At 51.8% G+C, this 66764-nt stretch overlaps 1 protein-coding gene across 3 annotated transcripts; it reads left to right on the forward strand.

The window, feature by feature from the left end:
* Window positions 1-2059: 2059 nt before the first annotated feature.
* On the forward strand, window positions 2060-53828 carry CHST3 (carbohydrate sulfotransferase 3). Of its 3 annotated transcripts, none has more exons than XM_009458656.5 (3): window positions 2060-2736; window positions 46015-46261; window positions 47448-53828. In XM_009458656.5, the coding sequence occupies exons 2-3, from the start codon at window positions 46122-46124 to the stop codon at window positions 48745-48747; spliced, it is 1440 nt and encodes a 479-aa protein (XP_009456931.1). In that variant the 5' UTR covers window positions 2060-2736; window positions 46015-46121; the 3' UTR covers window positions 48748-53828. The 3 variants fall into 3 exon arrangements, with proteins under 3 accessions (XP_009456931.1, XP_009456932.1, XP_521690.1); XM_009458657.5 differs by lacking the exon at window positions 2060-2736 and adding an exon at window positions 3360-3520; XM_521690.9 differs by lacking the exon at window positions 2060-2736 and adding an exon at window positions 8591-8763.
* Window positions 53829-66764: the final 12936 nt, after the last annotated feature.

Below are 66764 nucleotides of genomic sequence, written 5' to 3' on the forward strand. Positions count from 1 at the left end.
AGAGAGGAAGCAAGGGAACTGGCTGCTGAGTATGTTGGGCCCAAGAGCGGGTGAGGGGTGGAGATGGAGAGGACTCAGAGTCAGAAGCGGGGTGGTTGGAGAGAGGGGGACAGATGGGTAGAGCCAGAGCAGGGACATACCGTGAAGAATCATGATGCTCTGGTGGAGGATCAAGATGCTGTCAGGGAGGGGCAAAATTGGCGGGGTCAAAGAAAGAGGAGTTGTCGGCTGGGGCTGTTGCGGGGGTGGTGGGAGACAAGTCTGGTGAGTAGGATTTGGAAAGTGGAGCAGTACTGGCAGAGGGAAGGGCGGTCACGGAGAGTGAAGAAAGCCTGAACATAAGGAATCTCAGACCATTTCCCATTGCGATGGCAAAAGTCGTCTAAGTCTCTAAGTATATTGAAATCAAAAGTGCCATTTTCAGGCCATTGGGAGCCATTGTCCAATTGGTATTGAGGCCAAGTGGTATTGCAGTAAAAGATAAGCCTCTTAGAACGGACCTCTGAATGGAGGCTGAGAGCCTTGAGATTGCAGAGGAGACAGCCAAGGCGGGTGGTCTTGGGATGGGTAGACTGAGAGGCTCCCATAGTGAATGGAGGGTGGGGGGTAGAGGAAGAAGAGACTGCAGATGACAAGGATGGCGAGAGAGGGTGTCCCCTGTCCTGCAGGCCTTGTCTGGAATAGAGGCAGCCACCGAGTCAGGTGTCCTTCAGGTCTCCTCCATTCTGGACAAGGCCCTTGGGTGAGGGGTGATAGGAGAGAGAGAAGGGAGGGGGGAGAGGGAGAGAGAAAGAGACACCTCTAAGGACACCCAGCCAGAGCCTGTCCCCTTCCTGGGTTTCGGCACCAAAATGTAATGTTAGCTGAGAGAAAGGACAAGAGAGAGACCCAAAGTTAGGCGAGTAAGTTTATCCTGCCGGGCTGCTCCACCACAGTCAGAGGAGGCAGCCCTGGAGCTTACAAAATGAGGGGTTCATATGGGGGAGAGAGATCCTGGGGTTGTCGGTTAACTTTACCACATATCATCTCGTGACCGCTTACAATATAGGAATTTGCAAGAGGGTGTAACTTAGGTTTATCCACATTTCTCGTGACCTTCCCCATGCTGCCTGTTGGGCTGTAAGCAAGTCTGGTGACCTTGCTGTAGCACCTAGATAAGGGTCCAGGAATGCAGCTTCAGAGTATTCAGGGTAAGGGTCAGCTGCATTGTGTGTGGGGCGGGGGGTTCCTGGGGCAGCTTGTCCCTAACAGGGTCAGGATTAGTTCTATCTGGTTCTCTATTTGCTGTCCATCTGTAAATGCTGAGAATGGCAGAGGGAGGCCAAGTGTAGATAATCAGGTTTTAGCTTTTTTGGATTTTCCTACTTCTCCTGTACAGGAAATAACTTATTGTCTAAACCCCATACTATCCCATTAAATGTCAGGAGTGCTGTCTTAGGCCTGAATTAGCTCATGACGTTAAGTACTGGAAGTCCCAGGAGGAATGCCCAGCAAGTGGAATCCAAGACGTTCTCGCCTTCTCAGGGACAGGGCCATCACCAGGATTCGGAAAGGAACAGGGAGGTTCGGTTTGTGTTCCAGTTCTGAGCCCTTTACCTCATCCCTCGAGAAGCTGGCCTTTGCACCCCGCAGCCGGTGCTGCCCAGCCGACCACGCCATGCACGGGAGGCGACTGGGACCCCACTTGCCTAGCAGCCCGGCCGGAGACCCAGCTGCCTGGGAGGGTCCGAAGATAATGCCAGGCAGCCCTGGCGGGCCGGAAAGACCCTCTGTCCCTCCCGTTTCCCAGTTCTTGAATTAGGGGAGCCTTGGACTGGCTGGCGGCGCAGGAAAGTGCAGGAGGGCGGATGTGGGACCTGCTGCCGCCCAGGGAGACGGTGCTCTGTTCTTTGGAACCAGGAAAACCGTCCTCCAGCCCACCTGCCCCAGGGGGGAGCAGGAAGATCCTCTCCGGGCAGAGATGATGGGGAACCCGTGCAGCCAGAGGGTCTCCCTGGCAAAGGTCGGGGGAGGGGGCGGCCGTAACGGCCCCGGGCGCTCCGGCACGGAGAAGCCAAGGGGGTTCTCCAAGCAGCCTCCACCCACCAGCCTCGCCAGGAGAGCGTGGATACCCGAGCGGCCCCAAGCGAGTCCCCGGGGACTGGAGGGCCGAGGGGCAGCGCCCGGAACAAAGGCCCGCAGAGGGGTCCTGGAGACAGCGGCTCCCCGGGGGCGGCTCCCCTCTCTCCCCTCCTCTCCTCTCCCGCCAGCTCCTCCTTCTCCTCCCCTTCCTCCCCCAGAGGCCCGGCCGGCTCGCGGCCCGAGCAGCGCCAACTTCGCCAACGGTTCCCAAGTTGCCGGGCGCGCAGGGGTGGGAGCTGGGTGGGGTGAGGAAGAGGAGGAGGAGGAGGAGAAGGGCTCCCGGACGCCTTGGACGCGGTTCAGGAATCCGCCGCCGCTAGCCGGCTCGGGCCTGAGCGGGGAGGGCGCCAGGCAGGACCTCTCGCAGGCTCGCTGCGCAGGACGGCGCCCGCCTGGCGCCGCTTCCCTTCCAGCGTGCCGACCGGCCCGGCAGCGCCTCCATCCCTCCGGCCCGCCCCGGAGAAGACGCACAGCTCGGGCCGCGCGGGCGCCGGGGCCGCGGAACCGCTTCTGCCGGGATCTTCCAGGAGGAAAGCGAAGTTGCGAGCGGATGCTGCCCGCGCCGGACCCCAGCCGCGGAGGGTCGGGGCCGCCGGTGGAGTCTCGGCGGCCGGGGTAAGTGGGGCGCCTGCGTCCTGGAACCGCCGCCCAGCCCGGGGGAGGCCGCCCAGCCGGGAGCCCCCCGCCTTCCGCGTCCAGGCGCGCGCGCCAAACTTTGGAGGGAGAAGGGGGCGAAGCGGAGGGTGGGAGGTGGAGTTCCCAGCTCGGGGAAAAGCCCAGGCAGGCACCCACAACCCGCTGCAACCGGATCACACCTGCCAGGTACACACAGCTCATCGCCACTCATACCCCGCACACGGCGCAGGCTGATCTGCGCACACCCACACCGGCCAGGCACATGCCACACACCGAAATGCACATTCCTGGGAGCGCGGGGGATTTGGCCTCTACAGCAGGCACGTCCTCACACCCCTCCGTCACATCCACGGCCTTTGTCTGCTGCCCCCGCAGCCCCCAAGGAGAGGGAGCCCCCAAAGCGCAGCGGGCAGGAGAGAGGCTGCCTGGGTTTTGAAAACTTGTGGCCAGAACCCCGAGACCAAGGGGAGCAGACGTTGCAGTCGGTTCTCGGAGTTCTGCAGGAGCGAATTTGGTGTGGAAACTCGGTGTCTGGGTGATGTGTCTGAGTGTGCGAAGCCCTTCCGGAGGCGAGGCCCGGAGAGAGGAGGGAGTGATTCATAAACTCAGAGCCGGCGTGCCAGGGTCTGTGAGCAGAGTGGAAGAGGCTGGCAGGCCGTTGCTGCGCTAGACAGAAGGGTAGTGGCCGTGACAGTCTTCCAGGGAAGCAGGGACCCTTCCCCCCAGCGGATGTGCTTCCTCCAGGGACTTCCAAGGGAACCGGGTGAGCAGATTCCAGTCCTGGGTGTGGACGGGGTAAGGGGAGGTGGGGGGATTTAAGCCTAAAAGGTTAGGGAGAAACCAAGGCAGGCCTGACGCCTTAATTATTTTCCTTGCACCTGAAGTTGTGTTTGGTTTCTGATGCGTGGTGTTGCTGGGCCCCAGGATGTACGGGGGATTGTCCTGGGCCTAGCATAGTGCCTGACACAGTGGGCACTCAGTCAGTACTTGCTTGATGAATAATGACACCGGTAATTATCATTCATTATGGACTCACTGTGAGGCAAGGCCAGTGGGCCTCTGCTGGGTTGAAATTGATTTTCCAGCAGAGAAGGGGGCCTAAGTAGCTCCTAGGAGCCCTGCCTGATCTGCTTGGGCCAGTGGCCCAGGCACTGTGTGTTCCACTGTGTCCCGTGGGCTGGCCTTGGGAGACTGGAGCTCATCATTGGCCTCTGCCCCTCTAAGAGGGCAGCAGGAAAAGCTTCATTTCTGTATCTGGCTAAGATGGGGTTGATGTGGGTTTTGGTAGATGGCAGGCTGTTTGGCAGATTCTGTGGGGTCTCAACTGAAGAATAACTTTAGATCTGCAGCAGAGAGAGGGGTTGGTTCCATCAACCCTCCCATCTCCTGGCTGCAGGGGAAGAGGGGTGGGTAAGTGGAGAAAGAGATGGGCCGTGCTGCTGGGCATGTGCTGGGGGTAGGAGGAACATGGGAACATGTAGAATTTGGGGGCAGCCGTTTTTCTTTCTGGCTCCTGATGGCCTGGCTGGAGATGGGTCTCATGAAGGGTCTAGGAGCTGTGTTCTGCAGCAGTGGCTTGGCTCTGTGGTGGCAGCAGGTAGAGCAGTGGTCACAGTCCCTGTACTGAGTATTGCTGTGGGTTCTCCTGTGCCAGCTTGCGTGAGTTTCCCAGAGGAGCAGAAACATTCGTGTTCCTGGAACTGGATTGCCAGCAGTCTTGGGATTGAGAGTGCACAAAGATGTGGGGGTGGCCTGGGCATGTCATCCAAAAGAAATGTGTCATTCCCCACCCCTGCCCCCTTGTGAAGAGCTCTGACTAGGTTCAGTGTGCATTTCAAACTTCTAAATGCTGAAATTAGCAAGGCATGTGGGCCAGACCAAGGACTGGCCTCAGATGAAAGAGGAGGTGATCTGGGCTTGGGCACCCCCAATTTCAGGTGGAACCCTGCAGCCAGTTCCTTCCCTATATCACCTTTCCGCCTTCATTATGCCCTCTGTGAATCGAGAGTTCTGTATACATTTTCTAATTAAATCATTATATCCCTATGAGGTTAGCATTTCATCTCCATTTTGCAGATTAGGAAACTGAGGACCAGAAAAGTTAAGTAACTTTTTCAATGTCACACAGGTAGTGAGAGACAAAGCCAGTGTTTGTGTATTTGGTTTTTTTTAACTTTATGTTAGGTTCAGAGGTACATATACAGGTTTGTTACATAGATAAATTGTATGCCATGGGGGTTTGGTGTACAGATTATTTCATCATCCAGGTAGTAAGCATAGTACCCAATAGGTAGTTGTTGGGTTTGTTTTGAGACAGGGTCTCTATTGCTCAGGCAGGAGTGCAGTGGCACGATCACTGCCACTCACCATAGCCTCGACCTCCTGGACTCAGGTGATCCTCCTGCCCCAGCCTCCCAAGTAGCTGGCACCACCATGCCTGACTAATTTTTTTGTATTTTTTGTAGAGACAGGGTTTTACCATGTTGCCCAGGCTGGTCTCAAACTCTGGAGCTCTAGCGATCTGCCTGCCTCCACCTCCCAAAGTGCTGGGATTACAGGTCTGACACACTGCACAGGCCCGAGATGGGTGGTTTTTGATCCTCACCCTCCCCACTGTCTCCACCCTCAAGTAGGCCCTGGTGTCTGTTGTTCCCTTCTTTGTGTTCAGATGTACTCAATGTTTAGCTCCCACTTCTAAGTGAGAACATAGGGCATTTGATTTTCTGTTCCTGTGTTAGTTTGCTTAGGATAATAGCCTCTAACTCCATCCATGTTGCTGCAAAGGACATGATCTCATTCTCTTTTATGGCTACATAGTATTTCATGGTATATATGTACCACATTTCTTTATCTGGTCTACCGTTGATGGGCATTTAGGTTGATTTCATGTTTTTGCTATTGTGACTAGTGCTATGATAAACATACGTGTGCATGTATCTTTATGGTAGAACAATTTATATTATTTTGGGTATGTACCCAATAATGGGATTGCTTGGTAGAATGGTAATCCTACTTTGAGTTCTTTGAGAAATCTCCAAACTGCTTTCCACAATGGCTGAACTAATTTACATACCCATCAGCAGTGTATAAGCACTCTGTTTTTGTTTTTTGTTTTTGGTGGGGGTGGTGGGATGGAGTCTTGCTCTGTCACCAGGCTGGAGTACAGTGGTACGATCTTGGCTCACTGCAACTTCCACCTCCCAGGTTCAAGCGATTCCCCTGCCTCAGCCCCCTGATAGGCGTGCACCACCATGCGCGGCTAATTTTTTTTTTTTTTTTTTGTATTTTAGTAGAGACGAGGTTTCACCATGTTGGCCAGAATGGTCTCGATCTCCTGACCTCGTGATCTGCTCACCTCAGCCCCGCAAAATGCTGGGATTACAGGCATGAGCCGCCTCGCTCGGCCAGCACTCCCTTTTCTCCACAACCTGGCCAGCATCTGTTAATGTTTGACTTTTTAATAATAGCTATTCTGACTGGTATGAGATGGTATCTCATTGTGGTTTTGATTTGCATTTTTCTAATGATTAGTGATGTTGACCGTTTTTTCATATGTTTGTTGGACACATGTATGTCTTCTTTTGAACAGTATCTGTTTGTGTCCTTTGCCCACTTTTTAATGGGGTTGTTTTTTGCTTGTTAACCTGTTCAAGTTCCTTATAGATTCTGGATATTAGACTTTTGTCGGATGCATAGTTTGCAAATATTTTCTCCTGTTCTGTAGGTTGTCTGTTTACTCTGTTGATAGTTTCTTTTGCTGTGCAGAAGCTCTTTAGTTTAATTAGGTCCCATTTGTCAATTTTTGTTTTTGCTGCAATTGCAAAGCCAGTATTTGAACCTAGATTGTCTAACTCCAGAACCCACCCTGTCTCCACCATGCCAGGCTGTCTGCAAGGTCCTTATTGGTTCTCCATGGCAACAGGGAAACAGCCCTGATGCTTCTTACTAACATGGTCCCAGGGCCTCTGCTTGCATTCTTCTTTTTCCACACACTCTGCCGAGCCTGGATATACCTTAGGCTGTGGGAATCAAAGGCTGGGTGGTACCAGGCTGCTGGAGCCTTCTGTGTGGCTCTGGAGTCAGAAAACTGTGGAGATTTTGGGGGGGCACACAGGGAGATGTTGCAGTAATTCCAGTGAGACATGACTCACTGCTTATCTGAGAAGTTGGGACAAAGCTGCCTCTTGTGACCATACCGTGAATAGGGAAGAAATTGCCAGGTAGACCAAACATCCTCAAATGGGTTACTGTATTTTTTTCCCCTTTTTGGTCCTCTCCAGGGTAATCTATTACCTGGGGAAATCAGCCTTCACCTGACACCTCCTATTGTCATTTACCTGGCGAACATAAGGGGCCATGTCACAGCTGTCCTTCCCACCCCCACCACGTGCTCTGGAGAGCTGGACTCCTCAGCAGCACCTGGTCCACAGGAGAGAAGAATGGGGCAGAGCCGGAGCAGCCAGGGGAGGTGATAACCACACGCTCATCTGGTCCCCAGCTCTTGCTTTTGCACCCACGCCCCACAGGGAGACAGCAATTATCTGTTGGCCCCACTTTACAGATGAGGACATGAGGCTCAGAGAGGTGCAGTGGATGCCCAAGGTCATGAAGCCAGGGATCTGCAAAGGCCTGGGACAGCCACGTTTTCAGTCAGGGTGGTATTTTCTATCCCCGGCCCCAAGGGCTGAGAGTGGTTATCCCTGCTGGGGCAGGGTCCTCACTGCTCCACCCACCCTCATCTCTGCCCTGAGAGCCCCCAGTACAGATGTCCGTAGAACGGGAAAGGCTGGCGCCCTTCAAAGGACGCAAAGAGCATTGGATGAGCACTGCCCAGCTGGTCCCTGGCCACCTTCCACAGGAAGCCCACCTGGGTGAGTTCTTAGAGCCTTCCTAGTGCTGAGCTGCAAAGAAACTGGAGCCCTCTCCCCCTCCACTGCAGAGGGGACACACTGACCAGGACGGAAGTTGGGGGACTGGGTGTGGGGAGAAGCCACCCCACTGCAGGGGCCGGGGCTGTCCATCTTTGTACCCCTGGTTCCATCCCAGTGCCTGAGGCATGGGAAGTTCTTGGAAATGTAGTCAGATGCTGGGTGAAGCCCCAGGAGGGGCCGTGAATGCTTCTGCTGGGAACTCCTAGAGTGGCGGCACAGAGAGGGTCTTTGCTGCGAAGGAACACTCAGAGAGTCTCTGGCTTTCGTGAGGTTATGCCTCAGGAGAGGAGACACTTCTCCTTTTCATTCGTTAACCAGAAATGATATTTGCCACCTTTTCTTCTCTAAGGCCTAAAGAGATGACAGAATGCTGCTGGTCCTACCCTGAGCGCGTGGACTCCACAGCGGGGTGTGGGGTGGCCCCTGGCAGGCCTGGACAGTTTGTTCTGTGCTTGCCGGTGGACACGCTTCAGCCCTCTGTCTCTATTGCCCCAAATCTGGCCTGTGGCTACTGGGCTGCCACCAGCTTGGAGGGCAGGGTGGGCCTCGGGAGCCCCTGACCACCAGTGACTTCTTGTCTCCAGCTGCCCTCCTTCCTCTTGATCCCCCCTTACCCCCCGCCACCTCCTCACAAAGATGGCTGTGTGCTGAGGGACTGTGGCTTCCCTGGGCCCTGGGAAATTTATCACTGAGGTTTCAGAGGACTCTATGAAAAGGATTTGGAGAAAAAGTGTGGAAAATAAACAAGCCAGTTCCCAGTTCAGCCTCTCCTGAATGCCGCAAGTAAACAACCACCTCGGAGGCCAGCCCGGGATGTTCTTATTTGGCCTCTGTGGTTACACCTGCCCCCTCCCCACCCAGTCCCTCCTCCTTAACTTTAAGAGCCTCAAAAGTCAGGGAACACACCCTCCGCTGGCCAGTCCTTGTGCTGCAGGGACGCTGGTGGCTGGGCACAGGAGGAACATGTATATGGGAGAGAAGACGGCCGGGGGTCCCAGCTCAGCCCTGCTCCCTCTGAGTCAGTCCCAAGCCTGGACCCTCCCCAGCAGGCAGACGGTGACGTCTTGGTTGGTTGGTGAGTTTAACTTTGATGGTGCAGAATGATGAGACTTTTCTCCATTTTGTGGCATCTGAGAAGCTTTGCTTCTTAAACATTGCTTTAGGGTGGATAGACCAAAGCTAATTTTCCCGTTATGTCTCTCCAAGGCGGGGCCTACCTGTGAGCAAACCCTCATAGATTCATTTACTTTGTAGGCTACCTGGACAAAAATGTCAGGTTTCTTTGCTTTGGGCTGGAGTCCTATCAGCTCAGGGGTGGTGGTGTAAGGTCACACCAATGATTTCCAGAAACTCAAGCACTATTCTGAGTGACTAAGTCTGTGGGATAGGAAGCACATTTTCCATCTCTTAATAACTTCAATTTACTTAGTGACCAACTTTAAAACCAGGCACCCGGTTAGAAGGGGGAGAGCCAGGGCTTGGCAGCGGAGGGTCCTCACCTTGCATCCAGGGAGTGGCTGAGGGCCCTTCTCGTTCTCTGTGGCTGTGCTGAGCTGAGTCAGCAAGCCCTGAAGCCTCTGGGATTTGGGGAGTGGGGCACTGCTGGAAGGTTCTGGTTCCTGCTTTGTTCTGCTGCTGCCAGGCTTCTGGAGAGGGTGGTTGTGGGGTGAGTCCTGCACTCCGCATGTCCACATGTTCGTATTCTACATATTGGGCTTCTGAAGAAAGTTCTGGTTCATAAGACGGCTTCACAGCTTAGCCGTCTGCAGACCAGTCTGCAGGTTGATCAGCTTTCTGTCATGTGTGTGCTGTTCCTGTTCACACATGTCGCGCCGATGCCCGCCTGTGCCTGTGCCAGCCCCAGCCCACACAGCTACCTGAGATTTAGCCCTGGGCATCTCCCCTACCCTTTCCCGCTTCCCCCTCCTCTCCTGCCTTCCTCTCCAGCTGTCTCGCCATCTGCAAGATTCTGGAAAGTGCTAACGTGTCTGAGCCAAACAGTGCTATCTGAGGAAATATTTTGAAAACACACTGGGCCACCCCCATCCCCGCACTGTGACTACACTGATTTTCAGCAAGGAATTTCACTCCAGCCACAGGGCAGGGCTGCAGGTACCTGGCTTTCCTCTGGAGACTTCCAGGGGCTTGTCAGAGACACGGAGAGAAGCTGAGGGCCTGTCCTGCAGGGTTGAGGACAGATGTGTCTGAAGAGGCCCTGAGAATAGAAATCTAGAACCTGCCAGTCACGAAGCAGTGTCACCCACCAGAGGATGAAGAACTGACTGTGACCTCGCAGGTCACCCACTTGCTTTCTTTTTACCGAGACATGCTATTTCTCTTTCACTTTTCTTCCTTCTCTTGCATCTGGTGTAGGTGCCTGGGGGTAGCGTGCCCAGGAAACAATAATAGTAAGAGCAGCTGGTGTGCCTAGTACTGCCCTGAGCACCTACAAGGTGTCCTCACCGAGTTCTCACCAGAAGCTCTAGAGGTGGCTCCGGTTATTCCCACCATTTTACAGATGGGAAGACAGAGGCAGACAGCTGGATAAGTTGCTGACGTGCCACAGCTGGTGAGGGGCAAAGCCGGGCCCGAGCCCCACAGCTGACTCCAGAGTCTGTGCTCTCAGTACCACCTGTGTGTGCGTCTGTCCCGTTGTGGCTGCACCGAGAGGAGAAACGGCACACAGGCATTCATTTTCAAACCGTGGCCAGTGCATGTCATTGCGTTCTGACTGGGAAGCTCTGGCAATGTTGGCGTTGCATGGCCTATTGCGGGCACTACCAGTGAGCCTCGGCCTTCTCCAGGTCTGACTCCAGTACCTGCCGGCTGCCCTGGGCAGGGCATTTTGGGTCCTGCCTCAGGGTCTTTTGCCCGCTCTGCTGATGCCACTCCTCTGTGCCCTGACCTGGTCACAGGAAGGGTGCAGATGGCAGCGAGTGTGGTCTCAGTTAGCAAGGGGGAGCTGGCAGATCAGGGACTTCTGCCTCCCTAGTGGCCATTCCAGCAAGACAGGAACCCCACCCCCAGTGATGTCTGGCCCTGTGACCTTCTAGCAAATATTTCTTCCCCAGCCTCACCTGGACTCGGTATCCCACGTTCCAAATTGTCCTAATTTCCCAGACACACACACCTTGCTCTCTGTAGCCTTCCCAGCTGCCAAGAACATTCCCTCCTTCCCCCTTTTCCCCTTGGCTTGGATGCCACCTTCTCCTGGAAGCCTGGGTGGTGGCCCTCCCCATGGCTGCCCACAGGTCCCCCTCACTGCCCTTTGCCCGTGGTATTATGATTGCTGGTTCAGTGATCTGTGGTCTGCACCAGGCAATGGGATGTGCAAGGGCAGGACAGCTGTCTGCCTTGTCCATCCTTGTAGCCCCCGACTTAGCAGTGAATGCTGCTACCTGATTATGGAAGGAATGAGTGACTGATGTGGCACAGAGCCCTCAGTGGGGCAGGCCCAGTCCAGGATGCTTCTGTGAGGGAGCGCTTCGAGTCTGGGGAGGGTGGCAGGAGTTGTGGTGAGCGGGAGGGGTGGCTAACGTGGGCCAAGGAAGGGACAGACAGGAAGAGTGGGACCCCGGCACATGGCCTCTTGAGGTCATTACCCCATGGGTATTGGGCTGGGATACTGAGGATGAGCCTGAAACCCTTCCAGAAGCCCCTCCAGTCCTGCCACTTGTCTGCCTGCCTGCCCTGGATGCCCGTTTTTGGGCTGGTGGCTGGCTGCACTCTGGGCCCACTGCTCAACCCCACCAGCAAGTGGAGAGCCATTCAACAGCCCCAGGGTCCAGTTCCCATCTGCAAGTAACGAGGCCTGCCGTGGCTGAGTCGTTTCCCTGAGCAGAGAGAAGGAAGCCCTACTGGCCGGCTGCCTCCCCAGGGGTGGGTAGAACTGTTCTGTGGCCCCACCTCCAGCCCTCAAGCTGTCTGTCCTTGCAAAAGTAGTGGGGCACAGAGTGCTGGGTTCTTGGGCATCACCTGTCCAGGTCCTGCACGCCTATGCTCATGCTGACACTGCAAGATGGTGGGATAACAGGAGGGACTTTCTTTTTTTTTTTTTTTTTTAATTTTTATTTTTTATTGATCATTCTTGGGTGTTTCTCGCCGAGGGGGATTTGGCAGGGTCACAGGGCAATAGTGGAGGGAAGGTCAGCAGATAAACAAGTGAACAAAGTTCTCTGGTTTTCCTAGGCAGAGGACCCTGCGGCCTTCCGCAGTGTTTGTGTCCCTGGGTACTTGAGATTAGGGAGTGGTGATGACTCTTAACGAACATGCTGCCTTCAAGCATCTGTTTAACAAAGCACATCTTGCACCGCCCTTAATCCATTCAACCCTGAGTGGATACAGTACATGTTTCAGAGAGCATAGGGTTGGGGGTAAGGTCACAGATCAACAGGATCCCAAGGCAGAAGAACTTTTCTTAGTACAGAACAAAATGAAAAGTCTCCCATGTCTACCTCTTTCTACACAGACACGGCAACCATCCGATTTCTCAATCTTTTCCCCACCTTTCCCCCCTTTCTATTCCACAAAACCGCCATTGTCTTCATGGCCCGTTCTCAATGAGCTGTTGAGTACACCTCCCAGATGGGGTGGTGGCCGGGCAGAGGAGCTCCTCACTTCCCAGTAGGGGCGGCCGGGCAGAAGCGCCCCTCACCTCCCGGACGGGGCGGCTGGCCGGGCGGGGGGCTGACCACCCCCACCTCCCTCCCGGACGGGGCGGCTGGCCGGGCGGGGGGCTGACCCCCCACCTCCCTCCCGGACAGGGCGGCTGGCCGGGCAGAGGGGCTCCTCACTTCCCAGTAGGGGCGGCCGGGCAGAGGCGCCCCTCACTTCCCCGACGGGGCGGCTGGCCCGGCGGTGGGCTGACCCCCCCACCTCCCTCCTGGACGGGGCGGCTGGCCGGGCAGAGCGGCTCCTCACTTCCCAGTAGGGGCGGCCAGGCAGAGGCGCCCCTCACCTCCCGGATGGGGCGGCTGGCCAGGCAGGGGGCTAACCCCCCCACCTCCCTCCCGGACGGGGCGGCTGGCCGGGCGGGGGGCTGACCCCCCACCTCCCTCCCAGACAGAGTGGCTGGCCGGGCAGAGGGGCTCCTCACTTCCCAGTAGGGGCGGCTGGGCAGAGGCGCCCCCCACCTCCCGGACAGGGCGGCTGGCTGGGCGGGGGGCTGATCCCCCTACCTCCCTCCCGGACGGGGCGGCTGGCCAGGCGGGGGGCTGATACCCCCACCTCCCTCCCGGATGGGGCGGCTGGCCGGGCGGGGGCTGACCCCCCCACCTCCCTCCCGGATGGGGCGGCTGGCCGGGCGGGGGGCTGACCCCCCCACCTCCCTCCCGGACGGGGTGGCTGGCCGGGCAGAGGGGCTCCTCACTTCCCAGTAGGGGCGGCCGGGCAGAGGCACCCCTCACCTCCCGGACGGGGCGGCTGGCCAGGCAGAGGGGCTCCTCACTTCCCGGTAGGGGCGGCCGGGCAGAGGCGCCCCTCACCTCCCGGATGGGGCAGCTGGCCAGGCGGGGGGCTGACCCCCCCACCTCCCTCCCAGACGGGGCGGCTGGCCGGGCAGAGGGGCTCCTCACTTCCCAGTAGGGGCGGCCGGGCAGAGGCGCCCCTCACCTCCCAGACGGGGCGGCTGGCCGGGCGGGGGGCTGACCCCCACACCTCCCTCCCGGACGAGGAGGGAGGACGCTCCTCACTTCTCAGACAGGGTGGCTGCCGGGCGGAGGGGCTCCTCACTTCTCAGACGGGGCGGTTGCCAGGCAGAGGGTCTCCTCACTTCTCAGACGGGGCGGCCGGGCAGAGACGCTCCTCACATCCCGGACGGGGCGGCAGGGCAGAGGTGCTCCCCACATCTCAGACGATGGGCGGCCGGGCAGAGACGCTCCTCACTTCCCAGATGTGATGGCGGCCGGGAAGAGGCGCTCCTCACTTCCTAGATGGGATGGCGGCCGGGCAGAGACGCTCCTCACTTTCCAGACTGGGCAGCCAGGCAGAGGGGCTCCTCACATCCCAGACGATGGGCGGTCAGGCGGAGACGCTCCTCACTTCCCAGACGGGGTGGCTGCCAGGCAGAGGCTGCAATCTCGGCACTTAGGGAGGCCAAGGCAGGCGGCTGGGAGGTGGTTGTAGCGAGCCGAGTTCACGCCACTGCACTCCAGCCTGGGCGCCATTGAGCACTGAGTTAACGAGACTCCGTCTGCAATCCCGGCACCTCGGGAGGCCGAGGCTGGCAGATCACTCGCGGTTAGGAGCTGGAGACCAGCCCGGCCGACACATCGAAACCCCGTCTCCACCAAAAAAAATACGAAAACCAACAGGAGGGACTTTCAAGCTGGAAGAGAGGAGAGCTGGGTGCCCCAGTAACCACCTTTGAGTCCCACTGTGATGAGCCCACAGAGGTGGACATGAGGGAAGACTTGGGAAAGCCTTCCTAGAGGAGGCAGGCATTCCAGTGCATGAGGGAAGCTGGGCAAAGGCACGAGGATGGGAAAGTTCAGATTGAAGACAGGGACTGGTGAGGAGTCTGGCTGGACTGAACTGAAATGTATAGGATACACGAGGAGAGACAGGCAGGATGGAGTTGTGGTTACGCACACAGGCTCTAGAGCCGGGCTGCCTTCACGGGAACCCCAACTCCCCACTTACTGGCTGTGTGGCCGTGGCCAAGTTGCTTACCTTCTCTGAGCTCAGTTTTCTCACTACTGGTACCCCCCACATGGGGAAGATATGGGAATAAAATGTATTTCTATACAAGTGTTGAGAGCAGTGCCTGGCACACTGAGCATCAGGAAGGGTGAGCTATTATTATATAGGTATATGTTTTAATGCAGCTAGAAAAGGAAATCGAGGTCAGATCATAGAGGCCCTTGAATGTCATTCTTTCCATTCACTAAGCACCTGCCATGTGCCAGATTCTTCACAGTCATTCTCACCAAGCCCCCTACAACCCGGCAAGGTTGTTAGCAATGTCTCCATTTCACAGATGAGGAAACTGAGGCTCAGAGAGGTTGAGTAACCTGCCTAAAGTCACTCAGTCAGGGAGAGTCAGAGCCAGTAATAACACCCAGGTCTGCTGTCGCTTGAGTCTTCCCTCAAAGTGAAGATTGGAGAGACATGGCAGGGGCATCACAGGGATGAGCCCTGGGCTGGGGCCGCAGCCAGGAGCAGAGCAGGAATGTGGCAACTGTGGGTCCCTGGGGCAGGGTGGAGACGGGGAGAGATGCCAGGCGGGCCTGGAGGGTAGGGAGGACTGGAGGCTACAGCATACAGCTCACCATTCATAGCCCAGGGCAAACCATTGAGTCATTTGGGGAAAACATGACATCACTGAGTCTCACTGTCTGCCGCCCACCTGCTCTCTGCCCTCTGTGGTTCTCCTGATGACCTCAGTGCCCCAAGTCCTGCAAGGGGACCCGCACACCCCATGTAGCAGGGCCAGGTCAGCACTCCAGCTTCCTGCACTGGGTTCTCCTCCCCAGCCACTGTCTCCCACCTTCCCACCACTCCCTTCCCTGCCTGGGGCCCCTGCCCCAGCCCTACTCATACACACTGCTGAGGCAGAAGCTTCTGGAAGTGGTGATGGGCATGAAGAGCTTCCAGAAGGGCTTCCATGCCAAGCCCTTGATTGGAATTCTGGGCGGGGAGGGGACAGCTCAGAAGCCTGTGTCGAGCTTTTAGAGTTGCTTTTCCTTGAGAATGGTGCCTGCTGTTTGGGTGGGATCACTTTTAAAAAGTAAAGCCTGGTAGAGCTATGTGACCAGCACTATGCCATGACCTAGAGGAGATTCAGACTGACGGGCAGGCCCTGCCTTCCTGCAGAATACAGTTGAGTGTCTGAGAGTTCTTTCTGTACTAAGCATCTTTGAGCTGAGTGCTTTATTTTCATCCATCTGATTGCGCGAGGTAGTCTTATTTTACAGATGCCATCCCCGAGGCCCAGAGAGGTTAGGCAACTTGTCCAAGGCCACACAGCCAGGATTCACACCCATAACTGTCCAACTCCAGATGTGCTCTTAGCCACTCTGCCATCCGGCCACAAATGAAGCCACCAGAGAACCACAGAAGGTGGAACATATCCAACATTTGCCCGATAAATTGTATAGTGCAGACAGGAAGTACAGGGAGTTTTCATCTCAAAGTGTAGGTCACTCCCCAGAGTGGCTTGAAGTCTGTAGATCCATTTAGGAGAACATCCAGCTTCACTGGCTGTGCAAATCCCACCCATGCGGCTGTTTGGGGTGAGAAGTTTCTTTAAATGTCTGTTGACTCTCTTCTCTGGAAGGAGCACGGGGGCTCAGGGGGCGCCTGTCCTGGTGTTGGTGGCCACACCTAGAAACGGACTATGAATCAAGCCAGGGGCCCAGTGCCAGCTTCCTTGGCCTGTCTGTGGGCGCAGATGCCAGCCTTTGCAGCTGCCGCTGCAACTCACAGCTCTCTCCCGGTGCCGCCCTCAGTCAGGCCAGCTGGAGTGGAGGGGCCAGTGGCCGTGCCCTGTGCAGAATGACATTCTCTCACCTTCACAAGGGAAGCGTGATTATCCTTGCTTTCCAGGTGAGGACACTGAGGCCTAGAGAAGTTTTCTGGCTGTCTGAGCTCCCTTGGCCTGAGCTCCCACGGTAGAACCGAGACTCAAGTCTTCTTTCTGCAGGCAGATGGCCAGTTTCTTCCTGGAGGAGGGAGGAGCCAGCTTGCCCTCTGACACTGGGTGGCACAGCCCTGTTCGGTTCTCTGTTCAGGGCTTGCACTTCTGATTCATTCTGCAGTCACTGGCTCTTTGTGGTTCGGGAAAATGACCCTCTAGGGTAGGAGAAAAGCTCTTGGAGCACTTTTGAAGCCATAGAGGCCCTTTCCAGGCTTTGGAAAATGTTCCTTCTCCACCCAGATGCCAACACCACCCTGGTCCTGGCAGTACCTGTCCCTGGAAGGGCCTCACTGCGGTGACTCATTACCCAGCATGCAGCACATTGCCATTGCTCTCAGTGGGCAGGTGCTGTGGGGACACGGGTTTGCGGGCCTGCCGTCTTCAGGGGTCCCCCATGCCTTTTAACGCGTGTATCAATGTACCCCAAGCCTCAGTTCTGTGTAGTTTGTACAACTCTGGCCCCTACCCCAAGGATTTCTGGGAAGCCCCCAGGAATGCTGATAAGTTCACAGTCTGCCCTCCCCAGCCCCAGTCTCATCAGGCTTCAGGGGTGGCCATTCCTCCCCTCCAGGAGAGAGAGAACTCAAACCAGTAACTACCCCTCCTCAGGCTCAGGCCCAATCGTTGCAGTAATAATTTCTGGGGAGCTGTCTTTGCTCTTGCAGAGAAGGCAGGCCTTGAATTCAGACTGGAGGGGCCATTTTTCTTCCAGTTGCCCCCAAATTTTCCTTTCTGTGATAGGATTTGTCCTTTGTCTCTGCTTAAATTCAAAGACTTGTTAAAATGACTTTTCTCAAACAAGAGGCTACCCTCAAAAGAACTTTGCCTCTACGGATAGAAAACTGGAACCTACTTTTATTTTGGTTTTCGTTTTATTGAATTGTATAAAATCAATAATACATGTCCATGGTGCAAAGTTGAAAAGGCACAAAACAGTCTGTGTGCGGTCTCTTTCCCATGCCGGACTCAGACACTCAGCATCGTTAGTTTTGGGTATGTGTGTAAGCTGCGTTTAAATTGTCCAGCTTTAAAACAAAACCCTTCCCTGTTTCACAATTAGGTTGACCGAGGCACAACCTGAAAAATAACCTGGAAATAGCATCGGGCCCCCTGCAGCGTCCAGCTCTTCCCGAGGACTGTTATTATGATAACGATCATTGCTAAGGCTGTCCCTTCCCAAAAAGTGTTGCTGCCCACAGTCCCAGCCCCCAGACCTGAGCAGTCACCCACACAGCATGAATGGGGCCAGCCCCAGCCTGCCCGCTCGGCTTCCAAGCCTAGCAGTCTCAGGCTCTGGGCTAACCCTGGCCTCCCAGCTGCCCCTTCAACATTGTCCCCTCTTGTCTTGCAGGGCAGTAGCCACAGCTGGGGCTGTGGGGTCAGGGCATGGCAAGGGCGATCTGACCAAACTATGCTGCCTCTTAGCCAGACTGTATATTCGGAGTCCCCTAAGCTCGATTTTTTTTTTTTTTTTTTTGAGACAGAGTCTCACTCTGTCACCCAGGCTGGAGTGCATTGGTACAGCCATAGCTCACTGCAGCCTTGACCTCCCAAGCTCAAGTGATCCTCCCACCTCAGCCTCCCAAGTAGGTGGGACTACAGGTGTGCTCCACCTAATTTTTAAATTTTTTTTTAGAGAAGGGGTCTTTCTATGTTGCCCAGGCTGGAGCTTGATTGTTTGTTTGTTTGTTTATTTGTTTGAAGACAGGGTCTTGCTCAGTTGCCCAGGTTTGAGTGCAGTGGCGTGATCTCAGCTCACCACAACCTCTGCCTCCCAGATTCAAGTGATTCTCCTGCTTCAGCCTCCTGAGTAGCTGGGATTACAGGTGTGCACCACCACACCCAGTTAATTTTTGTGTTTTTAGTAGAGACAGGGTTTCATCATGTTGGCCAGGCTGATTTTTTTATTTTTTTAAAGAAGGTCTCCCACCAGCTGGATCTGAGCCACTGGCTGAGAAGTGAAGTCCATGAAGCATTCAGCAATAGTAACAGCACCACCACCTCCTCATATTGAACCTGCCTCTATGCTTCTTCCTACGCCTTCCTATGCCTCTATGCTGACTTCTGGAGAAGCCAGTCACTTGCCCGGTTACACTGTACAGAGTGGCTCAGGGCTGGACTCACTGGCTTATGCCTGTAATCCCAACACTTTGGGAGGCCAAGGCGGGCGGATCACTTGAGGTCAGGAGTTTGAGACCAGCATGACCAACAAGGTGATACCCCATCTCTAATTAGCTGGACGTGGTGGCAGGCGCCCGTAATCCAGCTACTTGGGAGGCTGAGGCAGGAGAATCTCTTGAACCTGGGAGACGGAGGTTGCGGTGAGCCGAGATCACACCATTGCACTCCAGCCTAGGCAATAGACCGAGCCTCCGTCTTAAAAAAAAAAAAAACAAAGTGGCTCAGCTGGGCTTGGATCTCCAACATGCTGGGCCCCAGTCACCAGGTTCCTAACCCCGTGCTGCCAGGCTTCCCCGGACGATATCATGAACTCAACAATCCGCTCCCTTCCTCTGCAGGGCAACCTCTCATTCCCCAGAGCTCATTTAATAACAAGAGTAGTAATCATAGTTAACCTTCTTTACCCTTTACTATGTGCAAGGCATTGTTCTAGAAGCGCACACATCGATCATTTAGTCCTCACAGCGCTCCCATGTGGTAGGCGCTGTCCTTATACTCTTTTTACAGATAAGAAGCCCAAGGCACAGGAGCCTGCCTGGTAAGCAGCCCGTGTCTAAAGGGCAGCGAAGAACCGGCCTCTAGGGAATGCAGGGCTCCTCTTGTACCCAGAGGGGAGGCGCCCTGCCTCTTCTCTGTCGAGCCTTTGGAAATGACCTCCGAGGGGCCCCTGCTCAGCACAGCTCTGTGGGCCAAGAGCAGGAGTGTTTGAGGCACAGATAGACGATGTCTGGACCCCTCCCCAGGATGCCTCCCCATGTCTGACCTTGGGGGGTCCAGTGCCAAGGGGGAAGTTCAATAACATACCAGGTTTCTCCTTGGCCCTGGGGCAGGTTCCTTCCCTTTCCTTCCCTCCTCCCTGCATCCTTCCTTCCTTTCTTCCTTCTTTCCTTACATATTTATTCAGTGCCATACAGCGATAGCGCACACGTATTACCTCTAATACAAGGTGAAAAGTGATATGAATGGTGCAAGGTAGAGAGAGGAATGGTGCCGGGAGAGGAACGTGTGGTAGGAGGCCCTCCCTTCACATCCTGGCCTCAAACCTCCAGCCGGTGGCCTTGGGCGGGTCGCTCAGCGTGTCTGGACCTCTGTTTCTCATCTGGATAATGAAGGAGAGGGTGGAGGTGAGGACCCAGGTTGCCTGCCAGGCTCCTGTGAGAATTGGAGGTGTAAAAGGGCTTTCTTTTTTGTTTTTTTAGACGGAGTCTCGGGAGAGGGGTTAGATGGCAGGAGAGGGGTTAGACTAGTCCCCTGGGGGATTGGTTATGGCTGTGGGGGAGGTCGGAGGGAGGCTCTGGGGATGTGTGGGGTTTGGGCTCGGCCTTAAGGGATGGGTGGAATTTGGCCAGGCACAGATTGGGGAGGGGTGGTGCTTTGGGCATCACCAGCCCTAGGCTCATGGTTGCCACCCTCCCTTCCGGCACCGCCTTCCCTTTTCTGCATTTCCAACCAGAGATGGACTCTCAGCTTTGACTTCTTTTTAGGAAGTGACTTTATTGTTTTTATTTTTTTTCTCTATCTAAGGTAGTCAGAATATTATTTTTGTGATAATGCTAGATGCTTAGTGTGTAAAATTCAAGTACAATGGGTAAATACAGAGAAGAATGCAGCAAATCACCACCAATCCCACCACCCAGATGGAACTGTTTAGTTATTTGGTCCGTATGCGTATAGACACCTCAATAGGCCTACCCGGTGGGAGTGGGAGCACGGGGGCTGGAGGGCCAGAAAGTTTTATAAGCACAGGGAAAATGCACAGTTTAAATTTACCTTCAGGCCAGAGTTGGAAAGACTGTCTCACCTGAAACAGCCCTTGCCTTCTGTCCGCTGCCTACATGACTGTATCGGATGGGGAAAGAGGGAATGGGGAACTTTCAGGCCATGGCCTTCAAAGCCTCCCCATTCAGACAAATTACAGAAGAGGAGCCAGTCTCACTGAGCATATTCCAGCTCTAGAAGAGTGGCTTTCCAACTTTTAGACTAAAACCTCAGACACAGACACCCACACATAACTGAAACAAAAGCCTTATGAAACCCATATTTTAGCTGGGCACAGTGGCTTATGTCTGTAATTCCAAACACTTTGGGAGGCCGAGGTAGGAAGATCACTTGAGCCCAGGGGATCGAGGCTGCAGTGTTTGCAGTGTTGTACTCCAACCCGGGCAACAGAGTGAAAAAAGAAACTCATGCTTATCAACTCATGCTTATCATTATGATACAGAGGCATTCTGATATTTTCTAATCTACACAATGCTGTTGTGTTTAAAAAAGAAAAAAAAAAAGCTTATCTTAACCTACAAAATTGTTGGCACAGCCTGCAGTTTGAGAAATGTCACTGTTGACCAGCGATTTTCAAACGTTCGTGTGCATCAGACTCAACTGCAGAGTGTGCTAAAACAATCTGCTCCCCTCTCCTGAGGTTCTGAGTCATTAGTTCTGGAGTGGGACCTGAGGATTTGCATTTCCACCAAGTTCCCAGGAGGGGCTGATACTGCCAGTCTGGGGACCCCACTTTGAGACCCACCCTCCTGGGGTGTTTTTAAGGCAACATGCTCCCTTGGCAAAGACCATCAGGGGATTTGCTTTATTGAATGGATGAGAATTGCTGATCGCTAACATCCGAACGGTGGATCTCTGAGATACTTGAGGATGCTGGTCAGGCATTGTCGTTGGGATCTTTAACACCACCCTCCTAAAATCCAGCTCACACTATTAATATAAAGTGTTGCATGTAGAAAAGGTCTGCTAAGCAAAGGGACATTTATGCCTAGCCCTAGCTGAATTCCCTGCCTCTCAAATCCCAGACCTGCAGAACATAAAACCCTCCCAGCCTTTCTGAAAACACTGTTCGTCTAAAGGCAATGAAAGGCGCTATTTAGCATGTGGGTTTCACCTTTCTGTTTTTTCAAAGGGAAGAAGGTAGGTCAAGCGTGACTGCCCCATGGGGAAGGCTGTCCCGCTGGCTCTGGTAGGGGTCTGGTGGGTTTCACTGGCGGTCCCCAGTTTCCCAGCTTTAACCGGAAATTTTCCTGGCATTGTAGCACGCGGCAGCACCTCGGCCTTGCAGCCTGCCAGCTTTGGAGACTGGCCTGTATCCCAAACTGCTTCTGCTCTCCAACCAGGGACTGTCAGCCCCCACCCCTAAGCCTCCTCCTCTGTAGCCTTGGGGCCTCCATGGGCCCCTCCCCAGCCTCGCAGCCCTCCAGAAGCCAGCCCTCAGCTGGGAGCAGCTTTGCGAGGGAGGGGAATGTTCAATGGGCACAGAGCACTTCTGTTCCAGTAACAATGGCCCGTTGATGACTAGATTCTGCCCAGGTCAGCTCCCTCAACTGGACTTTGAGGAGGAGAAAGGACTCCAGCCCCCCCAGGCAGCCATTTCTGGGTGTGAGGTTGATTCAGAGGCCTGAGCCTCTGTCTGCCCACAGAACCTCATTCTTCAGGCCCTGGTGCAGCAGGGAGAAACGCCCATCCCAGGGCAGTGTAAGGCCCCAGGAGTGATTCCGTTCTGTCCAATTCAACAGTCAGTTATTGAATAGTCCTGGCCACTGAGGTTTGGTGCTGAGTAGCTGTGGGGAATAAGAATAACTGCTGACATGAATTCAATGCTTCTTACTGTCAACCCCGCCCCTGGCTGCCCAGTAGTCTCTAGGGAACTTATAAAAATTCCCAGGCACAGATTCCTCCCACCTCGGAATCTTCAGGGGTGAACCCTTAGCACTGATATTTTTTAAAAGCTCTCAGAGTGATTCTCATGCCCAGCGGGGATGCAGCATCACTGGCCTCCAGTCTGTCAGATGCTGTGCTAAGCATTTAACTTGGAGTACCCCATTTAAGGAAGCAGGTGCTTATGGGATGCTGAAATGTGGCCCCCACAGATGTCCACGTATGAGCCACCAGCACCTGTGGATATGTGAGCTTGCATGGTAAGGACTGTCCAGATGGGATTAAGTTAAGGATTTTGAGTTGAGAGATTATCCTGGATTATCCAGGAGAGCCCTAAATATAATCACAAGCATCCTTATAAGAGGGAGGCAGAAGATTTGACTACAGAAGAGGAGTGTCAGAATAATGCATGGTGAGAAAAACTATCAGCCATTGCTGGTTTGCAGATGGAGGAAGGGGGCATGAGCCATGGAAAGCAGATAGCCTCCAGAAGCTGGGAAAGGCAAGGCTGCAGACTCTCCAGAAGGAACCTAGGCCTTTTGGCACCTTCATGTTAAGTCAGTGAAACTGACCTCACACTTCTGACATTCAGAACTGTACGATAATCAGTGTGTTGTTCCAGCTGGGCACGGTGGCTTATGCCTATAATTACAGCACTTTGGGAGGCTGCAGCGGGAGGATCTCTTGAGGCCAGGAGTTTGAGACCAGCCTGGGCAACCTGATGAAACCCCTGTCTCTACAAAAATAAAAAAATTAGCTGAGTGTGGTTGCACGCACCTGCCCCGGCTGTTCAGAAGCTGAGGTGGGAGAATCTCTTGAACCCGAGAGATTGAGGCTGCAGTGGGCCATGATCATGCCACTGCACTCAGCCTGGGCAACAGAGCATGACCCTGTCTCAAAAAAAAGGAAAGAAAGTAAGTGTTATTTGAAGGTACTAAGTTTGTGGCAATGTGTTACAACAGCAGTAGGAAACAGATACGGGGCTGTCATTAACCCTGCTTTACAGATGAAGTACGGGGGCCAGGCAGTCACCTGGGCTCACCCAGCTAGTGGGCTACCGAGCTGGAAGAACCAGGGTGTCCGACCCCTTCTTCACTGCCCACCATACCTCACCACACTGCCCCCTCTTGGCAGTCAGACAGACATGGGTTCAATCTCAGCTCTGTCATCTTCTGGCTGTGTGTCCTGTGCTGCTGGTGAGGCTTGTTTGGCCAGGGGGAGGCCCCAGGAAGGGGAGGGGTGGAGACCAGTTGGAAAGATAGGGTGGGCCAGGTTGTCCCCAGGTGGAAGAGTTTGGACTTGATTTTGGAGGAATGGAGCCCACAGGGCACTGTCTGGTCTCCTCTGCCATATTTCTTGATGATGCCTCAGACCTGCAGGCCTGCTCAGTCTTTGAGATCTGACATAATGCAGCAACCCAGCTCCCATTGAGAACCTCAGGATTGGGACCAGAATCATCATTCTACTCCTTGTCACCCACAGCCAGTGACAGCCATTTATCTGGGACGGCCAGTGAGCTCCTGTTTCCCAGGAAGCCAGCAGTGGCCTGGTGCCTCCAAAATGTTTCTTCCAAGATTCTCCTAGAACCATGCATTTGGGACCATGCCTTTAGTGCAGTGGCTCAATCTTGGCTCACTGCAACCTCTGCCTCCCGGGTTCAAACAGTTCTCTTGCCTCAGCCTCCTGGGTGGCTGGGATTATAAGCACATGCCATGATGCCTGGCTATTTTTTGTATTTTCAGTAGAGACGGGGTTTCACCATGTTGTTCAGGCTGGTCTGGAACTCCTGAACTCAAGTGATTCAACTGCCTCGGCCTCCCAAAGTGCTGGGATTACAGGCGTGAGCCACTGCACCTGCCCAAGACCATGCATATTTTTTAGAGTAAAAGTATGAAATACAAATACAGAGAGTTTTCCAGATGAGGCAGGAAAATAGGGTCTAGAGGCAGGGAATGTAAGGCCAATTCACACTTCAGCTATAACAGGAAATACCCTCTCCATAGCTCGTGCTCTGTAAATGACTTTGTAACTTTACTTCATCCCCTCCATTTACATAGGGCGTACCCGAAATAACAAATGGAATCCTCTAGAGGGTATTTAAACTCCCCAAAATTCTGTAACGGGCCTTTTGTTTGTTTGTTTGTTTTGAGACACAGTCTCACTCTGTCACCCAGGCTGGAGCGCAGTGGCGCAATCTCAGCTCACTACAGCCTCCGCCTCCCAGGTTCAAGCAATTCTCCTGCCTCAGCCTCTCGAGTAGCTGGGATTACAGGCATGCGCCACCGCACCCAGCTAATTATTGTATTTTTAGTAGAGATGGGGTTTCATCATGTTGTCCAGGCTGGGTTCGAACTCCTGACCTCAAGTGATCTGCCCGCCTCAGCCTCCCAAAGTGCTGGGATTACAGGCGTGAGCCACCATGCTCGGCTGACGGCCTTTTGAGCTCCTGTGCTCGGGCCGCCCCACACTGTGGAGCGCACTTTCTCAGTAAATCCCTTCATCCCTTCCTTGCTTTGTGCGTTTTGTCTAATTCTGTGTTCAAGACACCAAGAACCTGGACACCCTCCACCTTTAACACAAAGCCACACCACAAGTTGATGACAGGTCCTGAAAGATCAGTTCCTGACTAGGACTCTGATCTGTCCACTGCTGTACAGCTGCTCCCTTCTGGCTAAATCAGCTTGCTCAGACACAGAGCATAGTGGTTGAATTTGTGGACTGTGGAGCCAGGCTTCCTGGGTTCAGATCCCAGCTCTGCCTTTAACTCAGGGTAAGTTTTCTCATCCCCTTGCCTTTGATGGGGATGGTGACTATTATCTATAAGCATTATCCAGGGTTCTTCCAAAGATTAAGTACATTTATGTACATGAAGTACTTGGAACAATTCCTTGTTCACTGTGTTAACTTCTGTTACTATTCAGCTCCTCTAGGGCAGGGGCTGTGTCTTTTCCTTCCTGTTCCTAGTGCCTGGTTCCATGCTTGGCCCAGAGCAAGTCCTCAGCAAATGAATATACTTGTTTCATGTGAGCTTTTGTCACTCAGAGATTCTTTAGGTACTTTCCCAAAAGCTTTCACTCTTACAAATTTCCATCTTAGTTCTTCAAATCTTTCTTCTCCTCTTTCCTGCCGCAGAATTGCCATAGAGCAGCCTGAAGCTTGCTCTGCCCCTTGCAAAGTCCAGTGAGCAGTTCAAAGATAACCCAGATGTCCCAAGCCTCCCAGCCAGAGTGCCTGTGCTGTGCAGCTGGCATGGTTGCCCCAGTCTCCTTCGCCCCAAGGCCATGCTTGGCCGACCCGCTGACCCGCTGAGGTTGCACAGAGCTTTTTGGGCCCTGTAGCAGCACTGCTTGGGCACCAAGCCTTGCATGCTCTCATGGGACTCACTGCCTGCAGCTGCTAGTCCCAGCTCCCCTCCTTACCAGAACCCACACCATGTTGTCCAGCTGATGGGGGATCACATATCGTGCTATTCCCTCCAGGATCCTGTCCCCTGTTTTTCTCTCCCTGCCATGAGGAGTAGCATCCTCATTTAGCCTTTCCCTCAGAAAGTCCCCACGCTTATCACTACACATGAGTAGACCCCAGGAAGGTCACTTTCTCATGGTTCTGCAAAAAGCCAAACTCCAGTTGAGGTCCAGTTTGAACCCAACTAGTTCACTCCTCTGCCCTAGAAAGGCCATTTCTGCTCAATCTTACTGCCCCACCTCTAGTTCCAACTTGCAAAGATCTCTTGAAACCCTGCCTCCTGTTGTGGGAGCTAGTTTTCTTTTCTTTTTTTTCCTTTTCATTACACAGTTTCATTTTGACATAACAGTAGATTCACATGCAATTTTAAGAAATCGTACAGAGAGGTCTCATGAATCTGTTACCCACTTCCCCCTATGGTAACATTCTGTGAAAGCCTAGCCTAATGTCACAATCAGAATGTTGACTTCATACAGAATCCCTTGTGGTGCCCTTTTATAACTACACTCACTTCCCTCCTGCCCCCACCCCTTCCTTGACCCTTGGCAATACTAGTCTGTTCTCCATTCTTACAGTTTTGTCATTTCAGGAATGTTCTATAAATGGAATTGTGCAGTGTGTAACCTTTTGTGATTGGCTGTTTTCACTCAGCACAGTTCCCTGGAAATTCATCCAAGTTATTGTATGTGTATCAGTGTTGTTTTTTATTACTAAGTAGGTAAAACAAGGGACACAGACCTGTTCTCCTGGCATCCCTCCCTGGTTAGCAAGAGATTCAGCAGGCCGCTGCCACTCTGGCCTTGCTGATAGCTAGTGTGTGTGCAGGCAGCAGCTCCCGCTGTCTGTAAGAGCGCCAGGGTAGTGAAGTTGCGTGCTCTAAAAGTAGTGGCTCTCCATCTTTGCTGATTCTAGGTTAGAATCACCTAAGGAGCTTTAAGTAATCTTGATGCCCAGGCCATACCCACACCAATGCAATCTGAATCTGGAGGTGGCACCCAGGCCTCAGTGGTTTGTAAACTTCTCTGGATGATTCTCGTGCTGTCAGAGTTGAAAACCAGTCCTCTAAAACAGCCGCAGCAGATTCACAATAGCTGTGCCATCCTCTACCCATGATAGATGTCACAGAGCAATCGCAGCACTCGTATTTTCAAATACGGCGCTCCAGGCAGCCCCTTCCCATCCGTCAGCTTTGGCCCGGGGTGGAAATTGACTTGCCCTCTTAGCTGAGAAACCGTTTGGCCATGGCCATGTCCAGGTGTGCCCAGGCCCGAGGCCTGACATGTTAGGTGAGTGTCCCTGTAAGTAATGCTGGAAAGGTGGGCCCTTGACCGATAGGAATAGTTGCAGCAGGCAGAGATCGCCTGGGCTGATTCTGTAAGATAAACCCGAAGTGGATCAGCCAGTGTCCCTCCCCTGCAGCCCAGCATGGGGAGAGATGTACCCAAGAAATACCAACCAACAGTGCCATTGGCATAGACGGGCTCTGGCTGACATTTGTTCAGACCAGCAATAATGCCCAGCCTGTGTGCAATCTTCCCAATTTTCGGAGCTCACACAGCTTCCTTGATGCTCACAACAACCCTGTGGGGCCAGCCTAAGCTCAGAGAAGTTAAATTCCTCACCCAACGTCAGCAGAGAGTAAGTGGGAGAGCTGGGACCCACTCCAAGTCTGTCCAAGTTCAGGGCCATCTGTCCAATGCTCAGAGCAGTTAGACAATTGACCTCTGTTTCCACTGGCAGACCGAGTGTAGATGGGCTCCTCTGTGGCCATAGATCAGTCAGAGGATAGCAGCAGACACATGCGGACCAAGCCCCCTGCTGCCCAAGACCCCTGTGGCCCCTCTCTCCCTAACCGCTGCTTCTCCTACAGATCTAGTGCAGAGATGTTGGACAGAACACAAGAGGTTGAAGTCAGGGCGGGAGCAGGAAAAAAAAAAAGAATAAGAAGAAAAGAGGCTGGAGTTCCTCCTTTCATCACAGGAATAAAACCCCTTCCTGCTGTCAATGGGACCATTAAGTGGGAGTTTGAGGAAGCTCCAGAGGATTCAAATTCTGTTGCCACTGTATAGAAACAGAGGAGACCGACGCAGTGACTCACATCTGTAATCCCAGCACTTTGGGAGGCTGAGGCGGGCAGATCACTTGAGGTCAGGAGTTCAAGACCAGCCTGGTCTGCATGGTGAAACCCTGTCTGTACTAAAAATACAAAAAAATTAGCTGGGCGTGGTGGTGCCTAACTGTAATCCCAACTACTCGGGAGGCTGAGGCAGGAGAATCGCTTGAACCCGGGAGGCGGAGGTTGCGTTGAGCCAAGATTGTGCCACTTCACTCCACCCTGGGTGACAAGAGAGAGACTGTCTCAAAAAAAAAAAAAAAAAAAAGACAGAGGAAATAGAAGTAGGGTTGGAAGAAAACAGGGAGCAGAAGAAATTCTCCTCTCTGTCCTGTCCCTTACTTGGTCATTCTCCAGGATCAGAAAGTCTCCTTAGAAGGTCAGGAAGGAGGATAGAGCAAGAATTAGGGATCCTAGACTTATGCATGGAGAGGTTTTCTCTACCCGGTTATCTCAGAAATCCTGTAATGGAGCCGTCTTTCCAGAGGTGCAGAACAAAATGGGAAGCTGTGGCCATTGTGTAGCCATTGAAGGCTAGCCCATGGTCCCCTCACAGCTTCCATGGGCTTCTCCCGAGCATGTGCACTTATGATGCACCCATTGCGTGTATACGTACATGCACACATTTCTGGTCAAAAGGTTGATGATTGATAAAACTGACAAAAGCTCCAAACCCCACAAATGAGCACAGCATTTTGCAATAATGAGCATGACCAAAATGGGAAAAAATAGGGCACATGAGGGATGAGGGAAGAAAAAGGACTCCAGGGCCCAGAAGATTCCTAGCCTTCCTTAGCCACCTCCTCCTAAAGTAGGGGTAATAAGTACATGGCACATGTGCCAGCCCTTCCCCTGTGATATAGTTGGGATATTTGTCCTCACCCAAATCTCATGTTGAATTGTAATCCCCAATGCTGGAAGTGGGGCCTGGTGGGAGGTGTTTGAGTCATGGGGGTGGATCCCTCATGGCTTGGTGCTGTCTTCCTCATAGTGAGTTCTTGCCAGATCAGGTCATTTAAAAGTGTGTGGCACCTCCCCATTCTCTATCTCTCATTCCTGCTTTTGCCATTTGAAGTGCCTGCTCCTGCTTTGCTTTCCGCCATGATTGAAAGCTCCCTGAGGCTTCACCAGAAGCCAAGCAGATGCCAGCACCATGCTTCTTGTACATCCTGCAGAACCAAGAGCCAATTAAACTGCTTTTCTTTATAAATTACCCAGTCTCAGGTATTTCTTTATAGCAGTGCAAAAACAGCCTAATACACCCTATCTATACACACAGCAGACATCACTACTCAACTGCCACGTTCTTTCCCACAGAAAACAAGCCTGATCTCAGGATTCTTCTCATCAAAGTGCTCCAGGCTGCCAATTACCAACCTATTAGCTTTTACTCATGAGATGAAAATGATTTGCCAGGCCGGGTGTGGTGGCTCACACCTGTAATCCCAGCACTTTGGGAGTCCAAGGCAGGTGGATCACTTGAGGTCAGAAATTCGAGACCAGCCTGACCAAAATGGTGAAACCCCATCTCTACAAAAATGTAAAAATTAGCCGGGCATGCTGGCACTCACCTGTAATCCCAGCTACTCAGGAGGCTGAGGCAGGAGAATCTCTTGAACTTAGGAGGTGGAGGTTGCAGTGAGCTGAGATTGCGCCACTGCATTCCAGCCTGGGCGACAGAGCAAGGCTCTGTCTGACAGAAAGAAAGAAAGAAAAAGAAAGAAAGGAAGGAAGGAAGGAGAAAATAATTTGCCAGCCTCAGCTTGAGCCCAGGAGTTCGAGACAAGCCTGGACAACAGGGAAAGACCCTGACTCTCCAAAAAGTTTTTTAAAAAATAGCGAGGTGTGGTGGCACATGCCTGTGATCCCAGCTATTTGGGAGGCTGAAGCAGGAGGATCACTTGAGTCCAGGAGGTTGAGGCTGCAGTGAGCCATGATCACACCACCGTACTCCAGCCTAGGCAGTGGAGCAAGACCCATCCTCAAAAAGAAAAAAAAAGTTGGAAACCTGATACAGTCACCATTTTTGTCAGGATCCCTCTTGCTTGTTCTGGGTTAGGTTCATCACAAAGCTGCTTAGATGGACTTGGTTATTCAAGTAAATATTAAGCGCTAACTGTGTGTAGGATGATGGATTGGGACACAACTCCATATGCTTTTTATTTCCATTATTTTTATAACTTTCTCTTATATTGATATTTTAGTAACATGGTAACAAATTTAAACAATAGAAGAAAGTAGAAGTTAAAAGTCAGTGACAGTTCCCACCCATTCCCCAGTTCCCTCAACCACTCTTGTCAATCTCTTGTTTCCATCTCCAAAGATATCCAGCATTTGCATGGATCCAGTCCAGTTTGTAGGCAGTTGGTAGCATGCCACGCATACTCTTGCCCTTGCTTTTATCACTCATGTCTTGAACAGCATTTTATGTCAGCCCTCCAGAACTTCCTCTTTCTTTTTAATCATTACAGAGTATTGCACTGATAAATGTACCTAACATTGAGCTAACAAGTTGCTGTTTTTTGTTTTGGTTTTGGTTTTGCCTATTAACATGCATTAATGTCATGGTTAGCCTTTTGTAATTATAATCGATTTATTGTTGTATATGTCCTTGTTGTATCTATGCAAATACATCAGCAAGATTAGTTCCTAGAAGTGGAATTCCTGGGTCGAAGAGTGTTATAGCTGTCCTTTGGGGCTGCTATAACAAATACCATATACTGAGAAACTTACAAATAGCAGAAATTTATTGCTCATGGTTCTGGAGGCTGGGAAGTCCAAAATCAAGGAGCCAGCAGATTTGATTTGGGGAGGGCTGCTCTCTGCTTCCAAGATGGCACCTACCTGTGGCATCCTTACCTGGTGGAAGGAGCAGACAAGCTCCCTTAGGGCTCTAATAATTTTTCTTTTTTTTTTTGACATGGAGTTTTGCTCTTGTTGCCCAGGCTGGAGTGCAATGGTGTGATCTTGGCTCACCGCAACCTCCACCTCCCACGTTCAAGCAATTCTCCTGCCTCAGCCTCCTGAGTAGCTGAGATTACAGGCATACGCCTCCATGCCCAGCTAATTTTGTATTTTTATTAGAGATGGGGTTTGTCCATATTGGTCAGGCTGGTCTCAAACTCCCGCCCTCAGGTGATCCACCTGCCTCGGCCTCCCAAAGTGCTGGAATTACAGGCATGAGCCACCATGCCCAGCCTCTAAAAAGAACACTAATCCCATTCATGAGGGCTCCACACTGGTGACCTAGTCACCTCCCAAAGGCCCTACCTGTTAATGCCAGCACACTGGGATTCGATTACAACACAAAAATTTTAGAGGGACACAAACATTCAGCCCATAGCAAAGAGTATGCATATTTAAAACTTGTGATGGTTTGGCCAAATCATCCTTCAGAAAGGACACTCCCATGAACATTATGTATTAGGACGGGACGGGCTATGCTGTAGGAGCAATTAGTCCCCCAAATCTTAGTATTTAACACAGCAAAGGCTTGTTTTTTCTCTTGCATCACATCTGATGCAGATGGGGTGGCTCTCTAAGCAGCATCCCAGGGATCCAGGCTGCTTCCATTGTGAACTAAGCCAGTTGGAACATGTGGCCTCCACTGTTGCCACAGCCAGGGGAGAGAGGCCTGGATGAATGTGTGGGAAAATTTTAAGCAAAGTGGCTTACATCACTTTCACCCACATCCTACCTGTCAGAACCAGTCATATGGCCTCAGCCTGACTGCAAAAGAGTCTGGGCAATGTGGAGGAGCCCCTGGCCACTCGATGAGCCTCACGTCTCTGCCAGTCGGTTCCCCTGAAATTCACCCACACAGTATATTCCAGGGCATTTTGTTCTTCGCTAATTAAATATATGAAAAATGGCGTCATGTAGACTGTCGTTCTGCCCTGCACGTCTGTGCTTTCTTTGGGCAGTTGCCCTCCGGCTTTTTCTGCTGAAATACTCATAGGGGATTATGTTCACACTACAGACACACTCCAGTGGCCTTCCCCAAATTTTCCCAAAACCCCAAAACCTTTTGTGGGGAAGCCCTAAGACATTCTATATTTTGGCTGTTACAGGCATACCTCAGAGGTATTGCAGGTTCAGTTCCAGACCACTGCAACAAAATTAATATCACAATAAAGCAAATCACACAAATTTTTTTGTTTCCCAGTGCATATAAAATTTACATTTACACGGCCGGGTGCAGTGGCTCGCACCTGTAATACCAGCACTTTGGGAGGACAAGTCAGGCAGATCACCTGAGGTCAGGAGTTCGAGACCACCCTGGCCAACATGGTGAAACCCCGTCACTACTAAATATACAAAAAATTAGCCAGGCATGGTGGCAGGCACCTGTAATCCCAGCTACTCGGGAGGCTGAGGCAGGAGAATCGCTGGAACCCGGGAGGCAGAGGTTGCAGTGAGCTGAGATACATGCCATTGCACTCCAGCCTGGGTAACAAGAGCAAAACTCTGTCTGAAAAAAAAAAAGTTACTTTTATACTATACTGTAGTCTATTAAGTGTACAGTAGTATGTCTAAAAAAAGTACATAACTTAAAAATACTTTATTTGCTGAAAAAAATGCTAACAATCATCTGAGACTTTAGCAAGCGACTTGTAGTCTTTTTGCTGGAGAGGGTCTTGCCTCAGTGTTGATGGCTGCTGACTAACTGCTGAAGAGTAGGGTGGCTATGGCAATTTCTTTCTTTCTTTTTATTTTTTTTGTTTTTGTTTTTTGTGTTTTGAGACAGGGTCTTGCTCTGTTGCCCAGGCTGGAGTGCAATGCCACGATCATGGCTTGCAGCAGCCCTGATCACCTTGGCAATGCCCCGACCTCAGCCTCCCGAGTAGTTGGAACCACAAGTGCATGTCACCACACCCAGCCTATGTTTTTATTATTTGCAGAGACACAGTCTCACTATGTTTCCCAGGCTGGTCTCGAACTCCTGGGCTCAAGGAGTTCCTGGGCCCGCTTGGGCCTCCCAAAGTGATGGGATTACAGGTGTGAGCCACTGCACCCAGCCGCAATTTCTTAAAATAACACAACAATAAAGTTTGCTGCATCAATTGACTCTTCTTTTCATGACGGATTTCTCTGTAGCATGCAATGCTGTTTGATTCACAGTAGCACTTCTTTCAAAATTAGAGTCAATTCTTTCTAACTCTGCTGCTGCTTTATCAACTAAGTTTATGGAATATTCTTTTTTTTTTTTTTTTTGAGATGGAGTTTCGCTTTTGTTGCCCAGGCTGGAGTGCAGTGGCACGATCTCGGCTCACTGCAACCTCCACCTCCCAGATTCAAGCAATTCTACTGCCTCAGCCTCCAGAGTAGGTGGGATTACAGGCGTCCGCCACCACGCTTGGCTAATTTTTTGTAATTTTAGTAGAGGCAGGGTTTCACCATGTTGGCCAGGCTGGTCTTGAACTCCTGATCTCAGGTGATCCATCTGCCTCGGCCCCCCAAAGTGTGGGGATTACAGGTGTGAGCCACCACTCCCAGACAATTTATAGAATATTCTAAATCAAGCTTGTCCAACCCGCAGGCCACGTGCAGCTCAGGACGGCTTTGAATGTGGCCCAACACAAATTTGTAAATTTTCTTAAAATATTATGAGATTTTCTTTGCGTTTTTTGTTTGTTTTCTCATCACATATCGTTAGTTGTTAGTGTATTTTATGTGTAGAACAAGGCAATTCTTCTTCCAGTGTGGCCCAGGAAAGCTAAAAGACTGGACACCCTGCTCCAAATCCTTTGTTGTCATTCACAGCATCTTCACCAGGAGTAGCTTCCATCTCAAAAACCACTTTCTTGACTCATACATAAGAAGCAACTCATTCATTCAAGTTTTATCATGAGATTGCAGCAATTCGCTCATATCTGCAGGCTTCATGTCTAATTCTAGTTTTCTCTTATTACTTCCACCACATCTGCAGTTCATTTCTCCACTGAAGTCTTAAACCCCTCAAAATCATCCACATGGATCCACTTCCTCCATCCACTTGTTAGCATCCACTTCTTCCAAATTAGCATCCACTTCTTCCACATTCCTATTCATGTTGATATTTTCACCTCCTCTCCTGAGTCACAAATGTTCTTACTGGCATCTACAATGGAAGGTTTTCAGTTTACTTTGCCCAGATCCAACAGAGGAATCACTGTCTATTGCAGCTATAGCCTTACAAAATGTATTTCTTAAATAATGTAACTTAAGGGTCAGATATGGTGGTTCACGTCTGTAATCTCAGCACTTTGGGAGGCCAAGGGAGGAGGATTGTTTGAGGCCAGGAGTTCAAGACCAGCCTGGGCAACATAGTGAGACATCTCTACAAATTAAAATGTAAAAATTAGCCAGGAGGCCGGGTGCAGTGGCTCACATCTGTAATCCCAACACTTTGGGAGGCTGAGGTGGGTGGATCACCTGAGGTCAGGAGTTCAAGACCAGCCTGGCCAACATGATGAAACCCTGTCTTTGCTAAAAATACAAAAATTAGCCAAGCGTGGTGGTGGGCACCTGTAATCCCAGCTACTTGGGAGGCTGAGGCAGGAGAATCGCTTGAACTCGGGAGGCAGAGGTTGCAGTGAGCCGAGATCACGCCACTATACTCCAGCCTGGGTGACAAAGCGAGACTCCGTTCAAAAACAACAACGAAAATTAGCCAGGTGAAATACCATGCACCTGTAGTCCCAGCTACTTGGGAGGCTGAGACAGGAGGATCACTTGAGCCCAGGAGTTTGAGGCTACAGTAAGCCATAATCATGCTACTGCATTCCAGCCTGGGTGACAGAGTAAGAAGACCCTGTCTCAAAAAAAAAAATTAATTAATTAAAAAACAGACTTGAAAGTCAAAATTACTCCTTGATCCATGGGCTGCAGAATTAATGTTGTGTTAACAGGCATGAAAACATTACCCTCCTCTTACCTGTCCATCAGAGCTCTTGGGAGACCAGGTGCATTGTCAATGAGCAGTAGTATTTTAAGCAGTAGGTGTCAACAGTGGGCTTTAAAATATTGAATAAATCATACTGTAAACAGATATGCTGTCATCCAGGCCTGTTCCATTTACGAGCACAGGCGGAGTACATCTTGCTTAATTGTTAAGGTCCCTAGGAGTTTTAGAAGGGTCAACGAGCATTGGCTTCAGCTTAAAGTCACCAGCTACCTTAGCCCCTAACAAGAGAATCAGTCTGTCCTTTGAAGCTTTGAAGCCAAGCATTGACTTCTCCTCTCTAGCTATGGAAGTCCTAGATGGTATCTTCTTTCAATAGAAGGCTGTTTGGTCTACATCGAAAACCTGTTGATTATTGTAGCCACCTTCGTCAGTGATCTTAGCTAGATCCTTGGGATAACTTGCTGCCAATTCTCCATCAGCACTTCCTGCTTTACCTTGCACTTTTATGTTATGGAGATGTCTTCTTTCCTTCAACCTCATGAACCAACCAACGCTAGCAGCTTCCAACTTTTCTGCAGCTTCTTTGTCTCTCTCAGCTTTCCTAGAATTGAAGAGAGTTAGGGACATGCTCTGGTTTAGGCTTTGGCTTAAGGGAATGGTGTGGTTGGTTTGATTTTCTATCCAGACCACTCAAACTTTCTCCATATCAGCAACAAGTCTTTTTCACATTATTATAATTTGTGTGTTCACTAGAGTAGCCCTTTTCATTTCCTTCAAGAACTTTTCCAGCCGGGTGCGGTGACTCACGCCTGTAATCCCAGCACTTTGGGAGGCTGAGGTGGGCAGATCACTTAAGGTCAGGAGTTCGAAACCAGGCTGGCCAACATGATGAAACCCCCTCTCTACTAAAAATACAAAAATTAGCCTGGTGTGGTGGCAGGCACCTGTAATCCCAGTTACTTGGGAGGTTGAGGCACAAGAATCACCTGAACCCAGGAGGTGGAGGTTGCAGTGAGCCGAGATCACGCCACTGCGCTCCAGCCTGGGCAGAGCGAGAGTCTGTCTCAAAAAAAAAAAAAAAGAATTTGTCTTTCGCACTCACAGCTTGGCTAACTGTTTGGTGCAAGAGGCCTCACTTTCAGCCTTTCTGGCTTTCAGCATTCCTGCCTCACTAAGCTCCATCATTTCTAGCTTTTGATTTTAAGCAACAAAAGCGTGACTCTTTCTTTCACTTGAACACTTAGAGGCCATGGCAGGGTTATTAATTGGCCTAATTTCAATATTGTTGCATTTCAAGGAACAAGGAGAGGCCTGGAGAGAGGGAAAGAGACTAGGGAATGGCTGGTTGGTGGGGCAGTCAGAACACAGACATTTATCGATTAAATCCATTGTCTTCTATGGGTGTGGTTTGTGGCACCCCAAAACAATTACAATAGTAACATCAACAATCACTGATCACAGATCACCATAACAGATATAATAATAATGAAAAAATCTGCACTATTGCGAAAATTATCAAAATGTGACACAGAGACACACAGAGAGCTCATGCTTTTGGAGAAATGGCACTGATAAGACTTGCTCAAGACAGGGCTGCCACAACCTTTGATTTGTAGAAAACACAGTATCTGTGAAGCATAATAAAGCAAAGCACAATAAAATCTGTCCTGTTTGTATTCACAAAAACATATAAAGGCATGTGAGTAATAATATAAAACTAGCTGGGTCAAGATCGTTGCCAGCTGTGGTGTGGAATGGATTGGCAGCAGTTCTGTGCCATTTCCCAGGCTCTCTGTGCCTCCACCTCCTCCCTCATTCATGAAAGACAAGCCAAGCAAGGGACAAAGGTATACAATAGTTGCTGTAAATGTCCCTATTTCACCTATGAGAAAACTGTACTCAAAGAGGTTTAAGTTCCTTGCCTAAGGTCATAGGACCTCAAAGACGATAAGCAAAAGCAAGGAAACTGAACGCACTCATAGCTACACAGAGATTCATTGCTAACTTTGTCAGACGTTGTGCCAAGACTCTCTCTCTTTCTCTTTCTCTCCCTCTCTCTGTCTCTCTACCAACCCCCCCCCCCACGTATGTGTCTCTGCGTGTGTGTGTGTGTGTGTGCATATGCATGTATACACCCACTTTTTTTTTTATAAAATAGACTGCAACTGGAGATACTGGTGTGTCCTATTTTTTGGTGCAGCGTCATAACATAAGCATCTTTCTAGGCAATAAATTAACTTTATGCTGGCCTTCTTTTTTCAGTGGAGTATTAATTAAGCATCTTGTATGTGCCCAATATTCTGCTGGTTCTGGGGGAAGAAGGCCAGCCTACAGGAAACAACAGCTAACTCTTTAAGGCAGTGCATAAGTCCATTCATTTGCTTCACAAACATTCATTGAGCCCTGCCACGTGCCAGGCACTGTGGGTATCGTGGAGAACAAGACTACTGTCCGAGGCAAGAGCTGGGCTCCTCCTAGCTTCCTCTGTCCCCCTAACCTCCTCTCACCCACAGGCATTGCTGGGGGCATTTTCCTGGGTTGGTTGGTTTGTTTTGTTTTTTGTTTTGTTTTTTGAGACAGGGTCTCACTATGTTGCTCAGGATGGTCTCAAACTCCTGGGCTCGAGCAGTCTCCTGCCTCGGCCTCACAGTGCCTGGCCGTTGTTTATTTATTTATTGTGGTCAAATGTACGTAGCATAAAATTGACCATTTTAACTATTTTCAAGTGTACAGTTCAGTGGCACTAAGTACATTCACACTGTTGGGCAACCCTCCCCACTCTTCCACTGCAGAACCCCTTTCATCTTGCAGAACCAAAACTGTCCCCATTAAACATCAACCCCCCGGCCCTTCATCCCAGCCCCTGGCAGACACCCTTCTGTCTGCCTCTATGATTTTGGCGCTCTGGGTACCTCATAGATAAGTGAGATTGTATAGTATTTCTCCTTTGGTGACCAGCTTATCTCACCAAGCGTGATGTCCTCTGGGAGCATCCGTGTGGAAGAGGTGCTAGCATCATTTTGACTTCTCAAACATCTCGTGGGTGTCACCTCCCCCTCTACCTCTCTGCCACTGCCTCGCTCAGCCACCTGCTCTCTCCTGGACCCTTGCAGAAGGGACTGACTGGGCTCCTGGCCTCCAGTCCTGCCCTCTTCTAATGTATTTTTCATACCACTTCCAAAGTGATAATACATTCCTCTTTTGAAATTTTAGATTTGGTTACTAAAGCAATACAGGTGTATGGTTACCAAAAATTCAAACAGTGTAAAAGAGAATACCAGCCTGGGCAATGTAGAGAGACCCTGTCTCCATAAATTTTTTTTTTTTTTTTTTTTTTTTTTTTTTTTTTGAGACGGAGTCTTGCAATGGTGGGATCTCGGCGCACTGCAACCTCCACCTCCTGGGTCCTCATTCAAGCATTTCTCCTGCCTTAGCCTCCTGAGTAGCTGAGATTACAGGCATGCGCCACCATGCCCAGCTAATTTTTGTATTTTTAGTAGAGACGGGGTTTCACCATGTTGGCCAGGCTGGTCTTGAACTCCTGGCCTCGTGACCCACCCACCTCAGCCTCCCAAAGTGCTGGGATTACAAGCATGAGCCACTACGCCCAGTCTCCATAAATGATTTAAGAAAAAATGTAGCCAGGCGTAGTGGCACATGCCTGTGCTCCCAGCTCCTTGGGAGGCTGAGGTGGGAGGATTGCCTGAGTGTGGGATGTCGAGGCTGCAGTGAGCCAAGATCATGCCACTGTACCCCAGCCTGGGTGACAGAGTGCGACCCTGTCCCCCCCAAAAATAAATAAATCAAAGGGCATAAGGTGAAAAGAATCATAACATTATGTTTTTGTAGCTCTGCATCTGTGATGGTGCACCCTGCATGGCTTGCTTTCACTGTGCCAATGCACCACAGTTACCCAGCCTGCCGGCTCTGATAAGATGCTCGCCATGCTTCTCCCATGCTGGACTTGGGCCACGTCCTTGGCCATGAATCTTGGTCTATGTCCAGGTCGGTTCTGAATGAGCCAGCAGACTCCTCCTGGGGCTGCCCGGCTACATGGTTGAGGGCATCCTGGACACCAGCTTCAGCCACAGCTCCTGACCAGGCAGGTGCAGTGAAGCCGGGAGGTGTAGGTCAGTTCCCACCTCTCCAACCTGAGGTCCTGCACTTCCTGCAGCTGTTGGAAGGGATCGTATCCAATGGGAGCAAGAAAGTGTGCTCCCCCACAGCCCCACTCAGGCATAAAGGGCCGAGGGGCAGCCAGGCCTGTCCTGGCTGGGGCTGGCTCAGAGTCTGTGGCAGCCTCACCCCTGCCAGGCTGGCCCTCAGCCCCAAGATCTACCTATGGCACTCGCCCCTTTACAGCTACGTGGACATCCACTGACACTCAGGTGACACACCTTTGCCTGCTTCTACTCAGTCTTGGCAGCAGTTGGACAAAAGGAAATCAAAGATCGGTTCTTTCTTGGGAGAGGAAGAGCAAGCTGGAGCCCTGGGGTGCTCAGATGCTCTTGGGAGTAACATAGCCCCATAGCCCCGGGGCTGTACTGGGTGCAGGGGGGTGGAGGTGGTGGGGGAGCTGCAGCCAGGCATTCATTCACTTCCCGTTCTTTCATTCCTGCTCTTCTTTTGCTCACTGACTCATTCAGCAGCCTCTGGGCTGGGCGTTTACTCTCCTGTCAGACAACACACTCCTGATTGGGTGGCCTTGGCCTTCCCAAGCTGTCTCTGGCTGTCCCCAAGTGAAACGGAATCTGGGCTGGACAGGCCACCGGATGGACAAGCTCTTCTCATCTAAAACCAAGGCAGTTGACATTGTGGGCTAAATGATAAGAACAAAATTAAAAAATAAAAACCAGGCAGGCTGGCATAGGAGCTCCATTTCCCTGCCCTACTGTGCCAGTGGCCTGGGGGCTCCCCTGCCGCCTCTCTCCACTCTGCAGATTCTGAGAAAACTCACAAAAGAGCCCACTCCAAGGTGTTTGGCAACAAGGTGGGGGCAGCCTCCCAGCACCCAGCACACATGGAGCTTTCCCGCAGTGGGTTTCAGCGCTCCCACTCTGCCTCGGAGCTACTCTGTCACCAGCTCTTGCCCTCCCTTGGCTCCTCTTTCCCATGCAGCTCCTCCTCCAGCTCGTGGGAAAGGCCGAGAGGCCGGGCCAGCAACAGCTGAGCATCCCCTCAACCTCCCCCTACCCCACCCCACCCCACTGTGCTCTTGGCCCCAGGCAGGCGAGGGGAGTGGAGTTTTGCTGCCTGATGCAATGTCTGGCAGGGCCGTCCCTTATCACAGCCGACTTGCTGGGACCCCCACCTTCCCCGGGGGAGGCCGGAACAGGCCGCAGTCCATTTTGGGCCTCCGTGGAAGGGCCTGGTTGGAGGCCATCCAAGTAGAAAACTCGTTCTCTGGGAGGCACCTTGCCAAGTCACGAGGGAGGCCTGAGCAGAAAGACCCCTGGGGGAGAGAAGGGAGGGAAGCCGAAGCCTCACTTGCTGGGGCTTGCCTGGCCTCAGCTCGCAGCCCCCTTTTTCCACAGCGTTCTCTTCCTCACATTTGTCTGCAGATGGCTTAGGCTGTTTTCTGCCCTCCCCCTTGTTACCCCACAGCTGTGAGAGGCTGGATGGAAACAAGAATTCAAGAGACTAAAGTTATGTGCGGTCCCAAGTGTGAAGTTTTGCCCACAGTCGGTGGCCATGGTTCGCACCGTGGTCCCAGCACACGCCCTCAGCATGCACCTGTGGCCCACGCGCTCATGCTCACAGCCACTCATGTATGGAGCAACTGCCTTTTTTTCTTCCTCTTCATATCTTCTGTCAACTTAGAACGATTAAGCATCTTGCAGTAGGCTCAATGCTTTGGGAAGGACATTGATTCGTTCATGCATTCATTCATTCATTCATTCAGCAAGTATTTATGAAGCACCCACTCTGTGCCAGGTACAGTTCTGGGCACTGGAGATGCAAGGGTGGAGCAGACAGATGAAGCTCTCCTCTCCCGGAGTCAACGTTCTGGGGGATGAGAGGCCATCAGCAAGTGCATTTCCATCTATGAAGGGAGTAAAGCAGGGCGCCGAGAGGGAAAGTGATGGGGGTGGCCCACATTAGGTCAGGGGTCAGGGAAGTACTCCAGAGCTGGGGGGGCATTTGAGCTGAGTCCTGATTGCTTAGAAGGAGCCAGCCAGAGCAGATCTGGCCCGGGCAGAGGTACCAGCTGATGCAGAAGCCCCCAGGTGGGGAGTGGCAGGAAGGGCCAGGGTGGGGGTGTTGGGAGAAGAGGCGGGAAGGGTGAGCAGGGTCTGGATCTTGAAGGCCCTTACAGGGCTTTTATTTTACCAAGTAGTGCATAGAGTGTTTGAAGCAGGAGCTGCCTTATTGTCTGTGCCTCCGAGAAGTTTCCATGTGGCTGAGAAGCTGGGTGGCAGCACAGTTATAATCAGTGCTCAGGTGTTCCCCTGTCTGGGTGGCTGCCCACATGTGATCCCATAGAAGAGGCCGGGCCTGAGGAAGCCAGAGAAGCAGGAGGGGGTGTGGGGAGGCCAGCAGGAGTGTGGGCCTCAGCGGGGAGGGAGGAGGTGATGCAGCATGGAAGATGAGAAGCCCACACCAGCCACACTAGGCCCCCAGGAGATTGTGGACGCCGTCGGGAGCATTATTCGGTGGAGGGGTGCGGGGCAGAAGCCAGATGAGACAGCTGGGAGGTGGCAGGCAGGTGAGAATGTGAGACAGAGGGAGGACAGTGATTTCAGAACTGTATCGTAGGTGGGATAGGAGTCCACATCCCAGCCAGCACCTAGAAGGTTGGGCTGGCTCTGCCCAGGGCCTGGCACGTGGTGTGCACTCACCAGATGGTCGCCGCCCTGAAAGAACTCAGCACTGTGCCTCTTTTCCTGCCTCTGGTGTTTGCTGTCAATGTGCAGAGTGCTGGACAAAACTGGGCCAAGGGAGCTGTCCCACTGCCTGCTGCCCTCAAGCAGAGCTGACCTGGCACATGCCTCTGGCATACTTCCTGTTGGCCCTGGCACCCTGCAAAGAGGCCCCCAGTGGGCCCAAGCAGGGGATACCACCCGTTCCTTGGGCTGTTATGTAGTTGCTGGGGCACTGAGGGGATGAAAGGTTTTTTTGTTTTTTGGGTTGTTTTTTTTTTTTGAGACAGAGTTTTACTCTGGGTGCCTAGGCTGGGGTACAATGGCATGATCTCGGCTCACTGCAACCTCCACCTCTCAAGTTCAAGCAATTCTCCTGCCTCCGCCTCCCAAATAGCTGGGATTACAGGCGACCACCACCACACCTGGCTACTTCTTGTATTTTTAGTAGAGACAGGATTTCACCATGTTGGCCAGGCTGGTCTCAAACTCCAGACCTCAGGTCCACCTGCCTCGGCCTCCCAAAGTGCTGGGATTACAGGCGTGAACCATCGTGCCTGGCCGGATGAAAGGTATTGAGTACTAGGGGCTAGGAGGGACCAAGAGAAGGAGGAAGAGATTTTTCGGTTCTACCCATGAACTAAGCAAGGGAGGCAGGCCTAGCCCTTGCACCATGGAAGTGGGAGAGAAGTGATACAAAGGTGTATCTGATGTCACAGGTGTCACAGGCCTGCTTCTTGTAAAGGGCCTCCTGCATGGTGAGTTCTGCGTGGGGCTTTGCTGAGTAACCCCCATCTGGGCTCTGTCCCCTTCCCTCATGGCCCTGTGACTTCCTGGCACCATGACCCTCTCCCCGCTTCTGGCTCTGGGAAGCTCCAAACCTCTCTCACCTGCCTGCCCACCTGCCTGCTAGGTTTCCAAAGCTAAACAGAGGGGCAGCTGTCTGGGCAGGGCAAGGGAGCCAACAGCCTGCCTGGGTTTCCTGTCCAAGTGTCCAGCTTTGCTTCTTCCTCTTAGGGCAGCGTCAAGAAGGATCTTAGGAAAGCTGTGTTGCTCTGGGGATGAGGAGGCTGGAACAGCAACTTAAAAATAGAAATAGTCCCTGGAAGGGAGGGAAGGAGAAGGTTCAGAGGCTTGTCATTTAGGCACCCCAACTTCTATACCTTACCAAGGTGCCAGGCCCAGAGGGAAGGGGGTAGCCAGGGCAGCTCCCCGACCCGCACCTGCCTTTTCACCCCTCTCCTATTTCACAAGCATTTACCATGCATCAACAGATATGTTCCTCACAGCACCTTTATCAGCAGGGACTGCCCTTTTCATGCTACAAACAGGCCAAGAGAGGTTGTCACTTATACAAGGTTGCACAGCATGGTAGAGACACAGGAAGGACTAGAGCCCAGGACTTCTAACCCTAGCTCCTTCTGCTTCCCTCACATCATCAGCTCCAGACAACCTGAGATTGGAGAGGACAGAAAGTCAGGATTTCAACACCTCGTACTCTGAAAACTCAGTGGTGGTTCTCACCCTGTCAGTGGGGCAGGTGGCCTCACACCCCACCACAGGCTAAACAGGGTGCATGGGGGACGTAGCCCCACTGGCCATTCTACACATTCATGCCAACAGCTACCAGGCACCAGCCTCACCATTGATTTTTGGACAGCTGGTCTGTGCCAAGTGCCATTCTAGATGTGAGTCCTGACTTTGGGGCGCTTGCATTCTGGAAAGGGAGATGGTCAGCCAGAAAGCCCCACCATAGGAGCTAGGTTGGGGGTCCCCAAGGTACACCAAGAAGCTCAAGTGACCTGGACCTGGGAGGGGTGGCCAGAGGCTTCTGCTGGAGGAACCTTAGGTCAGTTACCTAACCTGTCTCAACCTCAGTTTCCTCACCTGTAAAATGGGCTAGTTGCTGCCTCACAGGGCTTTGCTGAGGATTTGATGAGTGCAAGTGCTTAGCATGGCACCTGGCACAGAGAAATATGCACTCAGTAAACTTAAGCTGCCCATATCATTGGTTGGCCCTCCCAACCAGAGTGCAAGCCCCGGGAGGGCACAGACCATACCTGCTTGTTCACCGCCATATTTTCAGTGCCTAGGCCAGAAGCCAGCACAAGGTAAATGCTCAGAAAATATTAACTTAATAAGTTCATGAGAAAAGGCCCAGGAAAATTAGGAAGAGGCAGGACTATTCCAGTTAGGAATAGACTCTCCTATGCCAGACGCAGTGGCTCACACCTGTAATCTCAGCACTTTGGGAGGCCGAGGCAAGCAGATCACCTGAGGTCAGGAGTTCGAGACCAACTTGGCCAACATGGTGAAACCCCATCTCTACCAAAAAATACAAAAATTAGCTGGGAGTGGTGGCACACGCCTGTAATCCCAGCTACTCAGGAGGCTGAGGCACGAGAATTACTTGAACCCAGGAGGCGGAGATTGCAGTGAGCTGAGATTGCACCACTGCACTCTAGCCTGGGTTGCAGAGCAAGACTCTGTCTAAAAAAAAAAAAAAAAAAAAAGGGAATAGACTCTTCTTTCTGCAGCTGTATTTGCTCTAGCTGTAAACAAATTTGTAGCCAAGTGCAGTGGCACACCTATAGTCCCAGCTACTCCGGAGGCTGAGGAGGGAGGATTGCTTGAGCCTAGGAGTTGGAGGCCAGCCTGGGCAATATAGCAAGACCCTGTTAGATATTATCTATTTAGATAATAATAATGACCTGTAATCCCAGTACTTTGGGAGACCAAGGCAGGTGGATCATCTGAGGTCAGGAGTTCAAGACCAGCCTGGGCAACATAGTGAAACCCCGTCTCTACTAAAAATACAAAAATTAGCTGGGCGCAGTGATGCATGCCTATAATCCCAGCTACTCGGGAGGCTGAGGCAGGAGAATTGCTTGAGGCAGAGGTTGCAGTGAGCCAAGATTACGCCATTGCACTCCAGCCTGGACGACAGAGCGAGACTCCATCTCAAAATAATAATAATAATGATACATACTATTTTAGTCGAGGGTCATTTTTTCCTTTATCCATCTGTTGTTCACCAACTGTGTATCTCTTGCCTGGCCCAGGATTGAGAGATAATGAGGGGCCCAGATGAACTCCCTGTCCTGCCTGAAGGGATGTTCAGTATTGAACAATTGTTGCTTTATGGCTTTATGACAAAGTCCCAGGTGCTCATGATAATCTTTGTACAGTGGTGGGGCTGTAGGGAGCCCTAACATAGCCTGGGGGAGGCTGCCTAGAAAGTGGAGACCTGAAGGCTGAGGCCATGTTAAGGATTTAGGTAGAATTTATGCGCTATGATATTTTTTTCTTTCGTTAATTTTTTATAATTTACGTATACACATGGTAAAATGTGTAACAAGGCACAGTGTTACATAGCAAACATAAGCCTCACTCCACCTTCTCTCTCCACCTACCTGTCCACCTTCTAGATGCAGCCATTGTTACCAGGCCTTGCGTTTTCCTGCAGCCAGAGTCCATTTGTATCCCGCATCTATATTTTTTGTCCCGGCATTTGTTTCTGAATGGGATCTTGCTACATCGGAGTTTCTCCACCTTGGATGATTTGTCACCCCCCACCTTCCCACCCCAGGAGACACTTAGCAATGTCTGGAGATATTTGATGGTTACAGATGAGCAGTGGGGGCCAGGCGTGGTGGCTCGTGCCTATAATCCCAGCACTTTGGGAGGCCGAGGCAGGTGGATTGCTTGCACTCAGGAGTTCAAGACCAGGCTGGGCAACATGGCAAGACCCCATCTCTACAAAAAATTTTAAAAATTAGCTGGGTGTGGTGGTGTGCACTTGTGGTGACTAAGGAGGCTGAGGTGGGAGGATCAATTGAGCCTGGGAGGTTGAGGCTGCAGTAAACTATGATCGTGCCACTGCACTCCAGCCTGGGCAACATAGTGAGACCCTGTCTCAAAAACAAACAATTATTGGCAATTAGTGGGTAGAGGCCAAGACTGCTGTCAAACATTCTATAATTCACAGGACAGTCCCCACTTACCTGGTGGAAAATGTCAACAGTGCTGAGGTTGGGAAGCCCCGTCCTGCATAAGCACAGGGTCTGCACCTTTGTGTGTGTGTGTGTGTGTGTGTGTGTGTGTGTGTGTTCTCATGTATTTTCTGGATCATTCACATTTATAGATCCACCTCATTATTCTTTGTGGCCACATAAAAATCCATTACCTGGATGCTCCACCATTTTCATTTAGGTGTTTGCACTCTTTTTGCTATTATAAACATTTATGCTACAAAGGTTATTCTTTTCCGTGCACAGGCCTTTGATGTGTGAGGTCAAGGGAGAAACTGATGGAGGTGGGATGGATGAACCCGATGGTTCATTAGCATTTTAAATGACCTATTAAAGAGACCTTCAGTGTCTCTGGGGCACAGTCTGTCTGGAGAGTGGGTCTGGGGTCCTGGCTGCTAACCAGGGCCGAGATCCTCAAAAGTCTGGTGGAGAGACATCCTCTGCATTCCTCGTGTACAGACAAGGGTGTTCTGACCACCTGTCTCTCCGCAGGACAAGGGTGTCCCCCACCTGAAGACGGCAAGCTGGGTCCTGAGTGATGCCCCTCAGCTGAGTGTCCAAGGCCGGCCCGAGGAGCCCCCACGGCCCCACCTTTCCTCATGGAGAAAGGACTCACTTTGCCCCAGGACTGCCGGGACTTTGTGCACAGCCTGAAGATGAGAAGCAAATACGCCCTTTTCTTGGTTTTTGTGGTGATAGTTTTTGTCTTCATCGAAAAGGAAAATAAAATCATATCAAGGTGAGGGTTGCAAGCCCAAGTCTTCATCTTCCTTTCAAGGTGGGGTGGGTGGGGACAGGGAGCTAACTGCAGGGCTCTCTGTGGACCTGCAAATGCATTCCTTCAACAAGCCATCCCCAGGCCCCTTCTGTGTCCCAGGCAGTGGCTCCTGCACACGTCCTCATGACTGCACAGGGGTGAGACTTGGGCTCTGGACTCAGACAGCCTGGGTTGGAGCCCCCCATGTTGGCCCTCTACAGCTGTGAAAGGTTAGGCAAGATACTTAACATTTCTGAGTCTTCGGTTCCTCTTTTGTAAAACATGGCTAATAATGGGACCAGCATTGTTGTAAAGATTAAATGAGAAAATGTAAAAGCATTTAGCCCAGTGCCTGGCACATAGTTGGTGTCCAGTATTTGCTGGCTGTGACTATTACTGTTAATTTACTTCCTGGCCTTGCATTAGCAGCACATCCCCTATAGAAGTCTTGATGTCACTGAGCCCATGGTAAGGCAAGGTCCTAGTATGGATACTCTGATGGGCAAGGCTGCCAATGTGCAGCTGCCAAGTTGTGTACTGCTCAACTCCAGGGGCATGTCCCTCAATAGGCTAATCTGGGAACGCCCCTTTACCCCTTTGAATTGGCAGCATACAGCTATGTGCAGTGGGCCTGTTAGATGTAGAAAGATTTCTTAGCCTGTTCTCCTCCCAGGCACAAGCCCTGCAAGAAAGCATTAGCTAAGATGGGTGGGTCAGAGATTGGGCAATATAGTGGACACCGTCAATCCCCCGCTTGGGTCACTGAGCAAGGACCGTTCTAGCTTGTGCCTATTGGGTTCTACTGCAAGCCCCTACAGCTCTGCACCTGAGAGCTTTCTCTCCACTGGCACACTGGCAAGCCGGAAGTACTAGGGAGTAACTGTCCCCCCCAGATCCCCATCAGACTAAGCCTCCGATGCCCACACCTGCTCCTAGCAGCACATCCATCATGGACCTCTTTCCTCCCCTGCCTCACTTCCCCATCCAGTACTTCCTGTGATCATGTCCCAAATAAACTTACTTAAACACAAATCCTTGCCTCAAAGTCTGCTTTTGGGGAAACCCAACTGAGACAGGTTTTGGTGATCTGCTTGGAGGACTGCTTAGGGTTGCCCAGGAGACGGGGTCCCCAGTCAGCCACTGACCCTGATCTTCTTTGTCTTCACAGGGTCTCAGACAAGCTGAAGCAGATCCCCCAAGCTCTAGCAGATGCCAACAGCACCGACCCAGCCCTGATCTTAGCTGAGAACGCATCTCTCTTGTCCCTGAGCGAGCTTGATTCAGCCTTCTCCCAGCTTCAGAGCCGTCTCCGCAACCTCAGCTTGCAGCTGGGCGTGGAGCCAGCCATGGAGGCCGCAGGGGAGGAAGAGGAAGAGCAGAGAAAGGAGGAGGAGCCGCCCAGACCGGCCGTGGCGGGGCCCCGGCGCCACGTGCTGCTCATGGCCACCACGCGCACCGGCTCCTCGTTCGTGGGCGAGTTCTTCAACCAGCAGGGCAACATCTTCTACCTCTTCGAGCCGCTGTGGCACATCGAGCGCACAGTGTCCTTCGAGCCGGGGGGCGCCAACGCCGCGGGCTCGGCCCTGGTGTACCGCGACGTGCTCAAGCAGCTCTTCCTGTGCGACCTGTACGTGCTGGAGCACTTCATCACGCCGCTGCCCGAGGACCACCTGACTCAGTTCATGTTCCGCCGGGGCTCCAGCCGCTCCCTGTGCGAGGACCCCGTCTGTACGCCCTTCGTCAAGAAGGTCTTCGAGAAGTACCACTGCAAGAACCGCCGCTGCGGCCCCCTCAACGTGACGCTGGCCGCAGAGGCCTGCCGCCGCAAGGAGCACATGGCCCTCAAGGCGGTGCGCATCCGGCAGCTGGAGTTCCTGCAGCCGCTGGCCGAGGACCCCCGCCTGGACCTGCGCGTCATCCAGCTGGTGCGCGACCCCCGGGCCGTGCTGGCCTCGCGCATGGTGGCCTTCGCCGGCAAGTATAAGACCTGGAAGAAGTGGCTGGACGACGAGGGCCAGGACGGCCTGAGGGAAGAGGAGGTGCAGCGGCTGCGGGGCAACTGCGAGAGCATCCGCCTGTCCGCGGAGCTGGGGCTGCGGCAGCCCGCCTGGCTGCGGGGCCGCTACATGCTGGTGCGCTACGAGGACGTGGCACGCGGGCCGCTGCAGAAGGCCCGCGAGATGTACCGCTTCGCCGGCATCCCCCTGACCCCGCAGGTGGAAGACTGGATCCAAAAGAACACGCAGGCGGCCCACGACGGCAGCGGCATCTACTCCACGCAGAAGAACTCCTCGGAGCAGTTCGAGAAGTGGCGCTTCAGCATGCCCTTCAAGCTGGCCCAGGTGGTGCAGGCCGCCTGCGGCCCTGCCATGCGCCTCTTCGGCTACAAACTGGCGCGGGACGCCGCCGCCCTCACCAACCGCTCAGTCAGCTTGCTGGAGGAGAGGGGCACCTTCTGGGTCACGTAGGGGGGCCGGGGCCCCGTATGCCCCTCCTCGTGAAAGGCCTGCCCCGTCTTTCTGCCGCAGCCCTCGCAGAGGGCGGGTGCACAGCGCCATGAGCGGGCAGCGCCTCCTGTAGCAGTAGGGCCCCCAGCCAGCGCTCCAGCCAAAGCGGCGGCCCCAGGGTTAATTGCGGAGAACAGGACAGTGCCCGGTCCCCTTGAGGGCCATCACACCCAGACCCAACAGGTTGCAGCCTCCTGAGCAGGCCTAGGCAGGCCCGGGCCTGTTGGCAAGCTTCGATCTCACACACACAGAAACATACATTCGTGCCTGGAGACCCTGCAGGCCAGAGTCCAAATATTTAACAATCAGAAGGGGCAATGCCCTGACCAGTGACAGTCAGACCTCCTGCTTTATTTGGTGTTAACCGTTTCTTGTCTGGATAGTGAAGTCTGGAATCTGGGTGGGTCCTTGGAGGAGGGGCTAGGACAGCCGTGGGTGTCAAAGGTGGCATTTGAGGCTCGTTTGAGGTGACAGTGGCTGTTTACCAACTAGTACAGAGCGTTTTCATGAATGGGTTGGCTGTGCTGGTTACTGATGAATCTGGGCCCCTTCTAGAGCTGCAAAACACACACATGCGTATAGACATACATACATGTACACCATACATAGACAAGCATCATAAAGGCACAAGTGCACACACATCTATGCAGACAAGCTTCCTCACTGCTTATGCCCACAGGGTTTTTCTGTATGACACACCTCAGAGGAGCCTGTGATTAACATTTGTAGGATTATTTCGAGGGCAGGGCAGGGGAAGGAAACGCGTTAAAGGGCCATGACATGACACGGTTCCCTGGCCGGGTTTGGACTGAACAGTGGATTCAAAACTGCAGCGTTCAAAGCCCCTGCCCGCCTTAGATTCTCGTGGCTACCTCCTCTGACCCATCCACATCCTTGCGGCTGGCAGGCAGGATGTTTTGAAATGGTGCAGCCAAAGGCCCCGTCTAGCTTGGCTGGCTCCCGAACATGTCCATATTTGAAGGCTGCCTCAGGCCTGGCAGGCAGAAGCAGCTGTGGTCCCTGGAGGCAAAAGGCAGCTCACGGGGCCTTCCATTTCCAGCCAGGCCTCATCTGGGGTAGGGCCAAGAGGAAAGTACAGAGTGCCCGTGGGGGAGAAGTCCCACCAGGATGCCCCCCGCCCCCTGAGAAGCCCGCCTTCTCCCTCGTGGACAGGAGTCAGCCAGTTGGTTGCTGTGGTTACAGCCAGTGCCTGGAATTCCTCCTTAGGGCTCTGGGAAGAGTATTGCTTAACGCAGGATGTGCTGGGTGTTTTATTTGGGGCTTTTATTTATGGCTTGATGTCTTTCTTGTTTGGTGGCTGTGTTTTTGCTTTTGTTTCTGTAGGAGTGCCTCTTCCAAGCAGTGGAGGCCTGAGGGCTTGAGGGAGGCTGGGGAAAACCAGCAGGGAGCACTTGGCTCCTGGCAGAGGGAGAGGACAAGAGGAGGAGCATTCCCCAGGAGGAACGAGGAGAGGTGGCCACGTGGCAGGCCACAGTGCCCTATGGGCTTTTCTGTTTGAACCCCATGTGGGATGAATCTCAAAGCCACCAGTGTTCTTGCCTAGTGTCCAGAGCAGCAGAGATTTGCAGCCCTCGCCCCTCCCTGAGAAGAAGCTGGATTTGAAAATCCCTCACAGGCCCTAACATGTTTCCTGGGTGGGCAGGGGCCTCATGACAAACGACAAGTGTACCCAGAGTAGAAGGCCTTCCCCACTCCCACCTCAAACCCAGGAGCAGAACTCAGTACCCAGAGCTTACAAGGAGCTGCAAGGGTTTGCCGAGGGCTGCCCAGCTCTGTTTCTGGTTTCCTGGACAATTTCTCTGTCAGGTACGGCCCATTGTAAACCCAGAGGGCTGCATTTTGGGTTGAGTAATATGGACACCATGGAAGTACAGGATCTGAGTCCAACATTGCCATGGGGGAGGGAAGAGTGTGTCCTGGCAGGAAGCCACCATTGGAGAAGGTGAGGCCAGTAACCATCTCATGGGATTCGCTATAATCAGCCTATTTGAGCTGCTGGGTCTCTGTCACTGTGGACTCCAGTCATTCAAGGAGGTCTCCACTCTTGGGTTTTTTTTATTTTCTTTTCTTTTGCTATTTTGCCTGAACACCCCAACACTCTTGGTTTTAGAGTCCAAGAGTAAGTTGTGCAGAGACATGGTTCTAATTTGGAGTTCAAAGGAACACCAGCTCTGAAAACATGACCGTGGGGCCAGGATGTTTCTGGCAGGCCCAGAAGTGCTGGCCATTCTTCCCCAGCCTCCCCACTGCTCCCTCCTCTGTTCCCCATGTGGAGGTGGGGAGGGCTGGGACTGGGGAGGGGGCAGCCACCTCCATCCAAGGCTCTTCCTAGGGGCCCTGCTAATGTGGACAGCAGACTTTATCCCTCCTTCTTACTCTGGGCCAAGACCTCCCACTCCGCCCTCTGAGGATGGTACCAAGAATGGGCCTTTGGGACTTCTCAGGACATTGACAATGTGCACACTGCAGGTTGACTTAATTTATTTATTTTGTGAAAAGAAGAGACAGAAAATACCTTATTATCTGCAGGGACTCAAAGCTGTACCCAAATCAAGAAAGACAAAATAACAATAGAAACCATTCACACACTCCGTTCATGCATGGGCACCAGAAGACGATTCAGAACACAGGAGGAGAATGAGCTGGAGCGCCAGCACCACGATGGCCCCGGGACGTTGTTTAAGATCTGAGATCCCTTGGTTTCTCTCTTGTTGATCTGAGATGCTACATCAGGGCCCTTGCTGCTGTATTACCTCTGCCCGGGTGTTTGAGACAGGTCACAAGCGCGTGGATGTTTCCTGAAAGTGTATTCCCCTGGGGCTCAGCGATGCTCTGGGAACCCTTGGGGTTTGGGGAAGGACAGTGTGGTGTGTCTATTGGCTTGAAACGTCATGGATATGGTTGGAGTCACCCATGTGGATATGATTTTCAGCTTGGAGCTGGGATGGAGAAGATGGAAGCACTGGTGGCCGGGCCTCTTTTTCCATTGAGGCCAGCCCTGGCTTCTCCTCTGTTCCAGCTTGTCTGCCAGAAGCCTTCCCCTGCAAGGTGCCCACCTGCCCGGAGACAGAGGGAGCAGCTGAGGCCTCTCTCCACTGGCCGCCAGCCTCCCTAGCACAAGGGGACCATTCAGCAATGAGTGTTTACTCATGTTCTTTCTTGTTGATGAGTTCTGCGGCCCAGCATATAGAAATGGCTCAGAACGTTCCAGGCCTTGGTGAGACACGGCAGCGTCCAACACTCACAGGCTGTCCCCACTCTGCCTGTTCCCATCTTCCCCTCGGGGCCTGTTTATAAATTGAGGAATGGATGAGGGCCCTGGAGGGTCCTTGGGAGTAGTTAGTGGAGGGCAGGATTCTCAGGTCCCCATAGAGAGGGAAAGAGAAGACCAGATGTGCATAGAAGCCAGTCTCTGTCACATACACCGCAGGTGGTCACCGAGTTATTTTCCAAAAGCTGAGGAACATAAAGCAAATTTAGGCTTTTGTCCTTCTGCAATACATGCACTTGAAAATAAATAAACAGAAAAGAGATGTTTAATAACAAGTTTACTTCCGGTCTGCTAGCACCCTCAGCCTGGGAGCTACTGCCAGAGGCTGGCGTAGTGGGGCAGCTGCTGACCAAACCCCACAGAACGGAGGGCACCAGGCATCACACGACATCTTTCCCTCCCATCTCTGCCATCTGTCTGTCTGGCAATGGAAGGAGCTTCAGCAGGAGGTCCTTCCCAGAAGGTTGATTCTTGGCCTGGGTGGTAGAGGAGATATCCTGACCCTAAAGTCTTCCAGCCCCGGGTCATCCTCTCCTATACTAGGGCCTATTGACCGTAGAGGCCAGGTGCGGTGGCTCATACCTGTAATCCCAGCATTTGGGGAGGCCAAGGTGGGAGGATTGCTTGAGCCCAGGAGTTGGAGACCAGCCTGGGCAACATGGTGAGACCAATTGACTATAGGGCTTGTCCCTTGCTAAGACAGGAGCAGAAGACTGGATGGCTGTGTCCTCAAGGCAGTCCCCTCCCATCCCCATTCCCAGAGTCAGAAAGCGAAGCCAGATCTCAAGGGCTGATACCTGAGGCAAGGAGAGCTAAGGGGAGAGAAATTGGGGCTGAGTGGAAGCAGACGCCTGCACAAGCCAAGTGTGTCTTATTGATCTGTACAAGCTGATAGAAGGACCATCTGCTGAAATCCAGGGCTCCTGAGTTGGTGGGTTTGCTTGTGAAGCTTCTAGGACAAGGCGCAGCCAGATGGAAGGGAGAGGGTCCAGGGCTTCCTAAATGCAGCCGCATCACCTCTCAACTCGCTGCAGTTTCAGAGAGTGGAAGCTGCTCTTTACCTCAAAAGCACAAAGCAGAATTGGCAACTTCACATGTCTCAAGAGCTCCAAGATCCTTTGGTCTCGTGTCCTTTGGCACCCCGTAACTGGACTGGGGACAAATTTGTTACGTGTTTCCAAGGCTACAGACATGGTGCCATCCTCACAGGCGTAGCTCATGTCATGGATCAGGTGCTTTGCTGGGGGGATACAATGACCCATGTGGTCTGCGTCTTCTGCCATTGGCTTGAACTGGGCACCCCCTGAAGTCTCCATCTCAGCTGTATATTCTAGTCCAAATTTGCCTGGCTCCCCTGCTCCCTCCCAGGTCCTGCACACTGTCTTTTTGCCAACACCTCAGCCCTGTTTGCTATTTCATGTCTGCATGGTACGAGACACCCCTTCACGGCATACACTGCCATGGTATGTACATATGCATCCACGTGTGTGTATGTGTAGCATGTAGCTCATTCTGCTCAGCCTCTGGCGCCGTTCCACATTGCTCCCAGCCCCATTGCTGTCACTGTCGTCCCAGATGTCCTTGCCGTGGCCACAGACAATCTGCCGTCTCCTGGAAACGCTGGGGCTGCCCTTCAGAGAGCTGGCAGCCCCAGCAGTCAGGGCCTGCTTTGCAGAATAGAATGTGAACCCAACTCCTGATGGCCTACTTGACTTATTTAATTAAAGATGAAATCATGCAATGAGCAAAACCTGCAGCGTGTCTCTGCCTTTTCCTTTGCATTTGTTCTCAGCAGCAATTGGGTCATAATTTTTTTTTTTTTTTAATTAACAGTGGTAGAAAGGAGGTGACTTCCAGCATGAAGCAGGACAGAGAATCCCCCTGCCCATTCCCAAGGGACCAAAGGCACTAGGGGAATATGGGGCAGGATGAATGTACCTGGCGTTACCAGGCTGGCAGAGCTGGTGGGGACTGCGCTGAGCGGAGAGAGAGAAAACCCAGGTATTTGGGGGCAGAGACAGGAGTGTTGGGCCAGCGGTCAGGGGGCCTGGGGATGAGTCCCAGCTTTGCCAGTCTGGCTGTGTGACCTTGCATAAGTCACTTCCCTTACTTGGACACCAGTTTCCTTTTAGAATGAAGGTGTAATCAGTTGTTCACAAACATTGTTCCCAAAAAGCCCCATTAGGGATTCAAAAGTCAGCTGAAAGGGCAGGCGGCATCCTCTCAACAAGAGTCACTGTGCGTTTTGATCTGCTTCATGTGTTCAGATAGCATTTCAGATTTATTTGGCCTTCAACTAAATCTCCAAAAACACATAAGAAGGTTGCCAAGGACCCTTTCAGCTAAGAAATTGAATGGAGTCCTTTCAAATTGTAGTTACATCCGTCATAACAACTTCAGTTCTTACTACATTTCAGCCCTGCTTGTCTCCCAAGAGCTGCCTGCAGAGCATGGGTGTTTCCCTGGGGAGAAGGGAGAGAGCTCATTTTGGAACACAGAAGCCAGAGCTGGTGGAGCTTTGTGGGTCTCAGGACACAGGGGTAGCAGGACCAGCAGCTGCAGGAAGAGGCAGAGGAGGGCTGAGCACGGGGACAGTGGCTCCTGGAGTGAGGGAATGAAGATTCAGAGGCTCAATGTGAGGGAACAGGCCCCCCTCCCCAAATCTTAACCTGTGTCTCTGCCAGTTCACCCAGTCCAGGCTTGGGAAGCTCAAGCCAGCTCCCTCCCACCTCTTAAAGTATTTGAGCCGGTGCCTGTCATCCCAACCTGAACAGAAGCTGCCCACCCCAGTCAGGTGCTATTGCTGTCTCCCCTACGCTGGGGGCTGGATATAGTTAGTTTAATTTCTGGGCTGTGTTTCCTACCACAAATGACCCCCTGGGGAAACAAATTGCACTAATCACAGAGCAGAGAAGCCTGGACACCTCCCCACCCACCCACCCCTCAGCTGCCAGGCCGGAACCGTCTCTCCTCCTCCTCCTTTCCCCCACCCCCAGACCCCTTCAGTATCGTCAATCTTCCTTCCTACACCCCAATTTACTCAACCCTGGGGAGGAGTCAAGCGCCCCGTGGGCTCTCTGGGACAGGGAGAGTTGGCTGGGACTCTCTGGAAAGCAGTTTGATCAGCAGGGGGCTGGGGTCAGGGACCTGTGCCATTGCCTGCAGAGCCCTGCCAGGCCCAGCCCTGGCCCAGCCCTGGAGCCTGCAGCAGCATCCTCAAGTGAGTTTGGAGAAACTGTGGTCACAGGATTGCTCTTGGGAAGTTACAGTGCACATTTGCGATTACAGGCTCCAGGTAGGCCGCTTTCCTTTGACTCACCCAGCATTAAGGATTACCTTCTAGAAAGAACCATTTTTATGGAATTCGTTTATCATGAAAAACTTTTTTCCAAACAACAGTCTTTTTCAAGACTCTGGCCTTCTTTACTTTTTAAGACTCTGTCACCCAGGTGGGAGTGCAATGACGCAATCACAGCTCACTGCAGCCTGGACCTCTCAGGCTCAAGCAGTCCTCCTGCCTCAGCCTCCCAAGTAGCTGGGACTATAGGCATGCGCCACACCTGCTAGCTTTTTTGTATTTTTTGTAGTAATGGGATCTCGCCATGTTGCCTAGGCTGGTCTTGAACTCCGAACTCAAGCAATCTGCCGGCCTCAGCCTACCAAAGTGTTGGGATTATAGGCATGAGACACTATACCCAGCCAAGACTCTGTCATTCTGCAAAAGAGTTAGTAGCTACCAGCAGCCTGCAGCTGGAAGTGTGTAGGACCAAAAGCCACCCTAAGCAGCCATTAGGTGGTGGGTGAGTTGGCTGGGAGAAAAAAATCTAGGGTTGGGTTTAAGGCCCATCCCCCTTCACGCCATCCTCCCCGAGCTGCCAGGCTAAGAGGAGCCCTCAGAGATTGCAGCAGCCTCAGGGGCACTGAGGGCCAGGGTTCGGGGCACTGAGGGCCAGGGTTCAAGGCCCTGAGACTTGCTGTCCCCAAACCTCCCTGGTTCTTGGCTCCCTCAACTCAACCCACGCTGTGGGGCCTCCGTGGCATGACCCAAAAGATGTGGAACCCCCCACAGACAGTGGGAGCTCTGGAGAACCAGGCCAGGTATAAACACCACGGGATACTATTTATCTGAGAAATAGGAGTTTGAGATTGCTCTTAAAGGAGCCATTTCTGAAACAGTGGGACAAAGGTTACCAGCAGTAAATAGGTTTCCTGGAGGTGTAATCCTCTAGTAGCTAGTAAAACCTTTGCTGAATGCTGCGGGCCGTTTATTGGAAGAAGAAGCAGGTAGTAAGTGCCCAGCAGGAGAGGCCCCCCCAAGAAAATTAGAAGGGGGAAAAAGAAGGAAGGGAGGGAGGGGGAAGGAAGGAGAGGGAAGAGAAGAGGAAAGAAGGAAAAAAGGGAGGAAGAGGCTGGGCACAGTGGCTCACACCTATAATTCCAGCACTTTGGGAGGCTGAGATGGGAGGATTGCTTGCGGCTAGGAGTTCGAGAACAGCCTGGTCAACATGGCAAGATCCCACCTCTTAAAAAGAAGAAAAAGAAAGAGGAAGGAAGGGAGGGGAAGGTTGGGAAAGGAAGGGAGAGAGGAAGGGAGGGAGGGTGACAGTGGGATGCATTTCATGCCAATGCAGAGGAGGAAGACAGCCAAGTTGTTGAAAAGTACACCCTTGGGGATAGCCACAGCCACAGTGCCCAAGAGTTTAGAGGGTCAGGCCAAGCCCAGGTACACTCAGTCCTGTACACCTTTGGCCATGGGGCTAATTTGCCCCATGGATATGTGGCTCACACCATGTTTGTTTCTGTTTTTAACAATCGGCAGGCCAGCACGGTGGCTCACACCTATAACCCCCAGCACCCTGGGAGGCCAAGGCAGGTGGATCACTTGAATCCAGGAGTGTGAGACCAGCCTGGGCAACATGGTGAAACCCTGTCTCTACAGATACAAAACAAAATATTCACCGGGTGTGGTGGTGCGCACCTGTAGTCCTAGCTACTCGGGAGGCTGAGGTGGGAGGATTGCCTAAGCCCAGGAGGTTGAGGCTGCAGTGAGCTGTGATCACATCACTGCACTCCAGCCTGGGTGACAAAGTGAGACTCTGTCTCAAAAACAAACAGTTGGCATTCGAGGACAACACTAAAAAATGAAGGGGTTTTATATAAAAGGCAGACTTGGCTCCTCTTGAAAATCAGGTGTCTTGGTTTGGGTTACACCGGCAGCTGACACTGGGACAAGGGCAAAATGGTTTCTTTAGGAGCTGTGGATGGTCCGGCAAGGGAGGAGAGGAGGCAGGCAGCCAGCAGAACCGTGCCGCTGAGCCAGCTGCCACTTTGGGGAACTGGAGCCGAATCCCTCTGGGAACCACAGTGCAAAGCCGGTGCCTTGGAGTCACTCCACCCCGGGGTGAGGGGAGGGAGTCTGAAGGTTCCTACACCAGTGCCTGTCAGCTTCTGGCTGAGACTGCTCTTGGAGGGTATTAATTTCACAGCACAGCCGCTGGCCCCAGCAGAACAGCATTCCCAAACTCTGGAACAAACCATTAGACTCAGAGGTAAAGATACAGGTGGCTAGAAGTTTCCAGAGCACAGTAAAAGGTTAGGTGTAGGGGATAGGGCACGGTCTGACAACATCTACGCCCTGGGGTGCTCTCATTCCCACAGGAAAAATAGGCTCTGGTGGGAGGGGGCAGCAGCCTTTTTAACAGGAGAAGGTCAGGGTCCCCACCTGCCCATCCCCCAGTCTCCCCAATTACTGAGGCAGCAATGCCCTTTGCCATGTATCATAGCACTTGCACTGATGTTTGACTTCCAACACAATATCTTCTCTGTGAATTCATGTCTGTCCAACATGAGAAAGTGTCAGGCCAAGAGGGCCACGGCTCCCAAGCCATTCACTGTGACAGCTCCCCAGCCACTACGGGTATTTGGGTTTGCAGCCCTGGCTTAAAGTCCTGGAATGCTAAGGGCTGGGCTGGCTTTCCTGACAACATTCACTCTAGGCTTCTTTTTTTTTTTTTTTTTTTTTTTTTTTTGAGACAGAGTCTTGCTCCGTCGCCAGGCTGGAGAGCAGTGGCGCTATCTCGGCTCACTGCAAGCTCCGCCTCCTGGGTTCATGCCATTCTCCTGCCTCAGCCTCCCCAGTAGCTGTGTCTCTACTAAAAAAAACAAATACACTCTAGGCTTCTTAATTCTTAGACCTCAGGAATGAGGTGGTTGCTCTCCCTGGTCTGCACACCATGGAACTCAACACCCCCTGGCCATCTCTCACGGCACCTACCTAGACTTCTCCCGCTCACCTAAGCAGATGGCCAGAATAAACACTGAAGAAGAGGACAGCTGGTTTTGCCCACCTAGAGGTGAACAGGGCTAGGCCTGCATCCAGTCCACGCCAGAGCTGCCCCCTGGAATGTTTTCAACTCATTTCTGCCTCGGTGCACACAGTGGGGCATGCTCCTCTGTGGGGCACACAGACCCCTTGGGCACGCGCTCACTGTGATCAGCATGGCAGTTCCCAGTGCCTGGGTTCAAATGCTTCTCCATTCTCTCCCACACAAGAAAGCTCAACAGAGTGACAGAGGACACTGTGTGTGCAAAGACCTGGAGGATAAAGGGGACATGGGAAGTTTGGAGACCAAGAAGCAGTTTGCTCTGGCCGAGATGGTGATGAGACAGGAGGCTGGAGAGGAAAACTGGGGCCCGAATGTACTAAGAAAAAGAGGTTTGACTTGCTCCTAAGAGCTATAGAGAGCCATTGAAAGGCAGAGTGAAGCAGAGTGGTTTGGTCTGATCAACTGTATTCTATTTTACAGAGAGAAGAGTGAGGCACGGAGAGCTGAAATGACCAGCAGCGTCAGAACATGAACCCACGCCACTCATCCTTGGATTCCAAGCCTAGATCCTCCTGTCCTATCCTTTGCCTCGCACCTCCCACCCAATGTATTAAGGCCCCATGGGCTGTGTGCTATGGTTTGAATGTCCCCCAAGATTCATGTGTTGAAACTTCACCACCAGTGTGATAGTATCAAGAAGTGAGATGTTTAGAAAGTAAATCATGAGGAGAGAGCCTTCAAGAATGGAATTAGCAGCTGGGTGCGGTGGCTCACACCTGTAATCCCAGCACTTTGGGAGGCCGAGGTGGGCAGATCATGAGGTCAGGAGTTTGAGACCAGCCTGGCCCACATGGTGAAACCCCATCTCTACTAAAAATACAAAAATTAGTCAGGCATGGTGGTGGGCCCCTGTAATCCCAGCTGCTCGGGAGGCTGAGGCAGGAGAATCGCTTGAGCCTGAGAGGCGGAGGTTGCAGTGAGCCGAGATCGCACCATTGCACTTCAGCCTGGGAGACAGAGTGACTCTGTCTCAAAAAAAAAAAAAAAAGAATGGAATTAGCAACCTTATGAAAGGGCTGGAGGAAACTAGTAATCACTCCTTTTTGCCCTCTGCCATGTGACAGCACAGCACTCGTCGTTTCCAGAAGAATCCAGAGTAAGACAGGAAGCAGAGAACATCCCTCACCAGACACGAAACCTGCAGCACCTGGATCTTGGACATCCAGCCTCCAGAACTTGAGAGATAAATTTCTATTGCTTAGAACTTGCCCAGTCTGTGGTATTTTAGTATATTAAGTTGGTGCAAAAGTCATGGGTTTTTTGCCATTACTTTAATGTAAAAAAACTGCAATTTTTTTGCACCAACCTAATAGCAACACAATTGGATGAAGACACTGTGAACATGCTATGAAACCCAAGCCAGAATCACAGGCTTCTCTCTGGAGTCATACAGGGCAAGCCCCAGCTCTCTCCTGGGTGCTAACTTTCCAAAGTCTGCCCCTGAGTCTGCTCTTCTCCACGCTTGAATAGCAACAATGTGTCCTAGCTGTGGGACCTTGGACCAGTGACTTGCCCTCTCTGAGCCTCAGCTAGCTCATGTGTAGAATGGGGGATAATATCGACGGGAAGGGTAGGGTGCTGTATGGCACATGCCTGATTTGCAGTGAGCCTGAATCAACAAATACTTTGAAGTCTGGAATGGAGGCCCATGGGGAGCTTATCATGCAACCTAGGGCCACACAGAATGAGTCCCTCGGCATCTGCCCCAGGCAGGCAGGCTGTAAACCTGGACAAATACTGAAAGGACAAATACTGCAGGACAATACTGAAAACCAGAATTGAGGTTCCAGGGACCAACTCTGAGACACCCCATGGAGCAATTCCCAGAGTTTGAACAAGTGAGCAGGGGAGAGTTTTCTCGTTCCTTTTGGGAGTGTTCATTCATTCCACTTCTGTATTTTTTTAACATTCTCTTTCCCCTGACGTGAGGTTGATTTATTTAAGCAGTTTCCCTTCCAAGAAAAAATGCCCTCTGCCTCTGTCTCTATCAGTGGAGAGACCGACACTTAGAATCAAGAAGACCCTGGTTTAAATCAGTTCACTCAAGACATTGGCTGATGGGCAGTGCTTCTCCCTCCAGCCCTGGCTCTTGAGGGGTCTGGCCAGCCCAAATAGTGGCATGTTCACACTTGGCCTGACCCACCACTTCCTGACACGTGTCCTATTCGGCTGGGGAGCAGGGAAACAGTTGAGAAGACATGTATCAAGACTTGCTCATGGAAGCAGGAATCCAAGATGCCCATTACAGGGGAATGCTCCTGACATCTTACTTCTAGACGCCAGTGCCTTTCTCTTTCTCTTTGAGGGGTGTTTAAACCTCGGTCCCTGACCTCAGCATTCACATAGCCTGCCACTATGCCTGACCCAGCAAGATCAGTGGTTGAATGAATGAATTAATTAATGGTGATAAAGTTCTAGAAGCATTTGGAATAAGAACTTTTTTTTTTGGAGACAGGGTCTCACTCTGTTGCCCAGGCTGGAGTACAGTGGCATGATCATGGCTCACTGCAGCCTCAGCCTCCCAGGCTCAAGCCCACATCAGCCTCCTGGGTAGCTGAGACTACAGGTGCACACCACCACAGCCAGCTAATTTTTTTGTATTTTTTGTAGAGAAAGGGTTTTGCCATGTTGCCCAGGCTGGTCTCAAACTCCTGGGCTTAAGTGATCCTCCTGCCTTGGGTTCCCAAAGTTCTGGGATTACAGCCATGAGCCACCACACCCAGCCATGTCTTTTTAAATACACAGTGGTGCACTGTCTTTGCAAATGTCAGTGTTTGTATGACATGGAAGACAAGAGTGTGGAATCTGGAGCCAATCTGCCTGGTCTCAAGTCCTGGCTCTGCCCATTTCATGGCTGTGTGGCCTAGGGCAAAGTACCCAGCCTGTCTTTGCTGCAGTTTCCTCATCTGTGAAATGGGGATAAAGCTGGTATCTACCTCATGAGGTTGTTGTAAGTATTAAGTTAATGCATGAAAATTGACTGGCGCATAGTAAGCGCTCAGAAATGATTACTGCTATGCTAAGAGCCTCGCCGGAGGTAGAAGTAAAGAGGGTAAAACAGGAAGTTCTAATGGTTTTTCTTTCAAGAAATTGTTACTGAAACCACAGGGGTTCGGGCTAGGTCCTGCTGCTTACAACACAGAAAGCCAATCACTAAGACAATGAGGATTGCCGGGGAAGAAGGCTTCAACTGGATACCGCATCCAAGGAGATCAGTCCCAACTCTATCTCCCTGACCAACTAAACTTAGGGGTTTATATAGCAAGGAAGAAATGTAACTACATCTAGGAAAACAGGAATTAGGGAGGGGTAAGGAAGAGGAGTTGGTCAACAACAGGCAGGCGTTGGCTTAGGAAATCATGAAGGGTGAGAGGTCTGGCATCTCATTGTCCAGATCCAGTGAGTTTCAATCAGGGAGGCCTGATGGTTGGTTTCCTGAGAAATGAACTCAGATAAGACAAATGTAACTTTGCCAAGTTTCAAGACTGGGAGGTTTCATTTCAATATTTATTCCAAAGTAGCCATAAATGTCAGTTCTATGGGATAATTGGGTCTGTTTCAAAAATGACAAGATTGCAGCTGGACACAGTGGCTCACGCCTGTAATCTCGGCTCTTTGGGAGGCCAAAGCAGACAGATCACCTGAGGTCAGGAGTTCAAGACCAGCCCGGCCAACATGGCAAAACTAAAAATCACAAAAATTAGCTGGGCATGGTGGCAGGTGCCTGTAATCCCAGCTACTTGGGAGGCTGAGGCAGGGAGAATTGCTTGAACCCAGGAGACGGAGGTTGCAGTGAGCCGAGATGGCACCACTGCACTCCAGCCTGGGGGACAGAGTGAGACTGTCTCAAAATAAAATAAAATAAAATAAAATAAAAGAACTTGGCTTTTGATGCCAGTGATGCTGTGCAAAGGCAGGGAAACACCACATGAAGAGCTCCTAGACAAAGTCTCCTGTTCCATTCTAGATGCAAGCCCAAAATAAACACAGGAATAAAGCTCAGACCCAGTGGAGATCAAAGAAAGGCAAACCCAAATAACAGTGACCTCTTACACTGGCAATATTTTTTTTAAAAAAATAGCAAAACCTGGCTGGGCGAAGTGGCTCACGTCTGTAATCCCAGCACTTTGGGAGCCAAGATCATGCCACTGCACTCCAGCCTGAGCAACAGAGTGAGACTCCGTCTCAAAAACAAACAAACAAAAAGCAAAACCCAGTGCTGGTGAAGGTGTGGGGAAACATTCATTCTTTTGATGGGAGACTTCTGAAGGGCAGTTTGGTGACGTATATCAAACATCTTAACATGTTTCCTACCCTTTCATCCAGCAAATCCAGTTACAGGAATTTATTTTATTTTATTTTATTTTTGAGACAGGGTCTCGCTGTGTCACCCAGGCTGGAGTCCAGTGGGGCGATCTCAGCTCACTGCACCCTCTGCTTCCTGGGTTCAAGCTATTCTCCTGCCTCAGCCTCCCGAATAGGTGGGACTACAGGCACATGCCACCATGCCCTGCTAATTTTTGTATTTTGTTTGTTTGTTTGTTTGTTTGTTTGTTTGTTTTGGTAGAGACAGAGTTTTACTGTGTTGGCCAGGCTGGTCTCTAACTCCTGGCCTCAAGTGATCCACCCACCTCGGCCTCCCAAAGTGCTGGGATTACAGGCGTGAGCCACCGCACCTGGCCCAGTTACAGGAACTTATCCTAAGGAATTAACTGTGGCTGAATGCTAATATTTAATGTTATTAAACATTAAATGTTGTTTATAATAGTAAAAAACTGGAAAACCACTCAATTGCTGAATGACAGGGGGCTGGTTACATCAGTATGGTTACACATATGATGGATTCTCTGCAGCCATTAAAATGATCATGCAGGTTTTTTCATGACAATTAAAAATGTTTAGGATACATTAGATGACAAAAGTGGGCTGTAAAACAACAAGCGCCATATGACCTCATTTTTGTGAAATGAAGTATTATCTCTAATATGAATATATCTGCACAGATAAATGATTGGAAAGATAGAAACCAAAGTGTTGACAGCCGGGCGCAGTGGCTCACGCCTGTAATCCCAGCACTTTGGGAGGCCAAGGCGGGTGGATCACGAGGTCAGGAGATCGAGACCATCCTGGCTAACACTGTGAAACCCCGTCTCTACTAAAAATAAATAAAAATAAATAAAAATTTGCCAGGCATGGTGGCGGGCACCTGTAGTCCCAGCTACTCGGGAGACTGAGGCAGGAGAATGGGGTGAACCTGGGAGGCGGAGCTTGCAGTGAGCCAAGATGGCGCCACTGCACTCCAGCCTGGGGGACAGAGCGAGACTCCGTCTCAAAAAAAAAAAAAAAAAAATGTAGATTAAACACAACTAAAAAGAAAACAATAAATCTAAAAGAGAGAGCTGAATAAATTATCACGGCATAAACTACCCAGAATGCAGCAGAGAGAGATAAAAACATGAAATGCTAGTTAAAACACAAAGACAAGGCCGGGCGCGGTGGCTCACGCCTGTAATCCCAGCACTTTGGGAGGCCGAGGCAGGCAGATCACGAGGTCAGGAGATCGAGACCATCCTGGCTAACACGGTGAAACTCCGTCTCCACTAAAAATACAAAAAAAAAAAAAAAAATTAGCCAGGCGTGGTGGCGGGCGCCTGAAGTCCCAGCTACTCAGGAGGCTGAGGCAGAAGAATGGCGTGAACCTGGGAGGCGGAGCTTGCAGTGAGCCGAGATGGCGCCACTGCACTCCAGCCTGGGCGACAGAGCGAGGTTCTGTTTCAAAAAAAAAAAAAACAAAGAAACCAAAGTGTTAACAGTAGATGGTGAGCATTTTATGGTTTTCCCTCTCTTTATCTGAATTGTTAACAATTTCTTTAACAAACACGTATTCCTTGTGTCATCACATAGCAGTTAAGAGCTTGGGCTTCAGAGTTAGGCTGCCTGAGTTCAAATCCCAATTCCATCATGGGTTAGCTGAGACCTCTCTGAGCCGCAGTCTTCAGGTACAAAATGGAGAGAATAATAATAAAGCCAAGACGCTGGCTGGGAGGGTGTTGGAAGGCTCTAAGTGAGACGATACAACCCGTGTGCTACCCCTGGCACAGTACCCCACAGTTATCCATGACTGTTACTGTTATCACCATGACTAATTACTGTTATAATTATTAATATAACCTTTGCAATTAGGAAGGTGAGAAGCCTTGGCCTCTGCCCATATCCTCTGGCCACCCAGAGTCCCCGAGAGCTGTCCCCACCAGCTCTTCCCTGCCAGGTTGGCGCTCGCTCTCAGACTTCTGTGAGGCCTTCAGCCCACACTTGCCAGAACTCCCGTGTTTTCTCCTCCGTGCCCTTTTCTGCAGAGAAGGCTTGGAAGAAACAGCCCAGCAAACACCAGTCTCCTGGCCCCAGAGCGAGACGTGGAAGTTTGCACAAATGCATCACCAAATGTTTGATTTGGGAGGAGAGGAAGAGCAGAGCTCATACCGAGGGCAAAATAGGACAGAAAGGAGATTTTTCAGTAAGGGCTGAGGAGAGACCATCATTCATCACTGGGGCCTCCTTGTTTCCTCACTTAGTTTCTTGACTTCAGTCCTGACCACCTCATTTGCTGTGGAACATCTGGCCCCAATATGGGGCTGATTTAATAAATCCAAGACATCTTCCTTTGCCCAGCAGACTTAGAAGAAGCCAAGGAGAAACCCTGTGGGGTTGCCAGCAAGGACCCATAGAGGCAAAGAGACAGACAGGAAAGAGGAGGATGGTGAATAACCAAGTGGGAACCGGGGCGCATCTGGCAGGTGAGCTGAGACCCATGTGTTCAGAAATCAAGATTATGTGCCAGACAGAGGCATGCCCATTGAAGCCAGCAGCAGCCTCCAGAAGCGACCACCTGCCCTTGGTTTCTGTCCTTTCCTGTTGTTCCTCACTAGGCAGGAACTGGCTTTATGTAGGTCACAGATTTTCCAGATATGGGAGAACAGGATTTGGGACACCTTGTAGTTGTTACACACACACGCGCACGCGCGCACACATACACACGCCCCCTCCTCCCAGACTGGAGGGCGGAAGGGTCACGGAGCTTCAGCTAGAGTCCCTCCTCCTGTTGGTCTGGCCTGTAGGGATGCTGTAGCCCCTCTGCTTGCGGATGTCTCATGACCCCAGACAAAGCAGAGTGACTGTGGCTGACGAGCATGTCGGAAGGGCTGACGGGAGCATCAGGTTGAAAATGAGAGAAAGAAGTGAATGAAAGAAGTTGTGATTCCTAGAAGTTCCCACTCCACCCACTTCCCACAACAACTCCACTACTCCAAATGAGAAATTAATTCCTTCAGGATCAGGGTTGCGAAGGAGGTGCCAAAACCTAAGAAAAAGGCTTTGTGTTTGCAGGGTGTGAACTTGGTTTAAGAGAAGCTAGCCATGACGCAGCTATGGGACAGGGTCCTGGACGTCTCAGCATTTCAGGAGAGTTAGCAAGGCTGCCCTGCGCGGGGGTGGGGTGGGTCTCTTCTGTTACTGGTGTTGGAGATAGAACAGTGGTCAGGGACATTAATTGTGGCGATCGATTTTTCTTATTCTCACTTATGTATGTAGAAGAGATTCAATGAATGGTAAAGTCATTATACCCATTCCCCTACAGGGAGTAGAGAGAGACCAGCTTTCCTCATTCTGAACTCTGGCCCTCTACAGGGAAGAAAGAGTCCCCAAACTCAATACTAAACAAACCCAGTGGTTTTCAGCACCGGACACAAGTTAAAATCTCCCACTAGTTCTCACACTTTCCTGGGTATGCGACGCCCTGCTCCTGAAGGCCTTGTGAAAACACAGATCTCTGGACCCCACCCTAACAGCTTTGGATTCTGTTGTCAGGGTGGGGCCTGAGAGTTTGCACTTTAACAAGTGCCCTGGTGATGCTGATGCTGCCGGTCCCCGGGTCCAACTTTGAGAACCACCACCCCACCCCCGGTCCTCAGAGACTGATTTGGTTGGTTTGGAGTGGGGTTTCTTTGGCAGCTGTTGTTGAAAAGCACCCAGGGTATCCCAGAAGAGCCATGGTTCACACCATCAAGGCCAGTTATGGAGAATCTACTACGGGAGCACATTATAAAAATAAGCACTTTCAGCAGGACATGGACTCTAAAAAAAATAAATAACATAAAAGTAGAAATAAGCAGAAACATCCAGCTCTCAGTTAAGTACTTGCTAAGCTCCAGCTGCTTCAACCTCATCTAACTCCTGTTCCCTTTCCACATCCTGGTCTTAGCCCCTCTGCAGCTTCGCAGGAGCCGTCTCCACGTGGCCTGGCC

The sequence above is a fragment of the Pan troglodytes genome, chromosome 8 (genome assembly GCF_028858775.2).
Source record: "Pan troglodytes isolate AG18354 chromosome 8, NHGRI_mPanTro3-v2.0_pri, whole genome shotgun sequence".
Lineage (NCBI taxonomy): Eukaryota > Metazoa > Chordata > Mammalia > Primates > Hominidae > Pan > Pan troglodytes.

Excerpts from the sequence above, each read along its gene's own strand:
- CHST3 (XM_009458656.5), top strand. The coding sequence starts at position 46,122 with ATGGAGAAAGGACTCACTTTGCCCCAGGACTGCCGGGACTTTGTGCAC. Across the intron at positions 46,262-47,447 it reads GAAAATAAAATCATATCAAG|GGTCTCAGACAAGCTGAAGC; the intron begins GTGAGGGTTGCA and ends TTGTCTTCACAG.